This window comes from Bos taurus, chromosome 15 (assembly GCF_002263795.3).
Source record: "Bos taurus isolate L1 Dominette 01449 registration number 42190680 breed Hereford chromosome 15, ARS-UCD2.0, whole genome shotgun sequence".
NCBI classification, from domain to species: domain Eukaryota; kingdom Metazoa; phylum Chordata; class Mammalia; order Artiodactyla; family Bovidae; genus Bos; species Bos taurus.
This window is the reverse complement of record NC_037342.1, coordinates 76,270,604-76,322,852: the sequence shown is the minus strand read 5'-3', so window position 1 is coordinate 76,322,852 and position 52,249 is coordinate 76,270,604. Positions and strand designations below refer to the sequence as shown.

At 54.3% G+C, this 52,249-nt stretch overlaps 2 protein-coding genes across 3 annotated transcripts; one reads left to right on the top strand and one right to left on the bottom strand.

Annotated features, from left to right (window-relative positions):
- Positions 1-3,382: 3,382 nt before the first annotated feature.
- CREB3L1 (cAMP responsive element binding protein 3 like 1) lies at positions 3,383-39,421 on the bottom strand. The gene is made up of 12 exons (NM_001192341.3): positions 39,320-39,421; positions 18,759-18,987; positions 15,413-15,597; positions 13,300-13,378; positions 10,734-10,891; positions 9,948-10,097; positions 9,650-9,708; positions 9,264-9,332; positions 7,314-7,413; positions 6,287-6,413; positions 3,795-4,062; positions 3,383-3,619 (listed from the first exon to the last, which is right to left on the bottom strand). Exons 1-12 carry the CDS (start codon positions 39,419-39,421, stop codon positions 3,583-3,585), a joined length of 1,563 nt encoding a protein of 520 aa, NP_001179270.1. The 3' UTR covers positions 3,383-3,582.
- LOC132342366 (uncharacterized) lies at positions 18,982-39,326 on the top strand. Of its 2 annotated transcripts, XR_009490721.1 has the most exons (3): positions 18,982-20,081; positions 26,971-27,082; positions 37,543-39,326. XR_009490721.1 is itself a non-coding variant. In XM_059875169.1 (2 exons), exon 1 carries the CDS (start codon positions 23,699-23,701, stop codon positions 24,773-24,775), a length of 1,077 nt encoding a protein of 358 aa, XP_059731152.1. In that variant the 5' UTR covers positions 23,677-23,698; the 3' UTR covers positions 24,776-27,082; positions 37,543-39,326. The 2 variants fall into 2 exon arrangements, 1 of the variants encoding a protein (XP_059731152.1); XM_059875169.1 differs by lacking the exon at positions 18,982-20,081 and having other exon boundaries at positions 23,677-27,082.
- Positions 39,422-52,249: the final 12,828 nt, after the last annotated feature.

Here is a 52,249-nt window from a genome sequence, read left to right as displayed (position 1 = left end):
ACCTTCCGGCTATTCTGAACTATTTGAGATTTTCTTGAAGTTTTCCAGCTCTCTCTCCCACCTTTGAGGGCTTTGCCCACACCATTTCTTTCTGGGACGCCCCTTTGTCTCTCCTGCCTACTTCCAATGGTCTTTCGTGTCACCTACTCCGGGAAGCCCTTGCCGCTAGTCTGGGGGAGGCACCCTCTTCTGTGCTGTAACAGCACCCCTAGCTTGGCCCTTAGCCCATTGTATGAATACTGTCTCTAAAGGCACAGCTAGGGACTTCCTCATGCTGACTCTGTGCTCCCAATGCGGGGGGCCAGGGTTCGATCCCTGGTCAGGGAACTAGATCCCACATACTGAAACTAAGAGTCTACATGCCACATGCCACACAAGACCCAGTACAAACAAATAAGTAGATAAATTAGTTTATATATATATACTGCTACTGCTGCTAAGTCGCTCAGTCGTGTCTGACTCTGTGCGACCCCATAGACGGCAGCCCACCAGGCTCCCCCGTCCCTGGGATTCTCCAGGCAAGAATACTGGAGTGTGTTGCCATTTCCTTCTCCAATGCATGAAAGTGAAAAGTGAAAGTGAAGTCGCTCAGTTGTGTCCGACTCTTAGCGACCCCATGGACTGCAGCCTACCAGGCTCCTCCGTCCATGGGATTTTCTAGGCAAAAGTAATGGAGTGGGGTGCCATTGCCCTCTCCATATATATATATATATGTAATTTCAAAGGGGCTTCCCTGGTAGCTCAGATGGTAAAGAATCTGCCTGCAGTGTAGGAGACCTGGGTTTGATCCCTGGGTTGGGAAGATCCCCTGGAGAAGGGAATGGCAACCCACTCCAGTATTCTTGCCTGGAGAACTCCATAGACAGACCATGGGGTCACAGAGTCAGACCTGACTGAGCGACTCACACACACACATATTTTAAAGGCACAGTTAATCTTTCTCAGAGTCAGTGTGCACTGGGTCCTGTTCTAAACAGCTCACTGAATTCCCGTAACCTCGTGCACTGAATGTTATTTATATTCTTTTCTTACAGGTGGGGCACTGGAGGCTCAGGGAGGTTCAGGTTACGTGGCGTCTTAGTTTCCGACACTGCATAACGAATTATAACAAACACGGAGGCTTAAAACAACACAGGTGTGACCTCCGTGTCTGTGGCTCAGGGCACAGTTCAGCTGGGTCCTGTGCTCAGGCCCTCCCCAGGTGGCTGCCCAGGTGTTGGCTGGGCGGGGGCCTCATCTGGAGCTGGGGGTCCTCTTCTAAGCTGCTCAGGTGGTTGGCAGAATCCAGTGCCTTGCCTCCGGAGTGTGAGGCCCTCAGAGCCTAGAGGCTGCCCTCTCCATGTGGTACGAAACACGGCTGTTTGCTTCTTTAAGGCCAGCAGGAGACTCTCTTTCTCTTTGGGAAGGGCTCAGTCCCTCTTTTCAGAGAAGGCAATGGCACCCTACTCCAGTACTCTTGCCTGGAGAATCCCATGGACGGAGGAGCCTGGTAGGCTGCAGTGCATGGTTCGCTAAGAGTCAGACACGACTGAACGACTTCACTTTCACTTTTCATTTTCATGCATTGGAGAAGGAAATGGCAACCCACTCCAGTATTCTTGCCTGGAGAATCCTGGGGACGTGGGAGCCTGGTGGGTGCCGTCTATGGGGTCAAACAGAGTCGGACACCACTGAAGCGACTTAGCAGCAGCAGCAGCAGCAGCAGTCCCTCTTTGAATGTCTTTCACCCGATTAAGTCAGGCCCACCCAGGGTGGTCTCCCTTAAAAATTTTTTTTTATTTATTATTTCTTTGCTTGGCCACCTCACATCCTATCTGTGGCATGCGAGATCTAGTTCCCTGACCAGGGGTCGAAACTAGGGCCCCCTGCATTGGGGGCACGGAGTCTTAGTCGCTGGACCACCAGGGAAGTCCCTCCTTTTGAATTAATTCAGAATTAACTGATTTGGGACCTTCATTACACCTGCAAAATCCCTTTACTTTTTCCTTGAAAGGTCACCTAACTATGGGAGTGGCATCCCTGACACGCACAGGTCCCCCCCCACCCCCCGCCCCAGACCCTAGGGGAAGGGATGACCCTGGGTGTGCACCCCAGGGTGCAGGATGCCTGGAGCCCATGTTGGAATTCTGCCCACTGCACATGGCTAGCAAGTGGCGGTTCCAGTCGCCAAAGGCAGCTCTTTTTCCTCTGAAGTGTGCTCCTCTAATGCAGATGAGGCCAAGATACAAGAAACTAAGAAGTGGGCAGGGAAGAGGAGCAGCAGCCTGGGTACTGTGTGTACAGTGCCTGCGGCAGCGTCTGGCCACCCTGGACACGAGTGCTCACAGATCCCACCCTTAAAGGCCGACCCGGTGGCCTGTATGCCTCTCTGCTTCCACACACAGCAGTGGGAGGAGCTGGGAGGAGCCTTGGGGTATGGGGATTGCAGCAGAATTCTTTGGCCATCAGATTTGAATTCTGTGTCTGGCTGGAGCAGGGAACCCAGTACAAATGCCTTCTCAAACCCCTCACCCACGATCACTACTGATCAGAATATAAACTTGCGTGTGTGCTAAGCCCCTTCAGGCCTGTCTGACTTTTTGCAGCCCTATGGACCATAGCCCACCAGGCTCCTCTATCCATGGGATTCTCTAGGCATGAACACTGGAGTGAGTAGCCATCCATCCTCCAGGGAATCTTCCCGATCCAGGGGTCGAACCGGCATCTCTTATGTCTCCTGCGTTGGCAGGTGGGTTCTTCACACTAGCGCCACCTGGGAAGCCCCCAGATAAACTTACCTTCTTATTCCTTCATCTTCAGTGCCACCCCCCCGCCCCCCCGCCCCGACCACGACCCCTACCGTGAAGAAAAGCACAAAGTCAGGGATTGATGCTGCATCATTTTTTTTTTTTTACTTTTGCCTTCTTAAAGCATGTGCTGAGCTGATGGGTGAAGCAGTTTGGCAATTAAAAAGGCCCAGCGGCTTGGGCAGCGGCAGAGGGGGAGGCCAGGTGAGGGGTTGGGGCGGACCCTCTCTCCTGGGCCAGGGAGCAGCAAAGCCCGCACTAACTTCATAAAATACAAAACTAGGGAGGGTTGAAGGTAGGAGGGAGACTTGTAAAATACAATATCTTAGGGACTGGCAATAATAAAAAATAAGGCTCATTATTTACAAACAATTTCTGTTCTTGGTCTCTGTACAGTGAGGGGGGGCGGGGCGGGGCTTAGTGGGTAGGTCTGTTGATGTGTCTGTGTGTGTATGTGGTCGGGGTGGGGCAGGGAGGCAGTGGTCCTCTTGGTCATTATGAGAAAGGAGGTGGGTAACCCAGTGAGTGGTTTATCTGAGAAGGACGGATGGTTGTGGGAGGGAGGGGGTGAGAACAGAGTGGTTGGCCCAAGGGAACAGTCCAAATGTGGGGGGAGGGGGGGGCCCAGTCAAGATCTGGGGCAAAGAGGGGCTGGTGGGGGATGGGGAGTGGAACCCTTTCTCCTGGGAGGGGACCCCAGGGGGCAGGGGTACGAGCCGGATCCGGGTTGGTGAGCAGGACGACCCCTCTTCTGAGTACCAGAGGGTACGCCCTGTGTCCTGGGTCTTGGCACGGCCTAGGAGAGCTTGACGGTGGTGTTGGGACCCAGATCCCTGGAGAGAGAAGAGAAGTTAGGGATGACTCTGTCCGGGAAGGACCCTCTCGCCCGTCTGCAAGCTGGGTTTGGACTTGGGAGGGATGGGGCCGTGGGAGGGTGTGGCTGATAGCATGGAGACCAGGGCTGGGCAGAGCCTGGGGCCCCAGGAAGGGAAGGGGCCACCCACCCACCTCTCATGGAACCACTCCTTAGGGTGGGAGAAGTCAGGACCCGTGCTGTTCCCACCGACGTCCTTTGGCCAGGCCTCACTCAGGTACTTGCTGGTCTCGTGGGTGCTGTCCAGGTGGTCATGTTGCAGGTGGTCCTGGGGTCGCTGCTCCACCGGCCCCCCGGGCTTGATCTCCCAGCCATCGGGGGGCTCCACAGGCAGCAGGGCACTGCGGCCATCCTCCCACGAGCCTGCTCCCTCGTCGTAGAACAGGAGGCTCCGGGAGGGCACTGGAGAAGGAGCTCAGGGTGAGCCATGGTGCCAAGGCTCCCTCCCCATCTAGGCCGCATTCAGGGCCCAGTGGTCAAGGACCTGGGCCCTGGACTCTTTCAGGCCTGGATCTGAATCCAGCTCAAATGATGCCCAGCTGTGTGACTGCAGCAAGCCATGCCTTTGCTTTCACCTTTCTGAGCTTGCTCATCTGTAAAACAGGATACTAGGGGCCAACCTCCTGTCGATGCGAGGTTTAAATGAGATAACAGAGTGATTGAAACAGCACTCAGAGCAAGTTAGTGCTCCCTAAGCAGAGGGCACTGGGCTGGGGCATCTGAGAGCTGGGTTTTCATCCTACTGAACCACTCCCTTCCTGTGAGACCTTGAATAAACCTTTTCCCCATTTGAGGCCCCAGTTTACCCCTCAGGGAGATGAGGAAAAGAGAAAACACATTTGTTGGATATCTACTATGCCTATCAGACACTGTCGGCATCCTTTAACCTATATCAAATCATTAACAGAAACTCTTAGAATGAGATATTTTTAGGTCTATTTCACAAAACAGTCCATTGAGGCTCCAGGTTGTCAGGGACCTTGTCCCAGTCTAAGGACGATGCACTGTAGCTGAGCTGCAGACCCTGGCCCGCCTGACTCCAGGAGCCGCCGGCACCCTCCTCACTCTCAGGGCCCTGACCTCAGGGTCTGCCTGAGCAGGGCCCCTGCACCTCTGCGCTGCCCCAGCTCCATGGGCCAGCCTGCTCCAGGGGTCACTTCCTCCTCTTCGCCCTTCACCCTGCGCCCTGCGGGGACCCTGAGCCTGAAACCCACTGCGTTCACTCCGAGGGGCTCACTCATTCCTGCACTCCCCTGGCTCCTCTGACTCTGCTTTTGTCCATCAACATGCCTCCCCCGCCCCCTAATCCCACTCCCCCAACTTCCATTCCTTCCTCTCCGGAGTCCCCTGTGCCTCCCATCACACAGACCCCTCTGGCCTTGAGAAAACGGACATGTGCCTCTCAGGATCTTACATCCCTGCCACCCACCTCCCTTAGCGACTGCCTCTTCTCTGCTTCTCTGGCTGCTCTGGTCCAGGGAGGGGTTTTCACTCCCCACCTCTGCTTCCTCTTCCCCTAACCCTCCCCACGGCCGCTCCCTCCCCTCAAGGGCCTGCAGGCCCAACTCATTTTCCCTGCAGCATCCCTCCTTCGTGAAACTCACTCCCCCCAGCTCCTCGCTCCCTCCGACCTCCCATCTGTTTCCTTTTCCTCCTCCTGCCCTGCTGGATGACACGCTCCAGGAGGCCATGAGGGACCGTCTGGAAGTTCCTCTGGAGGTCTGTCTGAAGTATCCTCTGCCTCCGGAAATCCACCCTATTCTTCGCTGCCCCCGGGGCCGGTTCTCCCCTTGCCACTTCGTGTTGTGTCTTTTCTCTCCTCTTGTGAGCGCATCAAAAGGGAGCGACTGCTACTCTCGTTTAGTAGAGCCTGCAATGTACTAGGAACTGTACCGAGAGCCTTCATGCACCATGTCATTTCGTCTTCACAGCAAACATGCTCAATAAGCATGGAACTGGTAACTCCCATTTTCGAGATAAGAGATTAAAATTTAGCATGCTTCAGACACATGCCCGAGGTCACGCACTTAGCGAGTGGCAGATATGACTGACTGGGAAACTCCATGTTCCTAACAGTCCTCACAAGCCCCAGGGGGTGGTAACTAGCTGAGTCCACACCACCACTCCCACGCTTCTGCCCGGGACAGACATTACCAGTGGATCTTGCCACACCTTCCTGTTGATCCTGAATGGGGCCTCAGAGTCCTTCTTAGCAGTGCTTCATGCAGCCACTAACATCTTATGGAAAATGGCCCTGGAGCTGAAACTCACTCGCTATCCCGGTTGTAAAATATTGATGGTGGCTTAGCAGATGCGCCCTACCAACCGGCGCCATAATACATGGGGCTAGGGTGGGAACATTCCTGTTATTCCCTAAACCTCCTCCCCTGGCCAAGCCACTCCTGGGTGGTTTGGGAATCAGGGGCTCTGCCTTGTAGTTCTAATTCTAGAACTAACATCAAACAAATCATAGACCCTTGGGAGAGGCCTCAGTTTCCCCATCTGCAAAATGGGAAGGTAGAATGAGACGGTGTCAGCCCCAGACCTGGCTCCTCACTTGCGTCTGTCTTCTGCCCAGAAGTTGGGGCTGGTGTAGGGGGAGGTCAGCCCTGCTTGGGGCACTCACTCTGACTGGCGGCGTAGACGCTGTCAGTGGCCATCGGGTCTTCCTTCACAGTCTGGGAGCCAGAGGAGAACTCAGGGAGGCAGGGCACGAGGGAGCCCAGCACCAGGACAAAGCACAAGGCTGCCACCTGGCAGTGGAGAGAGTGTGGTGGGCAGAGCTGGGCCAGGGGATGGCGGCAGCCCTGGCCACCCCCAAGCCCCTCCCCCCTCCCCCCTCCATGAGCCACTGGGGGCCAAAGGCTCATCATTTTTTCAGGAAATCTGCTCCCAGAGCCATGTGCGGGAGGAGAAGGTGGAGGCTGTCAGGCCATCTCAGCCCATTGGAGAGGGGCCACCCCAGGCAGCACTAGAAAAGAGAGGGAGTTGGCCAGTGTGGCTATCACCTCTGGGGTGGAAAGGAATCAGGAAAGGAAGGAAGGGGTAGGTGCTGGAGGAGACTGAGGCTGGGGCAAGGGACGGGGACATATCTTCACACTAGATTCCCAGCAGGATTCCCAGGAAGACTGGCCAGCACCGGGAGCTAAGAGTCACAGAGCCCAAACTAACACCTGCCTCTACTCCGGCTTTGCCACCTGATCCTGACAGCTTGAGGATCTTAGAGGGCCCGGGGACAGTGATTAACCCAGAGGCCACAGGCTGTACAGCTACAGGGGACGTGGAAAAGGAGCAAGCAGAGGCTGTGGCCACAGCCTGGACATCCCACCAGGCGTGTAGAGAGAGACAGGTCCATATTTCCCCGCATCACCCCAGGCCCATCCCCTCACTGGATCCTCAGAGGCTGCCTCCTCACTGCGCTTGGCCTGTCATCCCCTAGCAGGGTTCGTGTGAGTCACTACCATCCACACCGTGTCAGAACTGGTCAGGGAAGGTCATGTTTTGGAAGGTTCCATGGGCTTTGGGGAGAGAGGCGGGGGTCTGCTGGAGCCAGTGCACTGAATGCTCTGCACACCACCCCCCAGGCCCCGGAAAGCCGGCCTGGGGGCAGAGCGGGCCTCTTGCGGATCTGTGGGGAAGGAACAGTGACCTACCATGAGGCAGGTCCCGGTCTGGGTGGCTGCCATCTTGTAAGGTCTGGAGATCTTGCTGGTGACCAGAGTCTGGAGTTTCTGCAGCTGCTGGAGCAGAGTCCTGAGGGGGGCACAGCGGTCACCCAGTGGCTCTGACCCAGCAGGCAGGTATCTCTGCCTCCTGGAGCTCTCCCTGGGTGCGGGTGCGGGTGGGGGCACCTGGGCTGGCTCTAGACTTGGCTTCCACACCAGGTGCCCGCTTCACTCAAGGCAGAAAAGGTCACTTCCTGCTTGGCTCCTCTGTGGCGTGGCCAGGGCACCTGGCGCCCGCTTCACGGTGAATAGCTGGGTCACCCTGTGGGAGCTCAGAGGAGCCCCGTGAGGCTTCTTCTGGCCAAAGCGGAGACTGGAGGCGGGCCTAGCCCACCTGGGCTGAGGTCACCTTTTTCTTTAACCCCGCAGCAGCCGCAGCTAAACCGACCTTCCCTCCTTCTACCCTGAGCTGCTAAGAAGGACGTGTCTGGCAGCGGCCTGGTACATGGTGAGGAGTGAGCGTGCGGGCGGCGGGGAGGAGGGGGGAAGCTACCATTTTTGTTAATTTTGTCACAGCACGTGTAACACTTCGTTCATTTACAAATCTGTATGTCATACCACGGGGTCGCAAAGAGTCAGACACGAATGAGCGACTGAACAACGACGTCAGTCTCTTTCGCTAACTGTGGGGGCTCCCTGAGGGCAGGGACTGGGTCCTCCCCAGCAAGGACTCCGCCCACCCTTGGTGAACAAATGTTGAACCATCTCTTCCCTCCCGCCCAGCTGGTCCATGGGGTTGCAGTTCCCAGAATGTACAGCAGGTGGCGAAATAGCTCCAAGGGCCTGGCCCTATTTGGGACCAGAGAGGAATCGGGGCCAGAGGAAGCGGGTGAGGGGCGAAGGCTCCCTCCCCTCTTTCCTGAGTCAGAGGGGCATTCTCCAGGTCAGTCATGGGAGTGGCTGGATCCCGCTGGAGAAGCTGGGGGAGAAGGAAGGAAAGAAGGAAAGAGCCTTCTGTTGAGCACCTGCTCAACAGAACAGGGTGCTGTTTTAATTACTCCCAGCGAATAATTATTAAAGACCTACTGTGGGCTCATGACTGGTCACTAACAAGAATTCAGAATAACAGCAAGAAAAAAAGAAGGAAAGTTAACACGAAGGGAGCATTCTCAAACGCCAAGGAGAGTGCTGGCCCTTTTCTTGCTAGGTCTTATCGCATCGTCACATGAATCCGGGGAGATACCACTTCCATCGTCTCCATGTTGACAGAGAAACTGGGGCCCAGAGATGCATGACAGTTTTCCCAGGATCACAAAGACAGCACCCGGAGTTGTGACTTTCTGTGGCCACCGCATGCCAGGCCCTGTGTGGGCTCCAGACTGTTTCTCAAACTTAGTCATGCACGTGAATGACTTAAGTGTGTTGCTGAAATGCAGATTCTGATTCAAGTTAAGTGTGGGGAGAGGCCCGAGATTCTGCACTTCTGCAAGCCCCTAGCTGATGTTGACGTGCTGGTCCGAGAAACTCACTCTGAGTAGTAAGCATGCACACCATGTACACCAGTGGTCTGACTTCAGGGTGCCTCAGAATCACCTTAGGAGGGCTTGTTAACACATAGGTTGTGGAACCTTCCCCAGATTCAACAGGGCTGGCAGGAGGCCCGAGCACGAAGCATTTCTAACAAGTGCCCAGGGGCTGCTGCTGGTTTGTATTACCTCACTTAAGCATCTCGCCAGCCGTGTCCAGTATCTAGAGTTCTGAGTGGATAAAGGAGGAAGGGAAACTGAGGGTCCCAGGCTGCAGGGCCCCTGCTTCTGGGATTTGCATTACTCTGAGCTCAGTGGCCTCTCCTCCCTCCTGCTTCCCAGAGCTATGCCAGAGCCAGCCACTGGCTGCAGAAGGGCAGGGGCCAGGGGGCACGCAGGCGGCACCACCCACCTGTTGGCATTCTCCAGCGTTTCCACCTTCTTCCACAGTTCGTTGTTCTCAGATGTAAATGTCTCCACCCTGGGGGGGCCAAGCAGGCACAGGCTCAGCGCCAGCCCCCAGACCTGGCTTCCCCCCCACTTTGGGGTCACATGGGGTGTGGCATGCTGAATCTTAGTCCCCGACCAGGATTTGAACCTGTGCCCCTTGCACTGGGAGCACAGAGTCGTAACCACTAGACCACCAAGGAAGTCTCTCTGCTGCCCGCTTTGCCCTGCCCACCAGCATCCTACTCCCCATGCCACTCCCCCACCGCCCCCGAGAGGGTGGGAGAGGAAGCCAGGTTGGGGAGCGGAGCCCAGGCCACCCGGACTGTCCTCCCGCCCCAGGCCTCTTACTTCTTTTCTAGACACTCCACGTATTCCTTCTTCTTACGGCGGCTCTCCTGGGCCGAGATCTAGAGGGGAAAGCCCCCAAACGGGAGTTGTTATTGTTCAGTCACCATGCTGTGTCCGACTCTCCGTGACGCCGTGGACCGCAGTAGGCCAGGCTTCCCTGTCCCTCACGGAATTACCAAGCCACGTATCCAGTTCCTGGGCTCCCCAGTTTCAGGACTGGCACGGCCAGGGAAGCAGAGCCCCGCCCCCACCCCCCAGGAAGTCCCAGGGCAGGGCCAGGGTCTGCCTCGAGATTTACCTTGTTCTTGATCTTCCTCCGGACCCTCTTCAAGGCCTTCTCCTCGGCTTTGGTGAGGGGGAGTTTGGTGGGAATGGGATAGCCCTCAGCAACCAGGGTGCGCTTCTCCTCCTCCGTCAGGAGCAGCGGCCCCGACGTCCCCTGTAATTTCTGCGGCAAGGGGGACATACTAGTTAGGAACCAGACAGCCCTGCATTCAAATCTGAGCTCGGCCATTTACCCTCAGCACGACCTGGGCAAGGCACCCAGCTCACTGAACCTCAGTTTCCTCATCTGAAAAAGGGGCGGATCTGAATTAAATCCAGTAACATGTCACAAGTGCTGAGGATGTTGTTGGCAGCCTGGCATGTTAGGCCCTCAATATAGTGTTGGGAAGGGCTGGTCCCTAGATCCCATTGTGGAATCCACAGCCTCAGAGCTTACTTGTCCAGGGCCCCCTGAACAGCACCCACCTCGGACACCTACCACCTCTAGACCTGAGGGGTCCCCCACCCATCCCAGGGCTTCTGGGCCTCCTGAACTTTGCTCTGCAAACAGTGCTCCCTGGAGGCAGCCTGAGCTATCCCCCTGGAGGTCAGGAATGTCAAGTTGTAGGCCCAGCTTGGCTGCCAGCGGGCTCAGCAGGCCTCTTGGACTCTTCCCGTTTCCTATTCATCCCCAAGCACAATTAAAAAATCTTCACTCCCATCTGCGGGGCAGGCGCCTCCTGTGTTCTGATGCGGGTGGGGATCAGGCTTAGGGCTCCCCCCAGACACTGGGTTCCTCTGGCCCCAGCTGCTTACTTACATGAGGGGCGGTGAGGAGCGGAGAGGTGGAGATGGCCGTGGAGGAGCGGGCCATGGGCCGGATTGGGCTGGAAGGGGGCAGAGAGCGGGGACTCTGGGAGCCGTCGCTGTCGCTGCCGTGGCTGCTGGGGGGCGTCGGAGGCATCTGCAGCAGGTCCTCTGTGGGGAGCAGGAGAAACCAGGTTAGCCGGGCGCCCCAGCTCCGGGCAGACAGAGTTCGGCACAGCGCGGGCCTAAGTCAGTCCGAAGGCATCTGGGCAGACTGCTCGGGCCTTGACCCCTATAATGTCAGGACACCCCTCCCCCTGGACCCTAGTATGTCAGAAAGTAGAGTTGACATCCCAGAAGACAGTATCTGAGGGCCATGCCCTCTCTGACTCCACCAAGCCCAGCTCCTTTAAACCCGATTCTTGGTGGGAATCCCCCTACAATGCAGGAGACCTGGGTTCCATCCTTGGGTTGGGAAGATCCCTTGGAGAAGGGAATGGCTACCCACTCCAGTGTTCTTTACTGGAGAATTCCACGGACAGAGGAGCCTGGTATAGTCCATGGATGGGGTCGCAGAGTTGGAAATGACTGAGCGACTAACACTAACACTTGGCAGGGATAACACAGAGGCTGGATTCTCGGGGCTCCTCTCCCTGGTGGCTCAGACAGTAAAGAATCCACCTGCAATGCAGGAGACTGCCAGCGATGAAGGAGATCCAGGTTTGATCCCTGGGTCGGGAAGATCCCCTGGAAAAGGAAATGGCAACCCACTCCACTATTCTTGCCTGGGAAATCCCACGGACAGAGGAGCCTAGCGGGCTACAGTCCCTGGGGTTGCAAGAGTCAGACACAGCTTAGTGACTAAACCCTGACTTCATAGGGCTCAGGGTCTGTGAGCCTCCAACTTGGCAACCCCAGGAGATGTCTGGAGTCTGCCCACAGCGATACCCATGGGGATCAGACAGGGCAAATGACAGCCTCTGTCCCTTTCTTTCCATTTAACACCAGGGTGTCCATTTCCCACCTCAGGGTAACAGGGCAGCAGGCACTGAGCTTTCAGCAGACGCGCCAAGAGCACTGCTCTCCCCAGCACGCCCTCCCTGCTGCCTCTCTTGGCCGCAGCATCAGGAAGAAGCCTGCGCTGAGCCCAGAGGACCAAGAGCCTGGAAGGCTGCAGTCCCTGGGGTTGCACAGAGTCAGACACAGCTGAGCACACTCGCATGCACATGCGGGAATCTGGAGCTCACTGCACCGCAGAGCTGGGCTGAGATTGGGAGGAGGAACCACTGCGTGCTTCTGGGCTCTGCCCCCCACTGCCTCTACAGGAGTCCCCTCTGTCTTCTTTGGCTCTCATCTGCCTCTCGTGGATGCCGTACTGTAAAGACCACTGAACTTGGAGTCAGACCCGAGTTCAAGTCCTGACTGTTGTACCCCACAACAGTGTGACCTATATTCATGTTTACTTAACGTCTCCCAGCCTCACTTCCCTGTTGAACTGGGGATGAAATGACTCCCTGTATGGAGCTGGGAGGATGCAATGGGCTAATGGATGCGACCATGCTTTATGATGTAAGGTGTTTTCACACTGGTCCCTTTCTGCTGCTGCTGCTGCTGCTAAGTCGCTTCAGTCGTGTCCAACTCTGTGCGACCCCATAGACGGCAGCCCACCAGGTTCCCCCGTCCCTGGGATTCTCCAGGCAAGAACACTGGAGTGGGTTGCCATTTCCTTCTCCAATGCATGAAAGTGAAAAGTGAAATTGAAGTCGCTCAGTCATGTCCAACTCCTAGTGACCCCATGGACTGCAGCCCACCAGGGTCCTCCATCCATGGGATGGTCCCTTTCTACCTCCAGTTAATTCTGTCTTCTCTCAGAGGCTGTTGTGAGTAACTTGAGGGTGAAACTTGGGCCTTATTCACCTTCCTAAACCTTGTGGTGGTTCGTCCAGGGCCTGATACACAGTTGATGCTTAGTCAGTGTTGGATGAATGAATGCGGTGGGACTGGAAAGATTAAGTTAGTCCTCTCTCCTGCTCAACCCAAGAAGCTCCCTCTGTCCTCTCCTGTCAGGTCTGGGGAGGTGTTTCCTGGGATCTGTCATCTTTAACCCACAATACAACCGTATAATTAGTGGTTTGTCTGTGACCCTCACTACTGTGTGAGCTCCTTGGGTACAATGACTGTTTTCTCTCTGTGCATCCCCAGTTCCTGGAACTAGGAGAGGCCCAATGTACTCTTGTTGGATGGGTGGATGAATGGATAGCTGGAAGAATGGACAGATGGACAGATAAATGAGTAAATGGATGAATGGATGGATGAGCTGATGGCTATGGAGAGGACCTCAGTTAGTGAATGATGGGAGGGGAAACTGGAAAACAGGATGAGAAGCTGGTGATAACAGTGACAACAGCTGTAGAATGAGCAGGAAGGGCCTGGAGAGGCAGGGAACGGGCACAAAAGGGAGGAGAGGCTGTTATGGGGAGAAAAGGGACGTGTCGAGGGAGACAGGGGCTGAACCGAGGGGTAAGGAATGTGGTCTGTCCAAGACTGGAGACGAAGAGCCCCTCTCCAGACACACCCACCTGGTGTCACTTTGAGGAACTGGTGCACCTCCTGGGGCTCGGCTTTGATCACTGGCAGCTGAGTCATCTCTCCTGGGGCCTGAGGAAGAGGCAGGGCTCCGTCAGCTGCTCCGGGGGCCTGTCCCCACCAACTTCCCGCCCTCCCTGAGCCTGGGGGCGTCTGCCCTACAGCATTAAGAAAGTAGCTGGGCTCAGGGTTCCAGGCATATCCCAGAGGGAGCAGAGGCAGGTTCTTATGCCTCAAGCAGAAGGCAAGTCAGGCCTCAGGGAAGAGAGTGGTGGCCAAGGAACATCGTTTAGCTCCCGAGTTCAGGGAAGAAGGGCTTCCTGTGGCCTCTGAGGCCAGGACTGTCTTTTTCGGAGGGGGTGACCCTACACCGACTGTGAACACCATGCAGGCCTGGGTATGTGGGTTGCCATGAGACCCACATAATGTAATGTCTGGCAGATTACACTGCCAGATACACTGCCAGATTCCCTGAACGGTAATCACAACGCCGACGAAGGAGGCATTATAGAAAGGTCCCCGAGCGTCCCTAAGCAGCTGAAATCTGAGTCCTGAAGTAGAAACAGCAGTATTCCAGATACAGGGTGGGGCAGGATGTGGGTGAGGGGAAAGGCACTCCACGTCGAGGAAAAAGCATCTGCGAAAGCACAGCGCCCAGACAGAGCCTGGCTAGATCCGGAAACAGTGCGCACAGAGGGCGTCCAGAGTGTAGCCTGTGTCAGAGGTGCGGTGGCGAGACACAGACCAGAAGACCTGGGGAGAGGACGTGGCTCCCCTGAGCCCAGCGCCTAACTTCCATGACCTTGGCTCCACGGCCATCCTGTCTTCCCTTCCTGCTCTGCGGAGGCCTCAGGAGTCACAGAGCCAGCCCTGAAGATGGTCCCCAAAGATCCTCTCCGTCTGCAGCCAGCCCTGAGCCCTCCAGTCCCTGGTGGAGGAGGAAGGATTGCCCTTTCTTGCCTCGGTGTGCAGGCTAAGTCGCTTCAGTCATGTCTGACTCTTTGCGACCCCAGGCTCTCTCGCGTCCATGGGATTCTCCAGGCAAGAATGCTGAAGTGGAGTGGGTTGCCATTTCCTCCTCCGGTGGATCTTCCCGACTCAGGGATCAAACCCGTGTCTCTTACGTCTCTGGCACCGTCAGGCAGGCTCTACCGCTGCTGCCACCTGGGAAACCCTTGGGTCACGTGCGTTTTGAGCGGGTGAGCCATGTGGCCAGCAGGGGGCAGTGCCAGCCAAGCCCCGACTCAAGGGATTCCAAGAGCTTCCCGGTGACTCAGTGGTAAAGGATGCTCCTGCCAATGCAGGAGATGCGGGTTCGTATCCCTGGGTGGGGAAGATCCCCTGGAGAAAGAAATGACAACCCACTCCGGTATTCTTGCCTGGGAAATCCCATGGACAGAGGAGCCTGGTGGGCTAGTCACAAAGAGTCGGACACAACGTAGCAACTAAACAACAACTCGTGTTTTAGACGCAAGAGTAGGAGCCCGTTAGCCATAGTTCAAGCTCCCATTTTACAGAGAAGGAAGCTGAGGAATGAAGAAGGAAGGCACTGTGCCCACAGCACAAGTGGGAGCAGAGCTGGGACCAGGCAGGGCCTCTCCCAGGCGCCGGGAGTCTGGGCCTCACGGCCCCAGAAGGGTCTTCAGAGGTCCGCTTTGGTTCTATAGCTGAGCGACGGTATCTAGACATTCATGGGGGGAGGGCCGGCCTGCGCGTGTAGGTTAAACATATTCATCTCATGAATATAAACAATGGAAATAGGGTATAATTTTTATATTTCCATTTAGGTGTTTCTTCGTTTTTAAAAATCCGGACACTGAGAAAATTATGTGGCCTGGGCTGTCTCCTACCCTGAGACCCTGGGTGGGGTCCCCAATGCCCAGCCCTGCCTGGGTCCCTTCGTCTTCTTCTGCACACAGTGAGGGCCCCCGTGCTCTGAGTCTGTTCTAGGTTGGTGAAAGGGTGGCCCAAGGTGGGGGCAGAGACAGGGCCACACTGCTCCCTGCTCAGAGCCCCGGGGTGCCCAGGGTTTCAGATGGCCCTTCCTACAGAGATCCAGCCCCCCTCCTCCCGCCCTCAGCCCCTGTAAACAGACCCCAGGCTCACCTGGTGGGGGACGGGCAGCCTGGTCAGGGGGCTGAGGCCCAGCAGCGGGGTGGTGGCCATGGCAGCGGCGGCGGCCATGGCCGAGGAGGCGGCCAGAGGGTCCACGGGCAGCTCCGGGCTCTGTTCCTGCTTCACCATGACTGAGCACAGTTTGTGCCCCAGCACCCACGCTCCATGTTCCACATCTAGGGAAGTGGGCAGGACCCAGGCTCAGGCGACTCCCAGAGCAGAGGGCTCGGCCCCCCTCCTGGCCCCTTGCTGGACAGGGCCGTGGAGGGATGTTAGGGTACACGAGGAAGCAGGAAGGGAAGGGCATGGGGGGCGGCGCTGCTGAGGTGGAAGGGCAGAGTGGGCTGGCCCAGAACAGATAGAGGCCTCTTCTTCACTCAGCAGTTTACAGAGTGGGCTTGGACAACAGACCCCTCCCGCCTGGCTGTGTGACCTTAGGCAAGGTGCTTAACCTCTCTGAGCCTTAGCTTCCTCACCTGTAAAAGTACTGGTCAAGAAGTAAATGTTCAACAAACGGCAGCTACTGTGAATATGATTACATTTATTCAGCAAACATCTAATGAGTGCCATGCTAGGTGCTGGGGGTCTGGAGAGAGTCACGAGCAGTTTAGCGTGGTTAGAACACAAAGACGGAGTCAGAGAGGCCAGCAGGGATGGGTTGGCCTTGGAGGCTGGACTCGGAGCTGTGACTTTGTCCTAAAGGTAACGAGGAGACACTGAAGGATTTTAAGCACACTCGGGGTTGTGAGGTTAAAAAAGATCACTCTGCCTCAGTGTGCAGACTGGACTGACCGCAGGCGAGATAGAGGCGGTGAGACCCTCAGGAGGCTGTTTCCGGAGAGAGGAAACGAGGCATGTGCTTAGGCAGTGGCAGCAGGGGTGGAGAAGAATATACTGGAGGCAAGATAAGAAGGAAGACTCCACGGCCGTCTGGTGCCTGGATGGGACAGTGGGTGATGCTCAGGCTTCCCAGGGCAGCGCCCAACTCCTGCCCACCTCGTGGGCCTCCTGGCCTCACATGGACCACAGGGCTGCAGGGCGTCACCCCCTTTCCTGAGGGGTGCCTACAGTCCTCCTCTCCAAGTCAGCTCTGCTGCTGGTGGCCCAGCACCTGGCTCGGGTGAGGCTGAGGTCTGAGGAGCCAGCACGGAGGGGCTAGAGGGACCAGAGGCTCTGAGGCCTGTTATGGGTGGGGAGAAGGGTCAGCAGCCGCCTGATCCCACCTCTGAGGCCAGGCCCCACCCTGCAGGGAGCCTGAGGGCCCCCGCCCCTGGGCTCCAGGAACACCCACAATCTTCCCAAATTACAGGGCCAGCCTGCCGGCCTCCGGGAAGCTGCCCCCTGCAAAGGACCCACAGACAAATTGCTCTAAAAATAGGCTTGGGGTGGCGAGGAGTTGCCCGGCTGGGAAGCGGTGCACCCCACATGCTGCCCTTCCCCAGGCTGGGGTCCGCCGCCCCACTGAGGTGACCTCCAGATGGCAGGGCTGAGGTCAGGGCATGTAGGGACACTGCTGGAACCTCCACAGCCACGAGCCCTGGAGCCTCTTAAAGCCCCAGCAGGTGTCCCTGCCCTCAAGCAGGGGGATGGGGCAGGGTATAAGGGCCTGTCTCTGCCCTTGGGGAATCTCAAAGACCCTCAGAAGCAGCTCACACATCGTGCACTGGGACTGATTCCCAGCTCTCGATGCGTATGAATTTGTGTATTCCTGCCATCAACTCTGGGGGCCAGCACTGCTCTTCTGTCCACTTAATAGATGAGAAAATTTAAAAACTCCACTTAAGACCATTGTCCTCTGAAGGGAAGGGAACCCTGTTCATGGTTCTAGCCACTATCGTCTTAATAGGACTTTATATACACAATGAAATAGCCACAAATTATTCATACGGAGATAGTGAAGGACAGGGAAGCCTGGTGTGCTGCAGTCCATGGGGTTGCAAAGAGTCAGAAACACTTAGAGACTAAATAACAACAAATGTATATATAGATACACACACATAAATATATTTATATAGGGACATCCCTAGTGGTTCAGACAGTAAAGAATTCACCTGCGACGCGAGAGACCTGGGTTCGATCTCTGGGTCCAGAAGATCTCCAGGAGAAGGGAACAGCAACCCACTCCAGTATTCTTGCCTGGAGAATTCCATGACAGAGGAGCCTGGCGGGCTACAGTCCACGAAGTCTGGAACATGGCTGAGTGACTATCACTTTCACTTCCATATATATATATATATATGAGCCAGAATTCTCAAGCTATTTATGTCTTCGTTTGATAATTGAGATTCAGAGAAGTTAAGCAACTTGTTCAAGGTCACACAGTAGCTGGTAGAGGCACCGGGATGCACACCAAAGCCGGTACCCCTTACTGCCCCTTAAGGCTGGCAAGTGTGGTGGTGGCAAGGGTATGAGGTTTAGAACCAGGGGGCCTGCTTGCTCCCAGGTCCCTGCTCTGCATTTTACTATGTGCGTGACCAAAACAACTCAGCTTTCCTGAAGTCTCATTTCCCTTACCAGACAAATAGGGAGTATGATTAAAGTGACTCTGACCTCACCTGTGAGTTGTGAGAAATAAACGAAATAATTAACAGGAAGGCACTTTGTAGACTGGACAGTGCTATCGAAACATTTACTGTTATTCCCATTTGAGATGAAGAAACTGAGGCTTATAAAGGCTGAGTCCAGGATCACCCAGCCAAACAGGAAGGAGCCAGCACCACCTGTATCTGAGGAAACACCCCAAGAGACCATTTCTAGGGAGGGCGCAGGCTGGCGTTCTCGAATTGAATGTTGATCGCCTGAGAGGAAAGACTCAAAGGGTCCTTTGCATAACAGGGGAAGAGGTGGGCAGAGGAGAGCTTTAGGGAACTCCGCCTTCCGGAGTAGAAGTAGGTGGGGTGCGGGTGGCTCTCCCAGGTAACGTCTCAGAGGACTGCACAGTGGGAGGAGGTGGTAAGGTTCTAGAGTCTTGGTAACTTGTTCATATGTACTGTTTAATCCTCCCCACCCCAGCCCCTCAGCTGCTTCATCTAAGACTGGTTCTCGGACCTATGCATCAGTCGGTATCACCTGGAAGCCTGGACCCTCCCCACAGGGTTTCTGATCTGGCAGGTTTGGGTGGGACCCAAGAACCTGCCTTTCCAACGAGTTCCCAGGTGATGCTGCTGGTCTGGGACCTGCCCCTTTGCACATCAAGTCAGTGGAAGAGCCTCTTGACAAGGGCCCTTCTGGGTTGGACCTGAGGAAGAGCCGAAACATGGAGGACGGTCTCCCTTGAGAGGTGGCTGTGAGTGGCTTTTCTGGGTCTGGGGTCCTGGGCCCTGCCACCCCTTCTTACCTTGGGTGGTGTCTTCCATCTTGATGGGCACGACGGGGCTCTGAGGCGCCGAGTCACCGCTCAGGGAGTAGCTGTGCTCGGCCTGGATGCCCGGCGTGGGGGAGTCCAGTTCCATGTCCAGGAGAGGGCTCTTCTCGTCCAGCACAGGGTCATCAAAGAAACTGCTGAACAGGTCGTTGGAGAAGTCCTCCATGTTCTCTGCAAAGTGGTCCAGGTGCTCGGGGAAGTGCTAGGGGAGGAAGAGGGGGGAAGAGGGGGTCAGCTTATCCACCGTGGTCCCTGTGTCAACAACAAAAGGGCGCTTACCAAGGCTATTTGCCATCTGGCCACCCACTCCAGGATTCTCGCTTGGAAAATCCCATGGGCAGAGGAGCCTGGTGGGCTGCAGTCCATAGGGTCGCCAAGAGTTGGACATGACTGAGCAAGTAATGGAGAAGGCAATGGCACCCCACTCCAGTACTCTTGCTTGGAAAATCCCATGGACGGAGGAGCCTGGTAGGCTGTAGTCCATGGGGTCGCTAAGAGTGGGACACGACTGAGCGACTTCCCTTTCACTTTTCACTTTCATGCATTGGAGAAGGAAATGGCAACCCACTCCAGTGTTCTTGCCTGGAGAATCCCAGGGATGGGGGAGCCTGGTGGGCTGCCGTCTATGGGGTCGCACAGACTTGGACATGACTGAAGCAACTAAAGCAACTAGAGCAACTAAACCACCATCTGTGGAGATTGAACGCTGTGCTACTGCAGCTGTTGACCTTTGACAGGCCCTGACGGGAGTTCAGGGAGGAGAGTCAGGCACCCTACGCTCCAGAAAAATGAGTGACACAGGTCTTTAGAGAGTTAGACATTTTCAGCAACTGATTTCATGATCCCAGTCCTTGCATCTCCTCATATCTAGACAAGCACTAAATCTCTTCATTGGTGACATCAGCTCCTCGTGACTAGCAGAACACCTTTTGTAAGTGAAGTGGTGGATTGCATGGAACGCCCCCTTCACCAGAATCATATGCATTGATCTTCCCCCACATCCTCTTTGGAGCAGTTTCTCAGAACTGTCTGAGGTGCTGTCTCCTGGGCTACAGTCCTCATTTTGCCCCCAAATAAAACTTAACTCCCAACTCTCCTGTTGTGCATCTTTTTTAGTCGACACCTGCAACCTCCCCATCACTCTTCCCACCGAAAGCGTGTACCTCAGACTGGGACGTGAACCCAGGTGGCCAGGATCCCACAGTTGCAGCATGAGGGATCTAATTCCCTGACCAGGAATTGAACCTGGCCCCCTGCATTGGGAGCTCGGGGTAATCTTAGCCGCTGGACTACCAGGTAAGTCCCCCAGCTATCATCCTTTCTATCTCTACTGTTACTGCATCAGCACATTACCGTCACCACCACCTCCACTGACGTCCCCAACCTCTCTGGCGGTATCCTCAAGGTTGTGCCCTGGATGGTGTGAAAGAATCCAAGCGATAGGACACACGGCTATAATTCTGGCCCTGTGACCTTGGTCAAATCGCTTAGATTGCCCAAGCCTGCTTCTCAGCCCACCCTACTTCTGTCACAAGAAGACTAAGGAACTAAGTACTAAAGAATAACTCTACCTCCGCCAGCAAGTTTGCATTCCGAAGGCGTTATCAGTGACTTTTGTATTCTATTCTCTTTTGCTGGAATGCAAGGTGGGGAGATTATCGAGGACTCTGCTCCCCTCAATGGATATGAGTTTGAGCAAACTCTGGGAGATAGTGGAGGACAGAGGAGCCTGGTGAGCTGCAGTCCTTGGGATCACAGAGTCGGACACAACTGAGTGACTGAACAGCTGTTCCCCTCATCGGTAGGGTCCTCACTTGTCCTCATGCCTCCAGTGTTTCCGTTTTCCCAGACACTCTTTCTGCCAAGAGATCAGGCCCCAGGGCCGTATAACTTGGTTTGAATCCTGGCCCTGACCTCGCTATGACTCAATGCCGTTCAGACTGCAGGGGGTGACTCAGTAGTGGGTTGTGAAGCAGGTCATGACCAGAATTTAAGGAAAAAGAAAACAGAACAAAATAGATTAGAAAAATACCAGGGTGGCTGCACATAGGGAAGTTAAATACGTGGTAAATTTTTATCTCAGTTATGGGTGTGTGTATGTTCATGAGAAGGATGTAAAATATATTTCTCAGAAACAAAATAGTCTGAAAAATACTGGTCTCCGTGATCCTAGGAAAGTTGATCAATGTTTCTATGCTTCATTTCCTCCTTTGTACAGTGGGGGTGATAATAGTTCTTATCTGCTAAGGTTATTGTGAGGATTAAACAAGTTAATATATGTAAAGCACTTAGAATAGTTCCTGGTACATAGTAATTACTCAACAAACCTCTTATTAATAAAGCATCCAGCAGCAGCTGGTACATAGGAAGTTCTTGTTTTTTCTCTCTGCTGCTGCTGCTGCTAAGTCACTTCAGTCGTGTCTGACTCTGTGTGACCCCACGGACGGCATCCCACCAGGCTCCCCTGTCCCTGGGATTCTCCAGGCGAGAACACTGGAATGGGTTGCCACTTCCTTCTCCAATGTATGAAAGTGAAAAGTGAAAGTGAATGTCTCAGTCATGTCTGACTCTTAGCGACCCCATGGACTGCAGCAAATTATAAATATGTAAGGACACGTTAGTGTTCTTCATTTTTCTTTTTTTGGCCGCTCTGGGCTGCACGTGGGATCTTAGTTCCCCAGTCAGGGATCGAACCCACCCCTCTGCCCCCACCTGCAATGGCAGCCATAGAGTCTTAACCACAGGGAAGCCTCCTGTGCATTCGTTTTTCACTGACTGAATGAATTTGCTGGGGTTTTGCTTCTGACCCTGGGGGTCCCAGCTGGTGAATGGGTAAGAAGCTTTCTGGCCTGGAATAATTGGCACTTGTCCTAGTCTGGAAGGGATGATCAGAAAAGCCCTTGGTGTAAGAATAAGATTCAGGGGGTCAAGACTTTTAGCTCACTCCTTGCTAAGTTAATTCCCTTTTCTAGGCCTCAGTTTCCTCATCTGTAATGGGGAAAATAATAGTTCCAACCTCATAGTGTTGTTATGAGGATCAAATATGCATTAGGTGCTTAATGCTACCCTCATAGGATTATGAGGATAAAGTGAGGAAATGCATGAAACACATGTATCCAAATAACATACAAATACACCTGCACAGTAGACCTATAACACTGAGAACAGGGCCTCGTATGCAGTGGGTGCTCAATAATTGCTGTTTTACGAAAAGCCTAACCCTGGGCCTGAGGTGAACTGAGCCTGGAGCCAATGCAGGGAGGTGGTTTGGTCCTCCCCCCCAAATCAGAGAATCCAGGATAAAATGAGTTCACAAATCCATTGACTTAAGCACTCTCACCTCTCCCCAGCTTGTCAGAACTTAAGATCACTAGCCTGCATTTGTCTTGTGATGTTAACTTTCCAAAGTGCTTTCATAGGCACCGTCTTATATAATCCTCACAACTATCCAAAGAGACAAGGAAGTTGCATATCTACATTTGGCAGATAGGGAAACTGAGGCCCAGGGAGCCAAGGAAGGCAGTGAAGGGTCCACAACCCGCCACCACCCAGTCCTTCCCCAGTGGCACCGGCCTTTCCCCTGGTCAGGAATTGCTCGTCTGCTGGACTGTGAACTCCCTGAGCTAGGGTCTGCACTTGTTCACCTGCTGGGTCCCAGCCCCTGGCCCAGGACAGACACTCAACTCTTGGTGGAGGGACAGGGCCTTGTACCCCAGAGGGCAACACCACCAGTGTGTCAATGATCCATCAATGCCTGGGGTGAGGTAGTACCTGGAGGTCAGAGGCTGAACAAGTCTCTAAGAATAATAACGATCCCAGCCGAAGGCCGTCCACCAGGCCCCCCAAACACACAGTCACAGGCTGGACGGTGCGGGCCGCACCTCTGGCGGAGTCTGGGCCAGCCCAGCTGGGGGCGCCCTCTCTCTCTCTTTCCTTCTCTTTCTCTCAGGGTCTCTCAAAGGCCTGATGTGGGGCCCAGTGGGAGAGGGCTGTGAGGAGCCCAGTGAGTCAGCTGCTAAGGTATTTCTTCAGCAGCTGCGTCTCAGGCGATAAGGGTTTGCCAAGCCCATTTCCGGGGCCTGGGAGAGGAGAGAGGCTTCCTCCAGTCTGGGCCAGGGTCCCTCAAGGATTCAGCTCCATGCAGATAAGCCAGTCCTTCTCAGAGACCCCTTATGGGGTGCCCATAGGGAACCTGCTGAGGGAGCTCAGTTGGCCCCACTTTGTGAGTGGCCCCCACCCACCTGCTGGAGACAGCAGCCAAGGCCCAGCCGGACAGAGCTTCCAGAGGGTGGGAGCCAAGTGGAAGGGAGGGCGGCCAAGGGTCAGGCAGTGGAGGGGGCAGGGGACACTTAGAGAACCAGGGCTTCCTTGCTCGGGACTTCCCTGTGTGCTGGGTGGACCTCCGGTGGCGACGGTGGGCATGTCCCATCACCCCTATTTCTATCTGATGCCTGGCCTCTCAGCCAGTTGTGGTTTACACCATCAATTTAGAGGCAGAAGGGCCCTGAGAAAACCCATGGTCCACGCCCCCTCTCCCACTTGCTAATGAGGAAGCTAAGGTCCAGAGAGGGACCTATCACCATCACATAGTGAGGCGGTGATGTTGAGGGAGGGGTTACCAACAGCTCTGGGGCTGCACAGGAATAGCGGAGCAACTTCTTCTTGACCTCTTCTCTTCCTCTGTAACCACCTTCCCCACCCCAAACCCCAGACGGCCCCCTCTGGAGATCTCAGGCCTCCTAAGCTCCAGCAAGACTCCTTGTCCCGCCTCCCTACCCCCCCAAAAAACTACAACCAGCTCGTCCTCCAGTTCACACACAGAAAGTTCGGGTTTCAGACACGACAGGGGTGGGAGGCAGGATCCTACCTACTGTTCTGAGGGGTACCGAGTTCTACTGGGGGTGAGCGTTCTTATGGGGGTGCCTTTCCAAGCAACCAGGGTGGGAAGCCAGAGAAGGAAATATTATGATTTGTTTCCCTCCTTGTTAAAAGACTTTTTCCAAGAGTTTTGCCAACATAAGCTCCCTCTCGGCGGCCACGCGCAGCCGGCGCCGGTTCCACTCTCTTGGAGGCGAGGTCCCGAGCTCTCGGGGCTCGAGGTCCCGCACACCCCTCCCCGTAGGCAGCATCTCCTCCCGAGACCGGGTCTCAGCAGCCGGCCCTTTAAGATTAAAGAAGGACCAGGACCTGCCTGCCAAGCGTTGGCCCAAGGGAAGTTAACGCGGGTGCGCGGGGGGCCGCCCCGTGCCGGAATCCAGCCTGCTCATTGGCCGGATCTGCGGAGGTCTGGGCCAATGGGAGGAGGCTGCGCGAGGCCTGCCGCTGGAGCGGCGGCAAGGAGGTGGGAGGAGAACCCGGCCTTTTGCCTGGGAGGGTCCTCGGCCTCCGCGGTTGGCGCGGGGATGATAAGGGCGGAGTGTATGGATTGGGTCTGGTCTTGCGTCCCTGCCTGCACCTGGGGCAGAGGCAGAGACGGCCCATCTGAGCTTGCCCATGGGCCTGGCAGTCCTACGGTGCCGAGTCCCTTATCAGTTGGCCTGGCCTCAGCCCCGCACGGGGAAGTGAAGACGGAGGGGGTCTCCTCGGACATCTCCAGCTCGAAAAAGGGAGGCTGGATCCCAACTCTTAACTTCCTTCGCGGCTCTTCCAGCTCCTTCTTTCCCTCCTGGAGTCATCCTAGCTTGGGGCTCACTGATGGGAGCGGGGTCTCTTTCCCTGGGAGAGGTGGGAGGCGAGACACTCCTGGGGCGGTAATAGCGCCGTCTGAGGTTCCTCTCGGTTCCCCAGCTCGAATTCCTTCTAGAGAGTCGATGCAGAGCGAGGGGAAAGCTCTGGGGGCGCGGCTGTCCGCTGAGGATGTGTATGGGAAAGGAGTCTCCCCCACTCAAGCTGCCGCAGCCTCAGAGCGCCCCCTTCTCTCAGGCCCCCTAGAACGTCGGCGTGGCTGCGCCCCCATCACGGGCTTCTGCCCCTCCCCCGGTCCAGGCTGATGCAGTCTGTTTGGGGAAAGGAGGGAGGAGACCGGAGTGGGTCCAGGCTGAGCTGTGGGATAAGGATTGGGGGGAGGGGGGGGGCGGCGGGGAATGCCGAGCCCGGACATTCCTTCCGAGAGAGTGAGCTCTGCTGAAAGACGGGAGGAGAGCCCTTCCCCTCCCCCGCAGGCTACCCCCCTCATACATTCCCGGACGGTTACTTGCCTCGTGGTCACTAGAAAATTGCCCCTATTTCAAGCTGAGGGGCCACCAGTCTGAGTCACTGTTGTGCCCTGTGTGGGGGTGGGGTGGGGGTAGGGTCAAGAGAGAACAGGGAGGGGCTTGGGGAAGGGAGGTGGGCCCCTGGGTACACAGTTATCAAACAGGCCCTCCCAGCCTTTTAGCATCACTCTCCAGTCATTTGACTTCCCTGATGGCTCAGACAGTAACCAGTCTGCTTGCTGTGCAAGAGACTCCGGTTCGATCCCTGATTCGTGAAGACCCCTTGGAGGAGGAAATGACAGCCCACTCCAATATTCTTGTCTGGGAAATTCCATGGACAGAGGAGCCTGGTGACCGAGCGACTAGCACACATTCATCCAGTCATTTGAGGGGAGGGGGCTGCAGGTGAGACCCAGGCATCCTCCCAGAGCTAGACTGGAAGGCTGCCCTGGACTCAGACTCAGGAGACCCCAGTTCAAGATCCAGCTGTGCTCTGAGATCTGGGCAGGCGCAGGTGGTGCCTTCTGTCCAGGCCTGTTTCCCCTGTGTTCCTATTAAGGCAGGGATGGCAGGCACAGGGTGAAGTGGACTAGTCCTCAGAAAGTGGGCTCTTTCCTCTGCCCTGGCCTCTCTGGGGATCATGAAGGGATGGAGCTGGTTTTCCTCATCCCTGGAGCCAGCCCCTCCCTGAGCCTTCCTGGCAGGGTATGGGGGGTGAAGGGAAGCACATTGTTCCAAGCTCCAACCTCACTCTCATCCCCCATTCCCCACAGGCCCCAGGAAGGCAGCTGCTGAGGTTTCATATTTTCCCCCTACCGAACGAACTCTTCACCACAGAGCCCAAGTCCAAATAAGCAGAAACGCTTCCGTGTGTGTGTGTGTGTGTGTGTGTGTGTGTGTGTGTGCGCGCGCATGCGCGCGCGCGCATGCGTGTACGCGTGTGCACATGCTACACAGATGTGGGCTGTGAGGTTCCTTCTTACACAGGGAAACCCCACCTCCCTGACCACGCAGCCCGAGATCCCTACCCGTAGACACATTCAGACTGCTCTCTATACAGCACGGCACAGGTGCTGTTGGATCAATACACATACCCTCTCTGGGCTCACACAGGCTGACACCGGCAGCCACTAAGAACCAACAAGGACACACTCCTCATATGTGATCAGACAGACATAGACTCCCATGCGCGCACACACACACGTGTGGTCACCCCAGTCACGGTCACAGACGTGCTCATGCACATTCTTACAGGAACACATACAACATCTCACACCACCACAGAACCGAATGCCGACTGTGCCAAGCCACACGCCTGAGTCATGTGACCCCCCAGTGAGGGAGCCTTGGGATTCCTGGGCTGGCCTGGGGCTGGGAGAGGGCGCCGCATGGGGAACGAGCTTTTCTGTGCCTGTGTGCTAGAGAAAGGAAGGGGGGAGAGGGAAGGGCAGCTGGTACCCACCACGGGCTGCCACTGTGCAGAGAATGGGCCACGGTCTCTCCAGCTCCCCCTGTCCTGTTAGGCTCTCCAACTCCCCCTCCTGACTTTGTGAGCCCATCCCTGGCCAGGCCACGGGGCCCTCAGGAAAGTGGGGAGCTGGCCGGCAGGTTCCCAGCCAGCCCCTGGCATCTCCTAACCAGGCGGCCCATGTTCTGTGGCCCAACCCTGGGGCGGGTGCCAGGTACTGTCTGGGCAGGAGGAAGCGATGGCAGTTAGTGCCGCCGCCCAGGGCTGGGATTAGCTGTGACTGGCACCACTGAGGGCACAGAAGCCCATGGTCTGGCTGCTGGAGATGTTGGTCCACAGGCAATGGCCAGAGGATCCCTGCGGGACAGCTCAGGACACTGGAGACTAAGTGCCAGGACTGGCACTGGAGACTGCGGGAGAATCAGGGCGTCTAATCCCATCCATCTATTCATCATTTATCTTCGTTAGTGTAGTGGTGAGTGTTCCCGCCTGCCACTTATTCATCATTTATGCATTTGTTCAGGGTTTACTGAGGACCTACTGTGCACCAGCCCTGCGGACACAGAGATGAACTAAGCCCAGTTCCTGTTCACAGAAGGCTTCCTGACTAGCAGTGTGACCACCCATTTCTGAAGGTAGGTTCAAGGCTTGAACTCTGCTCTGTCTCTCGAACAGTCTCCACCTTGCATCAAGAGGGATCTTCTAACATAAATATGACGATGCGACTTCCTTGCTCACTGTCCACTAATGACTCCCTTTGGCTCTTAGGTTAGTTGAGAAGTTCCTTAGTGTCGCTTGAAATGATCCAGCCGTGTCACCTCTGGGTCTTGCTGTGTCCAATCCTCATCTGTGTCTCCAAAGTCTAGCACCAGTCCCAGCACATCACAGGTGCTCAGCTGTTTGCCGAGTGACTGACTGAGCGAGTGGGTGAATGAAGGAAAGAGCCAGGGAGCAAAGGGACGGAGGCGTTTTTTTCTGCAGCTGAGCCTCCAGGAATGAACTGCCCTGAATTCTGCTCTAATGCCAGCTTGCTCCTGCTCCAGGCAGAGTTTCCATGTGTCTGGACACCTTCCCTCAGCTCCTCCCTAGTGGGGCCCATTGTACCCATTCTCCGGGTTGTTCCTTCCCAAGGCTTTGCTCTCTTAAGCCCCAGCCAGACCAGGTCCCCGGGGAACACAGCCCCCAACTCAGCGCTGGAGGCACTGTCCCCAGACTTAGGCCAGGCCCAAGAGTATAAATGGAGCCCAGTGGCCAGCCGGCTGGGCTGCTCTCCCGGCCCCTGGCCAGCTGGAAGGCCCTTTTGGGCCGGAGCCTGCCACCGGGCTCTGGCTGGAATTCCCTTGGCCTCTTCCCTCTCCTCTGTGCACTCAGCATTTGGCCTCTGGCTTCCTCAGCGGTCCCGGCCTGTCTGAGTTGTCCTCAGGTTTTATTTTTGGAAGAAGTTGCATTCTCTCTCTCCTTATTTACTCCCTTCCTTCAGGGAAGGTGTGGGACCCCCGGGCTCGGCTGGGGATCGGGCTGTGACTCTGAGGGGGTTGGACTTCTCTGGAGGAGGAACCTCCAAAGATGCCTGACCCATCTGATGCTTCAAAGCCAGCGGCCTCTGCTCTCCTTCCCCCACCCAGTGTGTGACTAATGCCTGCCCCTGCCCTTCTCGAAGAGCTCCACGATAGCCAAAAGAAATCATTACAATCTTAAGAGTTGAAAGGAATTCTGGCATCATCACGTCCATCCCCTTTTCCTTGTGGAGGCGATGGAGTTTAATGGTTATGAGCGGACAGACCCTGTTCTAATCCCAGCTCTGCTGCCTGCTGTGTAGCCTTGGGCAAATTACTTAACCTCTTTGAGCCTCTGTCTCAGCTATAAACTAGGAGTATTTATACCTACCCCAGCACTGGTGAGGTTGCTGTGAGGGTCAAATGAGGTCACACTTGCCAAGTGCTTTGTGCAGTGCAGGATACAGAGAAGGCTCCCTTCAAATGTAGTTATTATTATTGTTATTATTACGGAGAGGGAAACGGAGAGTCAGAAAGGGAATGGACTTGCCCAGGACCACATCGCCCCAGGTACGAAGCTGTTCCCAGAGTCTCCACCCTGTCTCCATCTCCCCTCCAAGGAGAAGGGAGGGGCAGGCATCATCAGCCCAGAGGAGGAATCTCCTTGAGTCAGTTGCTTGGGCAAAGCCCTGGGTCTTTAATGTCTGCCTCCTGCCTCAGGCCAGGCCCTCCTCTGACTCCACTGCCCCAAGGATTTCTTTCTTGCTCCCTGGGGGTGAGAGGTCCAGCACGCGGCCCCGAGGTGGACCCTAGGCCAGTGGGACTCTGAGAGGAGGGGGAAACGCTGGGTCCTGACATCACAGAGTGGAGAAGCTGGAGCCACAGCCATCAGGCCAGCTGGGGCCCTTCCAGCACGTCCAGATGTCTCAGGAATGTGCTGAGCTGGGAACTACCTCGGTCCTTCCCTCACTACCCCCAGCCCCTCAGCCCCTCATCTGCTTGCTCAAGCTCTGCCTCTGCCCAACCCCTGCCCTTCCTCTTTCATCTCTCCCCGGGAGAACCTCGCGTCCACTGTCCCTCTGGTACCTTGCCTCAGTCCAGCTCCCTCTCAGGCCTCTGAAGGGGTTGCCAAAGGCCAAAAAATTTTTAAAAAGCCCTTCCCCTTCCGCACACCCCATGGGCTGACCATGACCAATGGTGGGGAGATGGAAGACTGAGCTAACTGGGAGGGGAAAGTTCTGAGCAGATAATGCCTGCCAGATCCCAAATGTGGAACTGATTTGCAGCCCTGGGAGAGAGAGGGGTGAAGGCTTTGGGGTGGTAGAGGGCAGGGTTGATCCTCCTCTCTGGGAGGGTGATGGAAGGGGCTTTGGGTATCTTGTCCCAGATGATTGGTGGGAGGGCCAAGGAGAGGAGGTGCCAAGCTGGGCTGGGCTCAGAGGGAGGGCTCAGATCCTTCTAGGTTCCTTCAAGGTCAATAAGGACACACTTGGTCTGATAGTGGAGGGTCTTGAATTGTACTGTGGGGGTAAGGGAACCCCCTTAAGGTCTTGGGGCTGGGCCAGGAGGCAGGACATGGTTCAGATCAGAGCTAGGACAACTTGTATCTCTGCAAGGGTGGAGCTGCCTTGGGCCTCCCCAGGTCAGCCTGGCCCTGAGTGCTGGGGATGAGGCAGTCAGCAGGGAACTGGTGCTCTTGGCCAGTGTGCGAGTCACATCAGGGCAGGGGGTAGAGATCAGAGGAGAGAAGGGCCCTGGGGTCTGCTGCTGCCTCGGCCTGCTCTGGGCACAGAGAGGGCCCACGGTGCTGTCTGTCTGGTGGGAGAGGCCCTGTTCATGCAGACAGGCAGATAGCTGGGTTATCCTAATGGACGCTAGACCTCCTAGCACTGAGACAGTTCAGGACAGCTGGGACCACCACCCTGTCCAGCTCAGAACTCTGTTTGAAAACTTGCGTTGGCCCCCTTCTGCCAGCTGAAAACACTCCCAGTTCCTAAGCACAGCATTCAAGGTCTGTTACAGATTGATCTCAACTTCCCACTGTAGCTGGAATGCCTCATCTTTCCTTTCCCTCCAGCCTAGTTGGATGGCTCCTTAAACAGGCTAGAAGCTCCATGGCTGCAGGGCTTTTTGCTTGTATCATTCCCTGTACCTGGGAGGCCTTTACCCTTTATCTCCTCATTCTAACTCCTATCATCTTTTAAGGTCCAACTTGGTGCTGCTTCCCCCAGGAAGCCTTCCTTGATCATCCAGCTGGAAGAATCCTATCCATCTTCACTGTAGCACTCATAGACGGTTAGGTCACTGGTTAATATCATGCCTTGAACTCTAATTATCCACAATGGGGCCCATCTCTCCTTCTAAACTTTAACCACCTTGAAGGTCAGATACAGGATGGATTTTATCCTGAACCCACTGCAGGGCTTCACATAGGCCTGGCATATAGTATACCTAATAATAATAATGATAGTTGATATTTATATGCCAGGTACTGAAGCTCCAGTACTTTGGACACTTGATGTGAAAAGCCAACTCATTGGAAAAGACCCTGATGCTGGGAAAGATGGAAGGCAAAAGGAGAAGGGGGTGACAGAGGATGAGATGGTTGGATGGCATCACCAACTTAACGGACATGAGTCTGAGCAAACTCTGGGAGATAGGGAAGGACAGGGAAGCCTGGTATGCTGCAGTTCGTCGGGTCGCAATGGGTTGGATAAACTTAGAGACTGAACAACAGCTGTTCTAGCTCCTTCCATGCAGTACCTGATTCAAATTTCAGAAGACCAGGTAAGTGCTATCAGTACTGCCATTTAACAGTTGAGGAAACTGAGGCACAGAGAAGGGAGAGTAAGCGAGTGGTTGAGCCAGGATTTGAACCTAAGCTCTGGCTGCAGAGTTTGTGCTCTTAAGGACACGTGACAACACTGGGTGTAGAAGGAGTGGTGGATTTTTCTGCCGCCCCAGTCCCACCTAGTACAGGGCCAGACACAAAATACGGGCCCCCATTCCATGCACTGGGTCTTCACCCGGGTTTCCGGGTTTGCCCATCCCTGGCCATCCCTCTCCTGATGTCCTGGAAGACAGAGCCCTAAGAAAGGGCCTGGGGTCTTCTGCTTTTACCCAAAGAAGACAGCTTTTCAGCTTCAGAGAGGTCAAACAGACAGGCAAATAAAACCCCCATGGTTAGGGATTGGCAAAGGGATGAAGCTGGGACATTCCTCCAAGGGCTGTCCGGTGCTGGGGACCTGCCTTTCTGACAACGACAATCAGGATAAAAACACCAGAAACAACTACTGTTTTGTTTATAGGGGGCTTGCCATGTGCCGTGCGCTGTGCTAGACTCTGCAAGAGTTATCTGACTGAGTTCTTAAGAACCCTGTGTGCTACAGTCATCTTTCCTTTATGGATGAGGAAAATAAGCTCAGAGAGGTTAAGGCGCTGTCCAAACTGACCCAGATGATGAGCGGTGAGAGCCACAGTTTGCTCCCAGGTCTGGGCAGGGCTAAAATCGACCACTAGTGGCCACCCCACCCACCTCAGGTATGGCTTGGCTTCCCAGGGCTTCTGAGGTATCTGCCGTCTGACCTGGGACTTGCTGTCAGGTTAGGTGGGGTCTGGGAATAGGCACCAGGTCTCAGGAGAGTTCCTATCCAGGATCTGCCCAGAGTGGAGTGTGGATTTAGAGTCTGCAGCTCAACTTTTCCAACTCATGCAACTTTGAGATCCCAGGATATTGAGACCTGGGTCAATTTCTTGAGCTAGTAGTGAGTGCCTAGGTGTCCATTTTATTACACTTTGTAATTCATATATATGCGTATATATATATTCTCTTATGTGCATGACATATTTCATATAGAAAAGGCCACCATAATTAGGAGATTGGGATTCATACACACACTACTGTATATCAAGTAGATCTAACAAGGACCTACTGTGTAGCATAGGGAACTTTACTACTCAATATTCTCTAATAACCCATATGGGAAAAGAATCTGAAAAAGAATGGATATATATATGTATGTATAAGTGATTCACTTGGCTATAAACTCGAAACTAACACAACATTGTAAATCAAGTATACGTCAATGAAACTTGGAAAAAAACAGAAAGAAAAGGTCCATGATAGAGTAAAAGGCATATGTGGGATTTAGGTGAAGATTCACTACTTGATAAATAAACAAAAGCCACCTGAAGTACCATCAAAGCTGGACGTGTGGAAGTACCCTTTCTTCCATTACCCACCCACCCCCTTGTTCATCCGTCACCCCTTCTCACTTCTTCCTTCCATCTATTCAATAAATAAACATCTCCTGAGCACTCAATCACTGTGGCCATGACTAGGGAGTAGACAAAAATAATTGCCCTCCCCTCAAGAACTCTCAGTCCAGTTCAGCAACAAGGAAACTGAGGCCCGGAAAGGGGAAGGGACTTGCCCGAGGTCACACAGTGAGCTGGGGCGATGAGGTGAGGAGCAGGGGGGACGTTCCGCAGAGGGGAACACACGGGGAAGGCTTAGCCCTGCCTGCCTCCCTGGCAAGTCCCCTCAATTGCTGCTTTAAAACTGCCTGCCAGGGGCTTCCCTGGTGGTCCGGTGGGTAAGAATCCACCTGTCAATGCGGAGGGCAAATGTTCAATCCCTGGCCCGGGCTTGGGAGGGGAGCATCCCACACACTGTGGGGCAACTAAGCCCCTGCGTCCCAACTACTGAACCTGCCCTCCTAGAGCCGATGCTCTGCAACAATAGAGGAGTCCCTGCTCACCCCAACTAGTGTAAGCCTGCACGCCTCAGTGAAAACCTAGCACAGCCAAAAATAAGTAAATGAGCATTAAAGGGAAAAGCAAAGCAAACTGCCTCCTGGCTCTCCATGCGGGCCTGAAGAGCCTGCCTTTCTCCACTGTTGCTTTCATTTCTGTTATTCTTTTGGAAGGGGGAAGTGGGGGACAGCTGCTGCTGCTGTCCAGCTGTTTGGTCGGACCACACAGCCCAGCCCAGATGTGTCAGCCGCTCTGTGATGGGTGAAGCGGCTCCTGGGCCCAGAACCAAAGGGTCAGGGCAGCTGCAGCAAGGGCTCTGTCCTGCAAGAGCTGGGGGACGAGGCACACTGAACCCGGCAGCAGGGAAGCCCAGTATTGCTCCAGCCATGAAGCTGGCCTCTCGGATGACATGCTGTGTACAGGTTGTAAGTTTCAGGATCTTTGACATTCCAGGGATATCCCCTTTGATCTGTTTTCTCTCACGGTCAGAGATCTGGGCTGTATCTTGCCCGCCCTCCCAGCTTCCCCTGAACCAGACATCCTCAAGCCTACCTTCTCCCCAGTCCTGCTCCAGGGTTCTACTACCTACTCTGCCTGCTGAAGTGGATTACATCGTGTTCTAGCCAGAGCAATGCTCGTGGTCTTGACTTAACTCCACCCAGACCTTCCTCCTCCATCCTGCCCCCTGGAGTGCCGAGCCAGCCAGAAGAACAGCCTGTTCTCTGGCTTCTGGAGCTGGTTTCTTGAGGGAGGTTCAAGGGCAAGCCATGTCCCACAGAGGGATGCTCTGAGAGGACTTGGGACCAGGACTTGCAGGAGAAACACCATATGGGGGAGGGGAATACACAAAGTGGGGTGCCCTTCATCCTTCCCTGTCCTGGTACAGTGGCCAGCCAGACCCTCCTGGGGAGTCCTGGGGGCTGCAGAGAGCAAAGCTCCAAGATCCCAGGTAGGCCAGGGAGTGAGGATGAAGAGAACGTAGGGGAAGGGACGTGGGGTCTCTCCTCTCACAGGCCAGGCAATGTGTTGGCTCTGCCCTTAAGGCTCTAGGCATCCACAGTGCCCTAAAGATGGGAGTAGGTGAGGGTGAAGGCGAGGCCCCTCTGCTATCTGCAATCTCAAACGTTCCTTGCCCTAGAAGGCAAAGTTCAAATCAGAACAAGAATGGTAGAGAAGACAGGGCTTTCTCCCCCTTGACCCCATGGGACCCTGCCCTGAGAACAGCATTTAGATCTCCTCTCCTCTGTAAGTGTTGGTTTTCTCATCTTCACAAGGGACAATAATGCCCGTATACCAGGCTCAGTAAAATGGACACAGCCCCAGTCCTCCCTGCTGAAATGCCTCCTGATAACTCCTTTGCCAACAGGGGATGGGGATATTGGAGAGGGAGGGAGTGGAGGCCATCTCCTCTGAGTCTTCCAAGACCAGCAGCCCAGCTGGGGGCGCCTCCTCGGCTCCCTTGGTGCCCTGCTCCCTCGTGGCATCCGTGCCACTCTGTCAACATCCATGTCTGTCTCTCTCACTCGGTCGTGAGTGGCTGGAGGTCACTCTTCACGGTGACCGGCACTGGCGCTCATTTGGTTCCCAGTTGTTAAAGGATGGGATGTGTGTATTGAAGAATAACCAAGCAAATTCCCGGCCAGGCCAGGGAAGCCGGAGGGCCCTCACAGCAGAACGGGGCATAGACAGCATTTTCGTGGGATCCAGTATCCCCGTTACCCTCAGGGCTGGCCAGGCCAGGACCCGAGAATCCGGGGCCCCCTCTGGAATTATCAGTACACGTCCTGAACACTCAGGCCTGTCTTTACGAAAACTGTCTCCCCTTCCCTTACAAGGACTGCCTTGATCTGCAGTCATTTTCTCTACAAATACAGTAAACCCTTGAAATGGAGCAAAGTACACTGCAACAGGACCCAGACTTGGCTTCTGGCCTATACCTGGGGCCCACCTCAAATAAAGGTGGGCAAAACTCTTATCTTTGTGGGCAGGTAAAGAAGTGGCTGCCTTGTGCTCCTTTAGAATGTCCTTAGTTTGGTCTGCTGCATGTACTGAGGTTTCACATCTTTACTTTTGTGTTTTTTTGTGATAGTACAGACCATCTGAAAAGTACTACTTTTCATTGATCTCACAATAACATAACTCCACATTTTACATGATTGAAAATTCCTGCACTCGGTTTATTGTCTCACGGCAGAGTTTTACTGTATTAAGTGCCTATTTTGTTTCATGGTACTGTGCTAGGTTTATGGCGATGAACACAACTGACATGGTCTCTGTTCTCAGGGAACTTGCTTACTCACAGAGGAAATGGACAATAAGCTGATAACTGTAAGCTGGGATATAGGCTATGAAGAAATCAAAGGGCTGAAACAAGGACTTCCCTGGTGGTCCAGTGGCTGACTCCACACTTCCGCTGCAGGGGCCATGGGTTCAATCCCTGGTCAGAGAAGTGAGATCCTGCAAGCCATGCAATATGGCCAACAATAGCCACAAAGAACTGAAACAAAATGATGGAGGGAGTCACTTAAGGTGGTTGGAAAGGCTTCTCTAACAAGGTGACGTCTGAACTGAGGAAGATGAGATGGAGCAAGCATTCTAGAGGTCAGGAATAGCACGTACATAGGCCCTAGGGCAGGACTAGAAAAGATTTAGTTTTAAGCTGGGTGAGTGTGGATCCAGGTGTCCCAGAGCAACCTGAACAATGGGAAACGGGGGAAGATGGAAGCCTTGGAGCTAACCCATGCTCAAGGGTGAGGCCTAAGCCACAAGTTCAAATATGCTGTGGATCAGTCAGCTGGAGACCATCCTAGACCAGGGGCTATGGCACTCTGCACCGAGGGTAGGGATGATTCAAGGCAATGATAATTTATTGGAAATCTTCCTGAATTTCAGAGACAGCATGGGCCACAGGACCCTGATGGCTGGAGGAGATGAGCATCCTTTTTACTCTTCCCTAAAGATCGTGCGGCCTGGCCTGGGTTCCCTTTCATTCATCAGCAGTGGTTGGTTGAAACCTCCTTTGTGCCAAGCACTGCCCTAGGCACTGGGGGGATACAGCAATGAACAAGACAGATAAACACCTGCCCTCAAGGAGCTCACATCCTAGCTGGGCGGAGGGGGAGCGAAAACAAAATACAAAGCTGCCCACAACAAACTCAGCATTTTGGAAGAAGAGGAGGTGTCTGGAGTGATCTCCCTTCCTGAATGGGGGTTCTGAGATTTGGGCTCCTCCATTAGTTTTTCTCTATTAGTTTTTTTCTAGTAGATTCTATTTGGAGACTAGAGTTCTTTCCTCCTTGGATCCTCTTTCCTGTTGGTGAAAATTTAAAGAGAAACACACACACCCCCCCTCCTCTTTTAAGGGCTGTTAAAGGCCCACACACAGACAAAGAAACACCCAAATGCACATACTTCTCTAATCTCCCTAAATCCCCCAAAGGCTGGGGTGGTGATGGTAGCGGCCCTGCTTAGCACAGGAGAAGCCAGGCTAGGGGGCCTGGGGACAATGATCAGCCTTAGCTCTCACACCCCTCTTCTCCAGGCCTGGTCCCTGGTCCCAGTCATTCCCACACCTGGCCTCCCCAGCTGCAGGGAGGTGAATGAGTGTGCTGGGCAAACATCCTTGCAGCTTCCTGCTGCGCCCCTCGGAGACAACAGAACTCTTCTTCCGCCTTCCCCTCCTCCCCACACCCTCCCAGCTGTGGGGCTTCTCTGGGATCCAGAGCCATTTCCCTCTAGAGAAACCAGAGTCATCCTTTCCCCTGAGCCAGAGGACGGAGCTGGTATCTCTCTCTGGGGACGTGACCTGTTCTCCCTCTGGTCCTTTATCCCAGTTTTCTGAACACCAGGCCCTCTCTCCTACCTGCCCAGGGGTTGAGGGGTCCCAGGGAAGAGGGCTGTAGTTGGGGGGAGTGGTAGACATCAGGAACTGTGGGAGAGTGGGGAGGGGATGGGAGGAGAAGCCCCCTCACTGGGCAGGAAAGGGAGCTCCTTCCCAGGGATGTCTCTGAGAATCACATAGACTAGATTGCCACAGGATAAAGATGTCCTCATAGAAGGAAAAATACAGCACCCCTGGCCACCCCCAAGCACACAAGACTTATGCAGAGTATGAAACTCATTCTCCTGTCTCTAAGAGCATGCATATTTCTTACACATGTGCTCAGGGTGAACATCCTTTTTGATGTTTTGCCTTTTTAATAGAGTAATAGAGCATATATGGTTTCTACTGTGACTTCATGGCCTTTATCTGGATTTTTAAGGATAGTGAATAACCTACCCTCCATCTTCCAGACTGAGAAGCACACAGACCTCACTCATTCCCATCTTTAACCCTGGAAACACTTTCCTATCCTTATGCAGAAAGAAAAGGGAGTTAGGGATGAGGTTGGAATGGGTTCCCAACTGGGAGGGATCTTAGATATCTAAAGGGAGGCACCAGAAAAGGAAGGTAACTTGCTCAGGGGCACACAGCAACTCCTATCGGAGTAGTCCTTACATTCATCTCCATTAATCTCCAGAGCATGCTACCTATGGAAACTTACCTGGCAGGCATCATCCTACATTAATCTTCAATTTTCTCACTAAATCTCTATAATAACACTACGGGAAAGCCCTCTATAGCTCCATGTTTCAGATAAAGAATCCAAGGCCCACAGGAGGAAAAGTCACTTGTCTAAACTGCCCAGCTGGCTGGCAGCAGAAGCACAGCTAGAACCCAGTTTCCTGATTCCCATCCCAGGAGCTTTCTTTCCTCTTAGAAATTCTTTCCTCTCCCCCTGCCTCACCTGGCTTTGCTTGGGCCTGAGATAAGGAGCTCCCTCAGCAGAGTTTTTCCTCCCCAGGCCCAGTACTGGATATCACTGTCTGATCACAATCACGCACCCTTTCCTGCGCTGGACCAAGGCCCAGATGAGCAGCTGGGGGACACAAGGCTCAATGCAGCCGCAGCAGGAGGCTGTAGGCAGCAGAGTTCATTCAGAAGAAAGCCCAAATCGGAGCTGCTGCGGGCTCAGGGAACCTCACAGGGGGCTCCACCAACAAAGGCATGCGCTCCAGCAAGCCCCGCTCCCTCTGACCAGTGTCTGTCACCAGCTTCAGGAGGACTGCGTGGAACCCCAGATCCCTGGGCCACAGCATCCTTGGAAAGACTGATCCAACCTCTCCATGTATTGTAAACGAAGAAACAGGCGCAGGCGGGAAACCACAGCCCAGGCTCCCAGGGAGAAGCAGAAGCAGAGGCGGGACTAGAACTCCGGTCTCCCTGCTACCAGGTCAAGCTCTCTCCCCTCCTCCTTGTCTGCAGAAGTGTGCTTTCTCTGGCTGGAACCCGGGACCTTCCTCAGACAGCAGGGTGACCTGGATCTGCTGCCTAATGGAGGACCAGGGGACCTCTCACTCCGTGCCTCCCTGACTCGCGTTCCTGTCTTTGGGCTTGTTTACCCATCAGCAGCATGGGACAGTTTAGGTGGAAGTCCAAGATGCCCAATCCCTTAAATCTGTGTGCACTTGACTCTTGTCTGCCAAATTCATGGTACTCCCAGGAGTTAGAGGTCAGCAAATAGAGACCCTTGAGATGATTACTGAGTGCATGAGAGAGAGAGGCAGTTCACTGCCTGGGGTGGGGATCCCCTCAGAACCCCCAAGCTGTCCACGTTTCAACTCTGCAGGCCCTTCTGAACCCCAATGCTTTCTCCCCTTACAGAGCCCATCTCCCACCCCACCCCCAATCCCAGCGCCTTAAGGCTGAGCCCGAGAGAAGGAGGGAGGGAAGAAGAAAGAAGCCACGTTTCTTTACCGGGGGTGGGCGCGGGGAACAGAAGAGAAGCATAAGCCCGGAGACACGGATAGTTACAAGCCGCAAGAAGAGAGACTCGAGGGGCTGAGAAACAGACCCAGAGAAAAACCTCCCTCCTCCTGAGCGATCACCCTGTGCTGCCCCCGACCAGTTGAGGGTCAGGTCCTTCCCTGGGGGAAATCTCTGGCCTGATTTCCTGGGGGGCAGGCACGGCAGCACCCCTGAATTTCCGAGTCTGGCTCAAAATCGGGGTCTGGCTCTGGCCCACCCCCCGCCCCCATGGGCGTCTGGTCTCTGGCCCTTCGAACACTCCCCTGTGCGCCCCCCAGCGGAAAGCCAGAGGCAGAGCCACCGAGGTCCTAAAGGGGGCGCAGGAAAGGGCGCCACCACTTTGTGTCCAATCTGGCCCCGGAACCCCGGGCTCGGGGCTGGAGGACGACTAGGAGAACTGGGGCAGGGGCAGAATCCGTGTCTCTTGAGCTCATATTCGGGGATCGGATGGCCCCGACTCCTCGACGAGTTCCCTTCCCCTGGAAGGCCGAGGCCAGTGTATCCACACGGACCCGAGCCCCCAGGAGGAGCGCGGACTGGCGCAAGCTCGGAGGCTCCGGTCCAGGTTCGGGGTTCCAGGGAAGTGTCGAGGGATCGGGTCACCGAATCTCAGAGCCCGAAGTACGTGTCTCTCAAGGGGACCCAGCGCCGAGCCTCCCTCCCCCCCACTTCTGCCCTGTGATGTATATAGTCCCGTTCTTCTGGAGGCCCCAGGTGCACCGCGAAGAGGCGTAAGGAGTGGAGGAAGGCGAAGCCCAGACCCTTCATCTTACCGCATTGTTGAGGAAATCCGACTCGTTCAGATCCCCCAAGTCCAGGAAGCTGGATCCGGGAAACAGCCTGTCGGCCGGGAAGGGCTCCAAGACGGCGTCCATCACGGCCGGCTCCGGAGACCCCCCAACGGCTGGGCTTCCCCTCACTCCAGGGCGGCGGCGCGCCCGGCCCAGAGCTCCGGCCCGAGCGTTGGCAAGCGGGCGGGGTGGGAGGGGGGAGCGGGCAGGTCCCGGGCGAAGCCCCGGGGGAGGGGCGGGCAGAGGCGGCGCGGCCCCGGGTCGGGGGCGCGGGGGGCGCGGAGGCCTTTAGGGCAGCGGCGCAGAGCGGGCTGCGCTCAGGGGCCCCGGGCGCACCGTGGGCATCTAGCCGACTCCTCCTCCGCTGGCTCCTGCCGGGGCACAGCTGGCTTCCATGGGGAGCCCGGGAGTGGGGCTGAGGGCTTGAGGAGCCCCCCGGACAGGGTGGGAGCCGGGGGCGGGGGAGCTGAGCGCTCCCCCCTGAGACTGGGTGGCTGCCGGGCGCTCCGCTCTCTCTGCGTCTCCCTCTGCACGGCTTCTGTCACTTTTCCTCTCTGCGAAGCCGGGAACCCCGGGCTGGTTAGCCCAGCTGGCCGAGGCGCCACGCCTCCCACATCAATATTCACGATAATTTCATATTAATGAGGAGGGGGTGTGGTCTAGGCAATCATTTCCCTACTCCTTTAAAGAGACAGCTGCGAGCTAGCCTTGCAAATCTCTGTTGCTCGAGGTAGGGGCTTGAAGCAAATATTTCCTAGCTCCAGTAACCATGTTCTTTGAACCTCAGCTTCTTAAGGCTTTGCCAACCACACTCCATTAAGTTCACGAGGGAGCTGAGTTATTTCTATTCCTCTAGGCTTATGCAGGAGTCTGAACCAAGTCCAAAGTCAGGGAATTCCATCTCACAGGCCCTCCACAAATCTCCTCTCATTGGGGGGATTTTCAGGTCTCCTCCTCCAAGAAGCCTTCCCTGACCCCAGACTGAAGCAGTTACCATTGCTATACCTTCACAGGATATGGTGTGCTTACCTCCTTGATAGTCATTGTTTGCTCCTGTATCTCTGACCCCTCTGGACTCAGATCCCTAGGGCAAAGACTGTATCCGGCTTTCCTGTGCGTGAAAGTTATTGGGGGTGGGGGTGGGGAGGAGTGGGGGGGGGAGGAGTGGGGGGGGGAGGAGTGGGGGGGTGGGGGGGTGGTAGGAGAGATGAGGTAAGGACCCCTCTTCTCATCAAGTACCCCTAATGGTTCTGAAGAGCTAGAAGTTGGAGAATAGTGACCATGTAGTCTGTGTGAGCCAAGATGTGGGCTGGCTGCATGCTCCGTGGTCACGGGACACTCCCAGGCCCCCTGGATCCATTATCTAAGTGACTCGCTCCAGAGTACAGCTTAATCTCTTGAAAGGGCTGATAAACAATCACCAGGCACCTGAGCAAATGGATATGGCCAGAAAGTCACTCCCTCAGAGGGCTGGGCTCATGGTTCCTGCCCAGAAGTCATTAATAGGATTAAGTGTGTCCTCCTTGTTTGGAGCTTTTAATTAGCTCAGGAACCAAAAGGCCTTTAAGAAGCGGAGATGTCATTGCAGTTAAGCCAGGGATGTCACCCAGATTGCTCTCTCAGTGCCAAGGTGGGGAAAGGGCACACCTAGGCTGAGATAGCAGCTGTTTGCTTGCCTGGGGTAGGCTGGGAGGCATGTGGCTTTCTGCCCATCTCCTGATCCAGTTGACATAGTTCTGGAGAATGAAGTTCTGACCCTCCAGATTGTCATATGACTATTAGCTCCTGGACCTCCTGGAGAGTTTGTTCCTAAGAAACTGGGAATACAGCCCATGCTCTGGGGACCAGTTCACCAGCAATGCAACTCTGAGAAGCTGTGCTATGTGCTAAGTTGCTTCTGTTGTGTTTGACTCTTTGTGACCCTGTGGACTGTATAGGCTTCTCTGTCCACAGGATTCTCCAGGCAAGAGCACTGGAGTTGGTTGCCATGCCCTCTTCCTGGGGATCTTCCTGACCCAGAGGTTGAACCCACATCTCCAGCATTGCAGGCAGATTCTTGACCACTGAGCCAACAGGGAAGCCCTCTGAAAGTTAGGCTGGGCCAGAAAGAAATCAGTTCACTCTCTAAACAGTGGCAAGTAGAAGGAGGGTGCTGAGACTGTGGGTGTTTTCCCTAGGTGTGTCACATCTGGCCAACTGGGGAGCAGTCAGACACTGAGAATTTGACTGACCCTTCGTGGGGAGGGGGGCAACGGTTGTGATCTCTGGCTAGGTGGACAAGCCAGTCCATGGTGGGCGATTTTGTGACTACAGGTGTCTGGAGTCCTGGCTCCTGAGCTGGAGTCTCTGCAGGCTCCCAGGAGGAGCAAAAGTGCCCCTCTGCCTGAGGTTGGCTGGAAATTGTGCCTGTGTTCCTCCCAGCCTGCTCTGTAATTAGAGACACAGGCACCACTTAAGTGATGGGGAAGATTATATAGTTTTAGATAAATAAGATTAGAATGTCCTCTCTTTCCTGATTCTTACCCAGGTGAACACCCCAGGACACCATTGAAAATAATCCTGGGGAGACACTCTGGTTCTGGCACCTCCTGTGGAGTCTGAGAAGCGGGGAGCTCCCAGGAGAATTTCTGGGGGGAGGAGAGAAGAGCGGGAAGAGGAATGGGTGGTGCAGAGCCTAGCACGTCCCCAGCCAAGGTGAGGATGGCAGGGGGTTTCTTCACACATCCTACAGGTGTTATTGAGCACCTGTGAACAGTCCCTAGACCTGGCCCTGGGGTACAGTGGTGATTCAGAACTTATATTCTAGAGTGAATGAGGAAGGAATGGGCACACAAATAAATAAATAGTTCATTTCAGATAGTGATAGGACTATGAAGGAAATAAGTGTGGTATGATGGAGTGTAAGGAAGGCTTTTTTGAAGAAGTGATGTGTGAACTGAGAACTGAAGTTATTTCTGGGGCAAAATGGAGGGAAAAGCATTCCAGATAGAGGGAACAGCAAGTAGAAGAGAAAGCAAGAGAAGGACTGGGAGGGGCAGGCAGTGACAAAGGAGAGAGAAGATGAATGTGAAATCCCGAGGCTATATGCACATATACACTGACACTGTTCAAGTGGTAAAAAAGAACTATGCCTGTTGAGATCCAAGGGCCCACCTGAAGCCTTCTATAGCAGCCATCCCCTCTGTATCTACTCCTTTCTCTCCTTTTTTTTCCCATACCGCAGGGCATGAGGGATCTTAGTTCCTCAACCAAGGATTGAACCTGCACTCCTGCAGTGGAAGCACAGATTCTTAAGCACTAGGCCTCCAGTGAAGACCCCGTTATCTATATCTCTTAAAGATTTTCCAGAAAAGAAGACTAGACAGCTCACCGGGTCTACAGTCTGGGCTCTGACCAGCTGGGAGGGTCTGCTTCCTCCAGGCCTGTCCTGAGGCCAGGCCTGATCCCACAACCCAGACATCTCAGGCCCCTTCTGTACATCTGAAGGGGTGGGGAAAGGAGGCCCAGATTGGTGTTTCAAACATCCCCAAATGCTCCAGGTCAGGAAAAGCTCACAGACCATAGCCCCTCCGGTTGTGGGCTCAGCAACATCCGGTTGGTGTTGTCTGCAGCAGCTCCAGCTGTGAAGCGTAATGCATAAAGATGCCCCAACCCAGGCAGTGACGCACAGGAGAGAGGTTCAGAGATAAGCTTCCTGCCTGTCCCAGACACTGTAGGTCAGGTGGAGAGAGAGCTATCTGCCAGGTTGAGCTGTGAGCAGGAAAGGTGTGTGTCCATGTGCATGTGCATGTGTGTGTGTGTGTGCATGCGAGTGTGTGAGGGTAGGGGGCCTGGCTGGGCACTGCCACACTTTGACACCCTTAGAGAGTCACTGCCCTTCTCTGGGTCTCAGTTTTCACATCTGTCAAATGGGAGAGGTATTCTTGATGCCTAGGGTCCTGTCTTCTCCAAGCACTTTCCAGATGTGTCCTTAGCAGGCCAGGAATGGTAGAGAGTAGGGGGAGATGGGGTGAAGGGCCTGCCTCCTTAGGAGGCCCAGTGCTCTGATTTTCCAGGCTTTGGCCCTGGAGCCTCGAGGAGGGTGCAAGGCTGGGTGTTTACATTTGGCAGGCAGGCCCTGGGTGGTGGTGAGAAGGTTGCCCAAAGTAAACCTGCCTTGTTTGCCTGGATTGTAAAGGGAAAAACGCTTTGGCACACTGTACCAGGAACTTCTGAGAAATGAAAGCATATTCATCCTGGAGATTAGGCTGACTTCCGGGGCACAGACGGGGGCCCTTTGTTCTCTTGTGGCTCCCTCATAGGGGCCACATGACTGCCGCCTCTGTACCTCCCGCTGGGGTGGAAGTGGAGTCCCTGGGGTGGCACCCTGCCAGGAGGGTGGAGGTGTGCCTCAGACCCCCAGCTCTCCATCATCTTGGCCTGCGGTTCCTTCCCGGCTCCACCGGAAACCGTAAAATACCTAACTGGTGTTGAGAATTTGCTTTGTGCCGGGCACTAAATACTTTGACTTGTATTATCTCGTTTAATTCTTGGAACACGCTGGGGAGATGAATATCGTATTCACTGATTCTGAGAAACACATTTAAACATCTCTGAAATCAGAAAGTGTCTTACAATCGGGAGCATGTTATGCTTGAATGGACAGTGTTTTTTTTTTCCTTCTTAATGTACGGTGCCAAACAAATGGCAAATCGTAGGATTATAACATCTTAGATTCGATGAAACAGGATATTATTATCATCCCCAGTCTGCAGATGAGAAAAGGAGGCTCAGAGAGTTCACCGGACTTAACCAGTCCTTTATTTTGCAGGAAACCAAGCCCTCGAGGCCTCGGAGGCTTTCCTTAGGTCAGCCAGCTTCAGTGAGACAGAGATAGGACTGAAATCCGGGCCTCTGGGCTCCTCACCCGGGGCCCTTTCCACTCACCCCAGATGAACTGGGTTTGCTCACTAGGGAGAGGCAGGCGCGGAGGGGAGGGCCTTCCTCAGCGGCCAGTGAGTCACCGGCCACCCTACCTTGGAGAACGGCCTTAAAGATAGAATTTTTTCCCCCTCTCCAAATTCTCTGAAGACTGAAGTTCCTTAAGGACTAAGAAAACACTTGTCTCCCTTCCAGCTCCTTTTCCTGGTAATTATTTTAGCTTGTCTTTCCCTGAATTTCTCTCCGCTGTCCCATCCCACGACGACAGGCAGGCCCGCCCCTTCTTGGCCCAGCGTCGGCCCCGCGGCCTGGGGAACGGCTCCACCCACTTCCTGCTCTGCTTAGGGTCCTGCTCTGATCTCCCCCTTCTTTCTTCTACCTCGAATCACCTGCACCCACTGGGCTTCCAGATGCCTCTGTCACCCAGGCTGCTGGCTCCAGCCCCCAGGACGTACACTCAGGCATATCGTCCTGCATCCTGCTCGCTCTCCCAAGTGTAAAGTCAAGGGAGAAAAATCGAAAGGCTAGTCTTTGGCCTCAGGGAGCCATCGTGTCGTCGGGGATGCTCCGCTGCCACTCGTGCTTCACCGGGGGCTGACAGAGCTGGGACGGTGGATCTCAGAGAAAGGGCAGAAGCCTGGAAAGCCAGAGGCTTGACTTGGCCAATGACATACTGCCCTTGCCAAGTACCCCTACTCCGCCCCGTGTAGAGCCTCGGTGTCCCAGCCTCCAAGCCTGCTGAGGCTGAATGGCTCGTCACGGGGAACTGGAGAGGCAGCGCTGGGAGTTTAAACCAAAGGCTTTGCGAAAATGCCACCAGGCACGGTTCAGTTCAGCAGGGACTGATCGCCGTCCAGGTTAAGCCAGGGCCTCAGATTCTTCCCAGTCAGAGGAGGGTTTTGGACCGAATAGTCTCTCAAATTCCATCCTACCGGCTCTGAACCGCTATGATTCTGTCTCCTTCTGCCCAGAAAGGAAATATGGGCCTTGTGAGTGAGGAGCCCGTGTGTTTTCCGGACATCGATTTGGCGAGAGGCTGAGTGTGCCGCCCACGGTGGTGTGACCGCCGCTGGGCGGGTGATCCCGCGTCTGGAGGTGTGGGCCTGCACGTGGTGCTCCTGCCATCCCTGCGCATGTACGGTCCTCCGGAGGAGAGAGCGGCCGTTCACACGGAGGAGCGGGCCCACCCCTCTGTGCGTGTCCATGCCAGCGCATGCGGCTGCAAATCTGGTTTTCATCTTCCAATAGGCAGCTGGGCTGGGGTGGGCGGTGCGGGGAGACTGAGTGGAATATTAATTGTGCTTTTGCACGTGGCTGAGCTCCATGAATGTGGTGGTCGGAGGGAGCAGCCTGAAGCTATGTGGGGAATGAGGAAGAAGCCACAGGAGAGGGGTTCCCTGGGGTTTACAGGCACACTGGAGAGGAGGTAGAGCTCTGACACCCTTCAGGGTGGGTGGCAGCGCAGGGAGAGAGGTTCTGAGATCAAGGATCTGGGGACAGTTGGGAAGATAATAGGTTTAAGGCGATTCCGATCTTTGCCTATTCCAGAGCCTGGAGCATAGTAGGTGTTCAATAAATACTGGCTGAATGACTAAATGGGGCTTCCCAGGGGCAGGAGAGGTAAAGAACCTGCGTGCCAGTGCAGGAGACATAAGATATGTGAGTTGGATCCCTGGGTCAGGAAGATCCCCCTGGAGAAGGAAATGGCAACCCACTCCAGTATGCTTGCCTGGAGAATCCCATGGATAGAGGAGCCTGGAGGGCTACAGGTCGCAAAGAGTCAGACACGACTAAAGAGACTCAACGTGACACAAATGATTAAATAGCTGACTGCTTGTGTGCATGAGAGATCTCACAGATACTCTTACCTGGGAGAAGATGGAGAACCGAGTAGGAGGAAAGAAAGTGTGCACGTTTGAAGCACCTGCCAAGTGCTGGCCACTCCAAGGGTCACCGTCAGGCGTTTTATTTCATTTCAAGCACACGAAGGTCTAGGAAATAGCGTCACCTTCATTGCGCACAAACTCTCCCCTCTGCAACTTGCCATTTTCGGGGATACAGGTGAGAATATTTTTCTTTGAGTCTGGGGCCTAGAAAAACTGGCTGCTTCTGAAAGGTGGGTCTATTTTTAACCGAATGAACACTCTGGACTTTGTAACTCACTGTATGTCCTTTTCCACTTGGGGTGTCAGGAAACTCAGAGAGGAATTTGCTGGGGCCAGCCTCTTGCAGCAGGCTCTCATGGGGATGTACTTCACAAGCTCACTGCATCCCTGGCTTCCTCTTAACTTTTGAATCCCCCTTTCTCCATATCTTTCCTCCCTCTATTAAAAGCCATTTAATTACATTGTCAGGTTTCTCAGGTAACTTTAATACACCTTGAAGAGAGATAAGGTGTAAATACAAAGATATTTTTACTTGTATAGATGAAGAAGATGAGGTTCAGAGAGGTTATGTTATTTGTCCAAGGTCACACAGCTATGAAGCTAGAGAGTTGGGAATTTGCTCTTGGATCTGTTAGACTTAATCTTTTAACTGAGCCAGACTCTAGGACTGGAGAAGTTGTACAGCAATCAGGGGGCTTTCAGGGAGTTGGGAGGAGCCTGAGGTCTTTGCAGATTCAGCCTTTAACTCTCACCAGCCCTCGTCCAGTCTCCACTCCTTCAGGAGCAGGTTCAGGTAGGGGTTCCCGTCCCAGGTCAAAGAAGGGGCTCTGGGGATCCTGGGCATTCCCCTGTCTGCAAGGACCAGCCCCTGACCTCATAAGTAAACACAACAAACAGAAAACCGGCAGAGCTGGCTGTCGCAGTCACCAGTGAAAGCAAAGGTACGTTCCGGTTGCTCCAAGGAATGTTTCTGGAGCCTCCAGAGCTGAAGAACGGACCAATTCCCTGGAGAAAAGGAAAGGATGGGGGCCCAGGGGAGCCACATTTTTTCTTAGCTTTATGACAAGCAAGCAACAAGCATCCCAAGGATCAGGGGAAGGAGCTCCAAGCCTGCATATTCTGCATCTGGATCCTGATCCCTCTCTAGAGCCCTTCGGACCTGCCCACCCGCGATGTGTCTCCTGTGGGCAGCCCCTGGATGAAGACTTTGGGATTCCCCGGGGAGACCTTATACTTACCTATCCCAGTGAATCCATTCCTTACAGAGGCGGCACCACACATGTGCTCCACAAACCTGGGGACCCCTGGGGAGGGCCCAAAGGTTGAGCCAAATCTAGGGGGGAGGGATGCTGTTATTCTGAAAGCCGCAGTGGAGAATGCGTGTCGGACAACCCAGGGGACACTGTCACACCGATAGCGACATGGAGACCGTGAGTAAAGACGCCTTTGCTCAGGGCTTTCCAGATAAGCCTGGAAGTCTCCATGTGGGACACCTTCAGACTCCAGCATGCATGGCCTGGAGGAGAAATAATCATAGAAATAATGATTTTCACAAACTGCCATTTCTTGTGGGCGCATTGCCCCTCCACGCTCTGCCAGTTTGCAGCACGTATCTCAATCTTCTGAATCTATAAAGAGCTCCTATATAAATCAATAAGACAAAGACCAACAATCCAATAAAAATATTGACAAAGCATGTGAACAGTGAGTCTGGTGCATTTATACATGACCATTTCTCATGTCCCAGGGTCTCTGCTAAGCACAGCCTCTGTGTCTTCTCATTTAAGCCTCCCCACAAGCCTTGGAGTCAGATACCATGATTACCCTGTTTTCTTGAGGCTCAGAGAGGGGAAGACACTGGCCCAGTGTCACGCGGGGTCTTGGTCTGACTTCACAGTCTGTGTTGCTGAGGTACAGAGGAAAGTCACCGTTTATGGGGACCCAAGGCCTCAGGAAACCCTGGCAGAGACAGGAGGGACAGTGAGGAGCAGACAGCTGAGGTGAAATCCTCTCCACCCATCAGCTTGGGGAGAACCCAGAACCCCCAATATCTAGGAAGAAGAGTTTTTTGGTTTTCGTTTTGTCTTTTTAAATTTGCTGAATAGCTAATACATCACAAGTAAAAAAAAAAAAAAAAATGAAAAGTAATCCTCTCTTCCCTGTATCCGATGTCCTAACCACTAAGTTCCCACCCTTCAACCAACATATGATTAATTTTATTACTTTCTTGGACATCTTCTGTGGGTGGCGCGTGTGTGTATTTATATACATCTTCTCTCTCTCTCTCTTTTTTTTTAACTGAAAAGGAGCATACACCGTTCTATATCTCCCCACACCCCGCCACCACTTTCTCTGTGTTGGAAATCTTCCACATTAGTACATAGAGAACTTCCTCATTTTTTTTCAATAGTTACATAGCTATCCATTGTGTGACTGTCGGAGGAGGCAATGGCAACCCACTCCAGTGCTCTTGCCTGGAGAATCCCAGGGACGGGGGAGCCTGGTGGGCTGCCATCTCTGGGGTCGCACAGTTGGACACGACTGAAGTGACTCAGCAGCAGCAGTGTGACTGTACCATAATTTATTTACCTGTCCCCAACTGATGAACACTTGGATTGTTTCCAGTTTTTTCCTGTAACAAATAATGCTATAATCACAGTCTTGTTCAGGCACTGTATATTTGTGGGATAAAATCTCGGTAGTGGGATTGCTGGGTCAAAGAGAATGTGCATTTGTGATGTCTATGTGCGTGCGTGCTCCAGTCGTGTCTGACTCTGTGTGACCCTATGGACCCTAGCCCACCAGGCTCCTCTGTCCATGAGATTCTCCAGGAAACAATACTGGAGTGGGTTGCCATGCCCTCCTCCAGGGGATCTTCTTGACCCAGGGATCGAACCCTCATCTCCTGCGACTTCTGAATTGCAGGCGGATTCTCTACCGCTGAGCCACTGGGAAGCCGGTAATGTTCACAGATATTGGTAAACATTTCATATCGATTTACACTGCCACCAGCAGTATATGACATTGTCGGTCTCTCCGCAGCCTTGCAAATGATGGACATTATCAAGCTTTTGCATGGTTTCCAGTTTGCATTTCTCTTATCATTAATGAGGTTGAGAGTCTCTTGAGATGTCCTCAAACAATTAATGCTGCCTTTTCTGTAGATCCTGGTTGTATTCGTTGGCTTTTAAAAAATTGGTGGCTGGTCTTGTCTTACTGATTCCTAGGAGTTCTTTATACGTCAGGGAGATTTTGATATGATCTGCAGGGACAGTGGGGCCACAGTTGGCATCCCCTTTGGGAAAGGCTGTGGAGGTGCGTTCTTCCACATGCCTCCACTCTCTCATCCAAGCCCAGCCATTGATTTAAGGAACCTTCACTGGGTATCTTTTGAGTGCTAGGCTCAGTGCTTAGGTGCCTGAAACTAGGGGTGAATAGACAAAGTTCTCAGGTTGCTGGAAGTGCGGTAGGGTACCACATCTGTGATCAGACAGATGGTGGTCCAGTGGGAGATGAACTATAGTTCAGGGATTCAGAATGAGTGCTTCAGGAGCCTGTGGCAGGAAGCAACAGGCACTGTCTATATCCCAATAGACTCTGACATCTGCATTCGCCCGGGGCTAGATCAGAGTTGCCAAGGCTCTGCCTGCCTCCCTTCTCCCTGTGGGTCCAGCCCTCAGACTGCGGAAATGCCCTGCTCCGGGAAGATGGCCCCCTCAGTCCCTGTTTACAGAATGCTCAGTCTTCTCTGAGCTTATTTTGTCTGACCCGCCCCCACATAGCCTCCTTCCCTGCCCTGTGGTGGTCCTCACTACCCTGCTGTGCATTTCTATTTATGTATATTTATTTTATTTTTGGTTGTGTTGGATCTTTGTGGTGAGCAGGCTTTCTCTAGTTGCAGAAAGTGGGGGCTCCTCTTCCTTGCGGTGCACAGACTCTAGGGCACACGGGTTTAAGTAGCTGCAGCGCACAGGCTCAGTCGTGGTGATGCAAGGGCTTAGCTGCTCCATAGCATGTGGGCCCTTCCTGGTCCAGGGATCGAACCCGTGTCCCCCAAATTGCAGACGGATTCTTATCCACTGCACCCTGCCGTGCATTTCTTGCAGCCTGTTTCTAGTGCGCATGCCTCCGCTGCTCAGAGGATTGTAATCTCTTGATGGCAAGATGGGAGACTTTCCTCTGGGCCCCCCTCCGCTTGGTGCTTCGTATCTGGTGACACTCGTGAAGGCTTGTTGGATGTTAGCGCAGCTGGAAACCAGGGCTCACCTGAATTGAGACCTGCATGTCAGGGGGTTGAGAATGGCCCATTAGACACAGGAAAGGATGGTATGCCAGGCCCCAGCATCGGGGCCCAGCCAAGAAAGGGTTAAGCTCGCCAGAGTTTTGTATATGAAATGGCACCAGAAAAAAAAAAGTACAGACTAGCAATTGAGCCCTGTCTCATCCTGGTTCAAATGACATTGTCTGAGCTTCCCCAGCCTCGCCTCCTGCACTAATTACAGACCTTCCCTGGGGAGGAAGACCAAGGCCAGGAGGTCCTCATTACAGGCTCACTTGCTGGAGGGAACAAACCCCAATGACCAAGCCCAATGGCCAAACAAACTCTCTCGAAGAGAGGCCCAGGGTTTCCTCTAAAGTACATCACTGCAGCTGTCCGGCTGGGAAAGGGTTAAGAAGTCGCTGGCAGGGGTTGCCCAGGTGCAATGGTGGGGGTGGGGGTGGGGGCCAGCCAGGGCTAAGGTACCCCCTCTCTGGGTCCACTTGCCCAGGCCTGAGAGCCCTTCCTGCCTCTTGCCCCCCAAGATGGCGGCTGCCAGGGCCGCGTCGGGACCTCCTTGCTGTGGTCGCCTGCCGGCCGCCTCTCCCTGTGGCCTGTGGAGACCTCGCCTTCTTTAATCTTCCATTTATCTTGAGGACTCGCCCCTCTGAGATTAGCTTTGATGTGGGGCCTGCTCCCAGGGGAGGAATCAAGGGTTTCTGAGGCCTGGTCTGGATTCTGCCCACTGCCCCCAGCCCAGGCGGGGCCCAGAGGTCCCCCAACCATCAGGGCCAGACCCCAGGCTGACCTGAGCACACAGGGCAAGGGCTTTGGGCCTTGACCTTGAGGCAGATGGAGGGGCTGCTGCCTGGGCCCCAAAGTGGAGGAGAGGGCTCGGAAGTAAGAGCTTGGTTAACACATTGTGTAAGTTTATTTTTACACTAGTCTCCCCCATGAGACTGCGCACATTAAAATAAGAAGGAGAAGAACAGTATTCTTGCATGCCAACTAAGTGCCAGGCACAAGGCTAAGCATCTTCAAACACCATTTAATCCTTACAACTATGTGCTGTGGGTATCATTTCAAAGGGGTGGAAACTGGGGGTTATTCACGTTCATAAAAATGTATTGGGTTCCTACCATGTGCCCTGTTCCAGGTGCTGGGAAAGTGCCAGTGAGCAAAGCGGGCGCCTTGCTACCCGACTGCGCTAGTCGGGGAGACCGGTCATTAACAGATGGTCAAATACGTATTGTATCGTGTTATATAGCTTCAAGATACAGCCTTGAAGAAGAGAACTGGCTGGAGTGATAGGGCAACCATTTTGGACTCAGAGTGTCCTCCTCTGTGAAGAGACAGAGACCAGAGCGGAGGGAAGGAATTAGCCATGTGACTAAGGAAGCGAAGGGCAAAGGTCAGAGGTTGGAGGTACTTGTTTTGTTCTGGCACAGTCAGGAGGCCCATAGGATGAGAGGTGGACAGTGATAGGAAGTGCGCTGGGTAAGGGAGCAGGAACTTGGTCTTATGGGGTCTGCTGAGGAGTTTGAAGCTTATTCTGAGTGTGATGGGAGCGACTGGGGTTGAGCATGAGCCGGACTCAGAACGTAAGTGGCAGGGGCTGGCAGCTGGCTCCACTCGCATGACTAGACATGGAGATTTAAACACAGATTCTGTCTGACTTGAGGAGGCCCAGGATGCTGCTGTCTCCTGCAAGGGGCAGGGACTGTGTGCCACTTGCCTCAGTGTCCCCGTGCCCAGCAGAGGGCCTGGCACAGCTGATGGCCCAGCAAAGCTTGGGAATCGGTTGTGGCACTTCTCCTGGCCAGGCAATGAGGTTGGGGAAGTCACTGA

What these genes read in the sequence shown, in the direction of transcription:
- LOC132342366 (XM_059875169.1), top strand. Translation starts at nt 23,699, where the DNA reads ATGGGGGTGCCTTTCCAAGCAACCAGGGTGGGAAGCCAGAGAAGGAAA.
- CREB3L1 (NM_001192341.3), bottom strand. Translation starts at nt 39,421, where the DNA reads ATGGACGCCGTCTTGGAGCCCTTCCCGGCCGACAGGCTGTTTCCCGGA. An exon ending in GATGGAAGACACCACCCAAG is followed by an intron (nt 15,598 to 18,758) that starts GTAAGAAGGGGT and finishes CCACTTCCCTAG; the next exon opens with ATGTGGAACATGGAGCGTGG. An exon ending in CGTCTACGCCGCCAGTCAGA is followed by an intron (nt 4,063 to 6,286) that starts GTGAGTGCCCCA and finishes CTCCTTCTCCAG; the next exon opens with TGCCCTCCCGGAGCCTCCTG.